Consider the following 72089-nt stretch of genomic DNA (forward strand, 5'->3'; position numbering starts at 1 on the left):
AAGACAATATAATCATGTTTAAGAATTCAGCAAGTCTCTTAAAAACATACATTGAAAATAAATTCAGTCTTATAGTAAAACAATAATGATACTAGAAATACATCATATTATAAATGTAAATTAGTTAGTATTCTCTTTTATGTTTGGGAAAATGTATTGAACATCCACAGGGGGAAAGAAAAATAGCCTGACAGGTGAAGGAAGAGAACATACTGGACTGTAAAATTCTTTAGCTTTTAAAAATCTTTAGTTCTCAATATTGTTCAAGAAGAGGACATGTCACTGTTTTTCTTCCTCAAATCTTTGTCCAGTACTTCATGGACATTGTTGCTTTTAAGAAATTAAATAATTGATCTGAACTAATGGGGAGAGGGGTCTCTCTCTCTCTCTCTCTCTCTCTCTCTCTCTCTCTCTCTCTCTCTCACAGTCATTCTCTGTATTTGCTTAGAAATTTTTACATTATTACATCATGATCATTGTTTTTCATGCACGTTTTAAAATCTTTTTCTGGTGTATTTACGAGAATTTCGAATTTATAAGATAGACTAGAGAATGACATTCCTTTTTCGTGAGAGAGATGTGATTTGTATCAGACAAACAGTAAAGGATACAAGGAGGAAAGAGCAGTAGAACAACCCGGTGTTTTGCAGAAAAGATGCTGTTAGAGACAGAACAGTTAAGAGAGGGAACTAGGAGTTTTGAACTTGGCTGGCCGGGAGATCATTTACTGAAAAAAATATATCGAGGAGTTGTAATTAGAGTTAAATCATGTTTAAATTCTCAGAGGCAGAAACAGCCCAAGTGTGAGAGGAAAACAAAAAACAAAACAACTGCATGTATTTAGATATCAATAGCCCTAAAATACAATAACAAACTTAATTAAATTTTACTTAGGCGTTTCTTCTATTGTGCGATTGGACTAATATATGTAAATCAGTATCTCCTTGATAATTTAGCTATGTTAATTCAAATATAATGTTTTATATTTTTTAAATGCTGAATTTATTAATACATTTTATACTTCTTTTAGTTTCCAGACAAAAATCAGGAAGTTACTTGGGGCAATAGTTGGTACCCCCGAAGAACTTTAAAATAAGGGAAGTAAAATTGATCTCCAGGCCCTAAACTATAAAATATTTACATAATGCACAATTAAAATATGCACAGACATATTAAAACATTGGAATGAGTCTAGACCTAGTAGACAGAATCATAGTCTGATTGAAGACTAATTTATCTAGAGAGAAAAAGCAAAAGGAATAAGCAGCAGGCAGCAGAAGAACCTTGGATAAAGGAGGGGTAAGCTAGAAATGTTCATCTAAATTCACCTGTGGAGTGGAGGGTGCCCTACTTCAGCAGTGTGACCTCTTCTTCCTCATGTCAGAAGTATCGACATTTTCTGTTCCCATGTTCTCTAATTATAGTTTGACTTCTCATGCAGCACTGCATAATCAGACTGAGGTGATCAGAGTACATATTCATCCAAGCTGTTTGGTGATTATTTTACTGTCAATTATTATATTGACAGAAGATCAGAGACTGCACATATGCATATTTGTATCTGTTCAACTCTGGGATGCTGCGTAAAGTTTCTTTATTTCAAAGCTAAGAGCCATTATCTTAGACACTGCTGATTTTATTAGCTATCTATGTCTCATCTAAAAATATATAATATGTGATCCGTGACTTCTCTTAGTCACTCGAGAATTGATATCTCTGTGGCAATACCACATACTTCCTGCACTGATCCATAGGCAAGTCCATACAGACATGTTTCAGTGCGGCTGTATTCAGCCTGGGTTCAATGACTTGGGAGGATAAAAAAAATAATAATAAGGAAAGGGTGGGAAGAGGAAAGAAGACTCAGCTGAGACTGGAATTGCAAAGAATAAGACTCATATGTAAGAAGTTAACCAAAGCCTAGGAAGATAAACAGCATAAGATTAGACGCATGTAACAAGACCGTATAAGATTAATGACTATTCATATTGCACCACCATAGAATTAGCAATTCTGCATCTGCTTAAAAGTAAGGGAAGGAAATGTCTAACATACTCACATCTCTGAAATTTAGGACAAAAACTAATGATCATTTTGGATAGTAAGGACACTTGCAATGATAGTGTCCTAAGGCAAAAGTTTCCATGATAATCCTTGATTTTCAAAGACCTTTTTGAACCTTCTAATTAGATGATGCTTCATTATGTTCAACATGCCTTTTTATATAATTTAATTGAGTATAGTATGTGGATCCTAATTCATTAATAACATTCCTCTGGCGATCTTATATCTTATTATCATTCAAGCACAATGCAGTTTTTTTACCAGCAAAATTCTTAGGATGATTTACCAGTATTCCTTTCTCTATAAAACCTATTTTCACGTAATGATATATGTTACACTCTGTTTTATAAAGTCTTGCCAGCCTCACGAATTCATGTGTCATTTAACAAGTATTTATTTAACACCTGCTGTGTGCATAGGCAAGATCACTCTGATACACAATTCCTAGGGCACCATTGACAGCTCGGTATGGCACTTTGGAACTGCAGAGTTTGAAAGCTACATGGCCATATGTGGCAGCTTCTAGCTAGGCTCTGCTGAAATGACCTGGGAGGCAGTGCAATGGGCAGGCAATGACCTGGGAGGTCTAATTTCTGCTCAAAAGATTATAGCTCTCAAACCTCCATGGACTAAATGTTTGCATTCTCCCCAATTCGATATGCTGAAATCCTAAACCCCAATGGGATGGTCTTAGAAGATGGGGCCTTTGGGAGATAATTGGGTCGTCGTGGTGGAAACTTCACAAACGGGATTAGTGCCCTTATAAAAGAGACCCAGGGAGCTCTTTTGCTCCTTCCACCATGTGGGGACATAGTGAAAAATGATCATCTAAAACTAGAAAGTGGACTCTTACCAGATACCAAATGTGTCACTACTTTCATCTTAGACTTCCCAGTTTCCATAACTGAGAAATAAGTTTTTGTTGTTTATAAACCACCCAGTCTATGGTATTTTTTTTAGCAGCCTGAACTGAGACAGTTATTCTGAAAGGGCCGCTGCTGAAAATCTCACTGGAAAGAGAAGGAGGTAATACCATCCATCTCTATGTTATATGATCACTAGCCTCCTAAAAGACCTATAATGTTCAAGGAACTTTGTAACTGTTACAGGAATGTCCTGCATTTCTTGAGTTTTACATGGCACAGCTTTTCAGTGGGAAAGAATTTGAATTTTATCCATAACTGGAGTTCAGATATACCCAGACTTGTCCAATGAATTGGAGAACACTAAAGGAAACTGTATGGAGTAAAAGAATCCAGATTCTGTGTGAAAGTATGAGTGAGGGAGAAGTTGGATGAGACTTAGTGGCAGTCATGTGCCATGGGAGCGCAGGAGGGGCAGTCCTAGGAGTTCTTACAGGAGACAGGGACAGGTGACAATCTTTTTGGAAGGAGAGGCTATGATGTCACTATTGAGCAACTGAGTTGACCTTTCAAGGACAGGGTTTTTACTCAGAATAAATGTTTATCGGGTGTGCTTTAGCAATGCAGAGATCGAGACTATGGCTGGGAAACTCCCCTCTCTCCACTCCTCTCTCTCCACTCAAGCCTCAGTATCACCAGAAAAAGAGCGATGCAGTCTTAGGATAAAAGTGAGCCTGCCTAAAACCCACACAGTATCTGGGGCCTCGAGAACCACTGAGTCACACATTAGTACAAATTCTGGGCCTACTAATTCTAAGATGTACCTCCCTACATCCCGTATCTCCTGTTGTCAGGAGTGGTGACTCTAGCAGACTAGGTTCCTGAACTCACATGGTAATTGAACTTCAGCTAGGTTTGGCCAATCGGAGGCAAAACTGAGAGGTTAGAGGACAGGAGAAGGAGCACAGTCTGAGTTCTTCTCCCTCTTTTTCTTTGCATTAAGTGGCATTGGTAGAATTGGCCACGTCTCCACCTGAATCCATGTTTCACTGGACGGGCTTCTGTGTTTCAGTAACGCCATTTTTCTCTCTCTCTTACTCTAGCTTAGGGGTGATAGCTTCTTTCTGATATAACTGACATCGGGGTTGCTTTACCATTCCTACTTGGCTTCTCAGATTTGCCATTATTTTTGTAATAAATTAATTCCTTGAATTAAATTCTCTCTGTTGTAAATACTGAGGGATTTTTGTTTCTCTGGTTAAACCCTAACTTGATACTAATTGAAAATAAACTCTCTCATAGAGGCAAGTCAGGCCTCAACACCCTAAGATTTGGGGTGTTCCTATATAGTCAACTATCTAGATAGCAAGTGAAACTTGAAACATACTGGTTGCAGTACCATTTAATTCAGCTCAAAGGAAATTTATAATTTCAATAAGTAGATATCTAGCTCTTTCAATGTGCTGAGAACTTGGCTGTATTACCTAATCAGGACACTCGATGCTGTCCTTTTTGTTGTTTTTGTTGTTGTTGTTGGCTTTTATATCTGGGTTTAGAGATTTTGAAAAGACAATCTTGAGAGGTTTTGGAAGGTAATGAAAATTTCCATTTTAGTATCCTCCATTTTTGCTTATGATGATGATTAAAACAATGTATGTCTTGATTTACTATTATTTTTTAGGAAAACCTGGGAATTTGATATAATCTGCTATTAGATTATAAAGTAATATGTTACCAGGAGATAATAGATCTTGTATTTACAAAATTACATGGTGTTCTATTATGGTGGAGGCACCTCTGATGGCAAACATATTCAAATACTTTCCACTAAAACGTCCATAGATCTAATGCAAACTATTATTAGGGAAAAAAAAAAACCCTGAGATTTATTCTGTTAATTATGAGACTGTCCATCTCAACTTAACTGGAAACTTTGAATTTGTTTGCCATTTTCTCTTTTCTGTGAATGTTTTTCAAACATCAAAAACATTCTTCAAGAGCTACAACATTAGTAATTGACTTTTCACTGGGGAAATACGTCGCAAACAGCTCAATTTTATGATGTTTCTACAACTTTAGAAAAATCAAGAACACAGCTTCAAAGAGATAACAGTTAAAAATAAATTTCCTAGGGAGGCTACCTTATTGATGGGCACAGCTCGAAAGTTTTTGAGGTTCAGTTCAGTGAAGTATCCACATGTTAGAATAACCTCTAACTTGTCTGAATATTTTGCAACTATAAATTGGATCTGAAAATATCCTCAGGATAGTCTTTATTTTGAAACTTGTCTACCACAAGACTCTCTTCTTCAAAATTTAAAGAGTATAAAAATATTATTCTACACTCTGTAGGTTCTGATGAGGTCATGATGAAAAATTTAAGCTAAGTTTTACTAAGTTTGGTGTTTAGGAATGTGATTCTTGATTTTATAGCAAAATAGATAGGTGTTTATAGAGAAGAGGAAGGAGAACTGAGTCTAAATATCAAATAAGACCCAAATACAGGGTTAATAATTAAATATTCTAAGGGATGAAAGAAAAGAATGTCAAGGCAGTGTAATAGGGATTTGGTTGTGGGGGGAAGATTTGCAACTGAATTATTTTTGTTGTAATTTGCTTTATATTTTATTTTGTAGCAAATTCTATGCAAATGCTTCTGGAAGGGAATGCAAATCAAAAGTAGCTCTTAGATTTCTGCTCATTTCTTAAAAAAATATAAAACTTTTTTATAAACTGAAAAAGTAAAAAAATACAAGCAAAAATACAAGTAGTATGTTTAACTATAAAAATCGAAGAGGTTGTAGATTTTGCCATTAGTTCTGATCATTCAAAAGTTATTTTTGAATCTTGAGGGATTATTAGTTCTCTGACAAGGCTTTGGAAAGAAAACATGTTCTGTCTTAGAGAAGCACAGTTTTTATAAGTTTTCATGTAAAGCAAGATTGCATCTGGGGATTTCAAGAATTGCAGATGCTCGCATCAAAAATTTTAAATTATGTTTTAAAAATCTGAAAACTTAAGCATTTCTATTTTAAAAGTAAGAAAATGCTTAAAATTATTAAGGAGTAAAAGCAAGTGATCCACTTTGACAAATAGAATGGCAAGTGTAGAGTGTATTATTTTAAACTAAAGACAGATTTGGAAGCAATCAGAAGAAGATGCAATGCTTTATATTTTAGGCTTTAGGATGTCAAAATTGTTTTATTAGTACTGAGGAATGAACATACAAAATCTCAGGCCTTATCCAGGAATTTTCTTAAAAATCACATGATATGATCCCTATTTAATGTTCAGTGAAGAAAAAGAATGCAGAAAATCTATATATTCATCTAAGTAATATTTAGTAACTTTCCCAATAAGAAATAAAGCATTTGGCTATCTGACATATGTCTCTGGGGAATAGAAAACAAGAATACCTAACAAATGAATTTTATAAGAAAGAAAATTGGAGGATTTAATAAACATATTTGTCACAAGCTTTGAAAATTACCTAGAAGTGGGCTATATATCATTGAGTTTTTTGAGGAAAAGATTAGGAGGCCTAGTAGACAATTTGCCACAAGCTTTATTAATTACTTAAAACTAGACCATGTATCCTTTGATTTCAAGAGAAAGAAGTCCATGGAAGGAAATGTCTTGTCCTTTGAAAGGCAAGGACAGCATAACTCTTAACAGTTCCTCCCCTCTGCTTCCTGAAGAACCTTGTCTCTTTCACTGTTAGCAAAAATTCTAGCTCAGTCATGCTTCATGTGTACTGCTTTCTTTTCTATCAGGAAAGTTATCCAGTCAACATTACCAGGCCTGATGCAAGACACCACAAACTGAACCTTTCTATTTGCCGAGCAAGGTTCCTGGTGCCATTGCTAGCCTGCACAGGGCCCTTCGCAAGTGACTAAAATTTACCACTCCAGACGGAGGAGCTGAGCTCACTGGGTGAGAGGGCTGGGGCTGGATTTCAACTCCCATATGTCCCCTCAGATGAAAGACACCACAAACTGAACCTTTTGTGCAAAACATGTTTGCAACAACCAAGTGTGAGATCCAGAGTGACACAGTAAGCTCCAAAGGAAGGACATGGTAAATGTATCAATATCAGTCAGGGTAGAAAATGAGTTATTTGGGAGAGATTAATGGATTATGCACAAAGGCATGAGTAGGGCTTAGAGAGATCAATAGGAAATGGCAAAGCACTCAGAGGCTAAGCCCAAAGGAACAAAGGAAGGGAACCATTATCAGAACCCAGAGAGAGTTGTAACAATACCTGTCACAGTAATTGCAGCAGACCTATAAAATAAGTACAACATTACTATTTATTTAAAGCCATATATCAGATCAGCCTGTATCAGATCTGGCCTTGAGACAAATCAATCACTGTTTGCCTTTCTAAAATATTCTCCGCTATTCCCTATCATTGAGACATTTTCTGCACTCAGTTATACCTAGAATTCTCTTTCAGGAACTGAAGGCATATGTTAATTTCTCCTCTCTTCCCAATGGGATAGAGTAGACAGATCATCTTGTACTGCCAGTGCTGTTCTTTTCTACTTCAGTCTCTGTTCTTCCTGGCCACAAATGGAAACTCGCTGGGAGAATATATGAGAAAATCAAATCTCTCAATATGTATAAGAGCAACTTTCATTCCTCGTCTTCCCAGGTATGTGACTTTGTCAGCTTCCTTTTCTTCTGTGAGAATCAATGTGTACCTTGAGTTGAGAGATCCAACAGGACATTTGATCTGTTGAGCAGGGATTCAGATTTTGGTACCTTGTATTGGGAGTATGACATCACTTCTGCTCTCTAACCATTTTGTTCACTTATAATTAGAGGGATAAGGCAAATAAACAAACATTAATTATGTTAATGATGGACTCAAACTGCCACAAACAATGATGTCTTGGATCAAAAGACAAAATTTGTTAGAGAGTTGGACATGAGGTTCTCTTCATCCTTTCATGGAATCAAACATTCTGGCATGTTGAAAGTATATGATTTTGGAAACAGCGGGAGATCACACCCCATGATTAAAAAGATATGTTCTCTTAGAATCACTATCAGCATTGCCACCTAAAAGTTCTTTCCAAGGGTTTTGGAGACATCAGCCATAAATATTTGGGAAATAATGTAAAAAAATGCATTTGACTGAATTTTGAGTAAAGTTAGATCCTTTTGGAGGTCCTTTGCTATATATTAAATTCCTACTATGATTGAGGAAGTACTCAGATTCATTTTAATTTGGGCATAACTATAATGTGATCTTACTAAACAGTCACAGATGGTCTAGTCTAAGAGATACTGAGTTACAGTTGTCTGACGAGAGATACAATTCCAACTAAGAAGTGATGAACAATTGTATTTCAAGACACAGCCCTGGAAAAGAGCTAATCTCCTTATGACTGACTGTACCATCTCTGAGGTAAAGTTAGTGTGGCCAATTGCTCTTTATCATAGCTTGGGGACAGAGTTGGAGGAATGAGGAGAAGATGACCTTTCAATATATTAGGTAGGCAGTTTGGGAGAAAATAAAACAAAAGTAGTTCTGACCAAAAGCATGAAAAAACAAAATTGAATATAATCAGATTTTAACTTCTACTACCCATTATTGCTAACATGAGAGGGGAATGGTAACTTTTACTATATAGAAAGTTTTCCTATTAAGGTCTAGGGATTTTACTCTTATTATTTGATTTCTACACAAACTTCCAAATAACTTTTCATTATTGCTCTTTACAAAAAAGAAACCTGGAATATAGTGAATTAATTTACTGAATTTATAGAAGTAAGAAATATTAAACACCAGGATTTGAACCCAAGATTTTCTGACTTCCCATTTATTCTTTCTCCACCTTCTGTTCTCATACCCTAAATGTTGTCCTTTAAAAATTGTCTTACATTTCTATATTTAATTTGAACATTTATGGTAGAGAGTCCAGAAGAATACTGAATGAATCACATTCGATTTTAAATGCCTCAAGATGTCCTTGTATCTAAAATTGCCTTCAGGGTTAATCCTACTGAAATCAATTGGAATTGACTTCAAAATTAATAAATGAGTAGGTGTTTGAAAGGGAAAGCCCCCTCAGTACTCAGGGTCTAGGGTTTTTTATTTCTAGAAAAACAAATTACTGATCTGCTTTTACTAGAAATTTTCTATTGAAATGTGAATGCTCTTCTGTTTCTCCATCCATCCATCTTCCCCTCACATTTTTTGAGCACCTACTATGTATGTGATACTTTTTTTGAAATTAAAAAAACAATGCTATCCTGGAATTCAATTGGACCCTCTGCAAATATTGAATCTGCTCCCTGCATTATATACTGAAAGGAAGTGAAAAGGCAAGCAGTGGCATGAGGCTACAGTTCATCATATAGAGGATTAAAAATGCCATTAAATTTTGAAAACAACAAATTTTATAGTGGATCTTAGTTTGTGAGGCAACAAAGTTTCACTAGTCCCTATAATTAACATTATTTGCATAATACACAAAACTTAGAATTGCAATAACATAGTAAGTTCTACACGTCCCTCGCATCACACTCTGATATGGGTAGGGTAGTTCTCTATCCTGTAGCTTATTCTCTCCAGAGCTTGGAATTTTTTAGATTAATATGGCAGAATAACAGAGAGATGAAGGTTGCACACTTGTTCTTGACTGTCTTAGAAGCAATACATATCAATTTCTTTTACTTCATTGGAGAGAAATAGTCACATGGCCTCTACCTAAAGGCAAAGTACCTTGGGAAATGAAGGGAAGCAGATAGAATATTTGAAGTGCTGTGTCTTCCACTAAGGTCACTAAGGATGTGTTTACAACTCAGTTTGGGGGAGGAGTAGTTGAAGGTGTGCTAGGAAAGCTATCTTTTCAGAAATAGAAAAGCAATTGTACCTTAGATTTTAATTCCTTCATGGAGACAATCTTTTCATTGGATAGAAGGATAGGAGTCAAACAAACAACATAGAGGAAAAAGAAAATTTTTGTATCCATTTGGACATAGTGCCTGTTTGAAATTTCTGGTCTCTTTTATAGTATAGCCCGACAGCCACATGAGTCATTCCTCAAATATAATATTCTAAGTATAATTTAGTGATTTTCAAAAATATATGATAGATTTTGCTTTAACAGAGAAGCAGGTGTCTACTTTAAAGAGTAGATCATAAAATTCAACCAAATGTCCTCAAAGAAATGGATGAACACGTTAAAGTGAATACAGTTTACTAGTTCTGTGGAAATCAGGATAAAACCAGCACTATATAATTCAGCACAACATGATTTCTCCTCAAATTGAGGAGGCATATGGCTTTCCATTACAATTCAACAACCATGTCAAATCTTGAGATCTAATTGTAGCTTATACTCCCTCTTTCGAAATGGTTGACTTGGGCAAGCAACCAAGAACAGAAGCATCAGGCAGGTGTTCCTGAATCGTCTGCTGGTTTCCATTTGGTTATTCTTGCAGACCCCTTGGCAAGGCTGCCTGCTGATAAACTCAAACCTGTTCATTGTTTGGGATTCATGGATCAGGATATGAATATCTTAAAGTGAATGATTTCATGTGCAGCTGACACCAAGAATTTCTATTTACCTGTGAGGCTGTGTGGGGCACCATTTGATTATGAAACATATGCTGAAATAGCAGGGTGTGAACTAAATACAAACAAAAATGTACTGTTTGGCTTGGGCGTATTGATAAACAAGAGCAAACTACGTTCTCAGATGATATTTAGGTTACAAATGGACCAATTAAAATTCTGAGGGTTGTTTAGGAGTCAAAATAGCCCAAAGTTATACTGATAGGAGGTAAATTAGCATGAAAGTGTGTGATATGGAGGCAGACTTAAAAGCTCTCCTTTTTCGGTGGACTCAAATCCCCCATGTCTGATCAACATTCGTGTTCTTCCTGGGTCAAAATAACTTGGTTAAAGCCTGTTTTGCAATTTGAAAATAACTTCTAATAAAATATTTAGGAATTCTACAGAAAGATTGTTCAGACTGTTCTGTCTATTCGGTTACACTGTTTCATGGGTGAAGATTTGTCAGTGTGTGAATGATACGGAGTAGACTAAAGCCCTGTGCTGTTACTGAAAAGATAGAATAATTGCCCTTTCTTCTTAAGAGATGGGCACCAGTGGAGTGACTTTCAATCTTGTTTGCACTTTGCAACCATCTGGGGTTCTTTATAAAGTTCTGATGCCTGAGTCCCACCACCCATCCTGTGTTTAATTGGTCTGAGGTTTGGGATAAGCACTGAGCTTTTAAAAACTCCCCAGCTGAGAAACACAGTTCAAACACTTGTTATAGGCAATTCTCCTTTTTGGGTTAATAAAAAATCCTTAAAAAACAAAATGTGTTACTAAAGGTAGAAGTGCTTGACATATTCATCGTTTAACAGGCTCCTAAAATAACATTGCCTTATGAATGTGAATAAAGAACTCAAAGGGACCCAAAAAAGAGAAGCAGGAAAAAGTGGAAAGTACATAGAAAAGAAAGACCCAAGTACCAAAATCAAATTTAACCAACTCCATATTTGAGACTTAGTCACTCTAGCAAGGAAAGATCTCATAAGTTGTCTAAGAAATGTCATGCTGGGTACCTTTGAAAGAATGCAGGGCAAAAAATATATGAGGTCACATTTATTTCCTTAAGTCGTGATTTCCTCATATTAGAAATAGATTAATACATGAATTGTCTTCAAGGTTCAATTTCAGTAGTTCAAGGGTAAACTTTGGCTATCCTTTGATTTCCAGTCGCTCCTGTCTTTTAGCCAACATAAAGCTCTTGCAAAAATTATTTATTTAACCCTTTAATGTGAAGTCCTGTTTGGGCCCAGAGTGTTAAGTTCAAATATGTTGTAGATTGGAGTGTAGTTTTTATGTGAGTTACAGACTAAACCTTTACACTGAGGAGATAACTGAAAGTAAGCACGTGATGCTTCAGAGTGGCCTCAGTCAGAATGTATCTATGTAGGCAGAAACCCAGCAAGGCAGAAAGTATATTTCAGATAACTAAAAAGTCAGCTGTGTCCTTCAGATAACTGATTAATTGTCAAATAAGTTCAGTGTGTGGGGGGAGGAGAGTGTGGAACTAGATGTCAAAAACAATATTATCCTTATAGTGGGGATTTTTAAAATCAGAATTATCAAAAAAAAAAGCTAGAAAAAAATAAAGAATGCATGTACCATAAGAGATATGAAATTGACTCTCAGTTTATTTTCATTTGAAGACCTTCTGGGTGACATGTTTTATTAACTTATTAACATATAATTTATTTGTTCAAGTTTTGATATTTTTAAAATATCAAAACTTGATATTTTATGTTAATAAATTATATGTTAATAAGTTAATTTTTTTTTTTTTTAAGAAGACAAAGTGATTCACCATTGGATGGTAAGAAATCAAGACAGTAGAGTAATAAATTGTAATCTTAGAAACTAAAAACTAAAAACTTTTCTCCAGATACTTGCTTTTTATAAGGGAGAACCCTAAAGCCATTAGATGCAAGAGTTTAACTGATCTCACTCAGCTAGTTAGTTACCGCAGGGAGAGCTAGAGTCCAATCCTCTATTGTCTCCAATGATTTATGTAGCTATCACTTGGACAAACCCACATAAACACTTAAGGGCAGTGCTAATCCTAAAACGCAATACTGTTTTAGGACAATCCATGTCTCCCAAGTAACCAGAAATCTCCCCTAGAAGCCCCATTTTTGAGCTCCTGAAAAGTGGAAGGTCCATATAATAAATGATCACAATATTCCAAACAGAATTTCAGAGATATTAAGACCCATTTATCATGCCATATTATAGATGACTTAGCCTGTAGCACCCAGGGGACAGTTTTGAGATATGTATATGTGACGGATAGCAAAATATTATCTGTATCTGATTTGGTGATCTGGATAGATCTGAAACAATGCTGCCAAAGGATTTATAGAAAACCATTGTTAAGTGATGGACCCTATGTCACCCAAAAGGTAGTGTGTTTTTACCCCAGCAATCTCTGATAAGACCAAAAAGTGTAGTAGTACTTCAAATTGGACTTGCAGAGTTCTAAGTGAATGTGCCAAATTTAAATATTCTTTCATCTTTAAAGATTGCTCTAATTATACTGATCTCCCCTCTTCTCAACTTACACAATTTAAATGATAAAGTATTGTAAAAGAGATGTAGATGATATTTTAGAGTTAACTTAGTTCATTTTCTAGAATTTAGTGACATATGTGATGGCCAAGATCCCATACTTAGTTGATTGCTTCTTAGAAATTTTAACCCATCCAGGTTCTTCTCACACTCTACCTTACTATATTTTTTTTCTGTGATTAGTTGAGTATCGATTGATACAGCCCAATTTAAGAAAAATGCTTGATGCCTTCTTTAATAGTTTACATTTTGAATATATGATATTGTGTGTCCTATAAGATTTTATTGCTTTAGACAAGAACTATCATCTTTGGTATCACTCACAACCTAAGACAAACACAATGTTAATGTCAGGAGGCATGCAAATATTAAATGTTAGTCAATCTTCTATTTGGAACAATAGTCAATCAAATATTTGTTCCATAAAGAAAATCCAAAGTTATTTTGGGCCAAGTATTGCTGAAGGTATCTCTGATACCTTCCCACCCCCAAGTTATTCAGTGTCGCAGTTGCTTTAGTGCTAATCTGAGAATGAATCTCTGAAGTAAAATGTAGGGAAGGTAGTATTTGGCCCAGGCGTTTTGAGAATTCAGAGGGTGTTGACCTAGTGGGCAAGTTCTAATTTGGGTTTTAATAATGGCATTCCCAAGCAATTAGCTGAACACACAGGAGAAGAGTAAGGAGGAAGTGGAGGGAAAAAACAGCAATTTATGAACAGTAGCATAATGGGCAGCTAAATTGGACTCAATTTTGTTCATCCAAAGGTAAAATGCCCAGGAGAATTAGGCTCAAATGTTGCCTTTCTTTGGCTAGTAAAGAATGGTGACATAATCTCCTGCAGATCTTTAAAGACCTGTCCTTTGTTGAGACTGTGATTGAACATTGGAACGCTGCACTAGCTTACTGTTCCATGGCATCCGAGAGCTTCTAATGGGCTAATGTGTACCAACCAGCTCTTTGTTTTTGCCAATAATCAGTTAAGATCAACAGAATAATTTATATATATTTCTTTAAAATCTTTGTTGGAAATTTTCGCAGGAGTAGGACTGCAATGTTGTTTCCATGCACAATTAGCGAAGCTTGCCTTTACTGAAATAGACAGGATTTCACCATTATATTAATTCAGTTTGTGCTCTAAACATGTGCCGAGAAACAAATGAGTAACTTGCATTGACTATTGGAGTAGACCGTTTACTAAAATACAATTGCATAAAGGTCTTATATATATTAAAAGAAAGCTCTTCTCTCCTTTGGGAAAGGAGAGGTAAGATAAAGGAATCTGTCATTGTGTGTTTATTTCTTCATGATTGCATGTTGGAAGCACTGGGAGTATTTGGGGATGTGGGTGGAAGTTTAGAGTATACATTTGTCAAGAAAGATTATAACCTCCTCCTCCAATCCTGAAAAGATTTAAAAGGATGCTGCCTTACAAATCTATCTCTCTAATTCTAGAATGGATTTTTCAATTGTCCTTTTAGAGATTCAGACTTTTAGTATGATAATTAGCTAGTTTACAAAACTGAGAAGCAAATATCTCTGTGATCACTGGGCTGACAGAGAAACAGAGCAGGAAAGCTAATCCATATTCTAATGACTACAGATGGCAACACTATCATACATCTCACATGTTCCTAGGTGGAAATTTTCTTATAAATACCCAAACTTATGTCCATTTCAGATTGCAGCGTTTTTTTTATGTCACTACTTGTTTCCACTGGAGTTGGCAATTAAAAACTCTCCGGAGTAGATTATGGTTAATCGAAGTTTGTTCTTCCCTCCAGAGCTTTATAATTATAAAGTTACATTTGTGGCTATATATACTGTCGCATGTTTTATCCATTTGCAAAATAACACTGCTGCTTTTTTTTTTTTTGCTGGAGACATGGCACAATGCATAGAAAAAGATTTAGAAAGGTGAATTACGGCGAAAAAAAACAAAAACAAAAACAAAAACAGTATCCAGAGAGGGTGGTCATTTTGGCAATTTTGGCAAGCAGTTATAAAGCTAACTGCAATAGCAATGATGACAGTACTAGGTTGCCAAATTATTCTTTTGGCTTGGGAACAAATTGCTTATGGCTGTCCACTTCTGATAGACACCTCTGTGCTAAGAATCCTATTAAAAATTTGGGCAATTAAAGCTTAACTCATACCCTCATTAAAAAAAAAAAAAATAGCCTGCCTCAACCACATTACTGGTACATTTGTTGCCAATTGTGATCTTCTGAAAGTATAATATAATTTGGGGGGATTTTATTGCATTAAATGTACATATCAAGTTCAGTGGTTCTAATTTTTAAGGCTGTACTAATGTAATAGATAAAAAATATTAAGAAAATGAATATTTGTTCTTTAAAAGTATATAAAAAGAAGAAAAGTCATATTTACTGTAAAGAGATGCAATTGCTTTTCTCTAAATCTCATATCCCTATTCATATTTTTATTTTTTATTTTTGTTTTTAAGCACTCTATTTAATAAGAATATGGAATACTTGGAAGCATACAAGTGAGTTCAAATATGATGGATTTTACACAGCAGTATTACCCCTGTCAGTCAATATCATTTTGAACAGTTGGGTCTCTGATCAAAAGGCTAGTAGAAAATGCCTCTCTCTTCTGGTGTTCTTTATTCAGAAATATTCTACTAAACTTTCCTCTTCATTTCCAAGAGCACATTAAAAAATAAATAAAAATAAAAGAAAAAAAAAAAAACAAGATCTCCTTGGTTCTTTTTAGGAAGGAAGGAGTTAGTCCCATTTTCTTCCCTAAAAGTAATGCCAAACACCCTTAAACATATGAATGGTACTATGCTTTCACCTCTGAATTGAAAACCTTGAATTTATTTTCAACAATTAAATTGCACGTTGTTTATATTTGGAGAAGGCAATTCAGGGAGTATGATTTAGCTGCTCATTTTCCATTTTCAGGGATAGACATCTTAAGGATCATGAACTTGTACTTCAGAAGGCACCCAAAATGGATTGGGAGAAATCAGTTGAACATCCTGTATAGTACTTAGGGATCTACCAATCTGGCTCAAGCAGGGGCTCATTTGGTTGGAGAGTATTAGTTGTTCAACCTGGCTTAATAGCTATCTAATTTTATGAATTCTTCAGCTAGATTTAAATTTAAAGTTAAAAAGGAGAAGGAAATATTGTAACACAATTGAATTGATTTTCTCTTTTTTTGGTCAACACAATATATCTAGGGAGTTTCTTAAAAAAGATGAATCAAACAAAAGTGATTAAATTAAACTGAGATAATTATTTTCAGCATAAATTTATATCCAATGTCAAAGACCTTCATTGAAAAAGCCGTTGTGTTACAAGACAGTCCACAGAATACAAAATATAGTAATTGTGCTGGGAGATTTTACATTTTAAATGTCACCAAAATTTAATCCAATTATATAAAGTAATCTTTTGAGATGCATAAAAACAATTTGTTTTCTATTAACCAAATTCCTTAGACTACTATCACGTCTCTCCTCGTGGTCTTTTATTACATGTTTCTTTTCCTGTGGTCCATTATTTACACATTGTGATTCTTTGCACTTTAAATAATAGTACTATTTAGGTAAATGGCAAACTTTCGAGACAAAGATTTTAATACTCATTTTCCTGGAGAAATGTAAGATTAGTTTGAAAGAAAATATGATTCTTTTGTGGTAGTTCAATTTCTTCTACTCAACACTGACTTTCTCAGTAATCCAACTTTGTTTTTGACAAGCTATCAAGCAAATACCTACAGAGAAGAGCAGCCCCTCTGCTTCTAAGGAAAACAACCAAAAAAAAAAAAAAAAAAGGCCTTAAAATAACATTTAAGCAACATTAATAGGAAAAAGGATCTAGTAGTTTCCTTTAAACTAAAATTTAAGACTAGTCGTTCTGTCTTATATTTGTATGGCATATTACAAAATTATTTTACAGCATTCTCATATTGAATTTTTCTGGAATATTTAGAAATATCATTAACTTGAGACTACAGTATGTTAAGTAATCCAGTTCACTAGTTGTGTAACATGAATCAGACAAATACTGTCAAAGTTAAATTTATAGGTGAGGAAACAAAGGTGCATACATACATAAGTCATTTTTTGCCCAATGTCTCAGGGACTGTACACAGCAAACCCAGGACTGGAATCTACTTCTTTTGGTTTCAAGTGATTTTTTTTTTTCAAGAAGCTAAAGCTTCTTCAAATCAATAAACTGGTATTAATGGACCATTAGTAAAGTGAAAACAATCATGGAATTCCTTTCAAGAATCTCTGTGATGGTGTGAGGCTGAAATCCAATGGGTTGCCCATTAAGTCATCCTAGGGAAAACTCCTTGTGATATCGATTTTCACTTCTCAATGTTTTTCTTAACAATATTTGGTTGTAAGATTGAGGTGCTCAAAGAACACAAGATGCAGTTACTCTCTGAGGAGAAGAGGTTTCGAAGACCCCATACAGCTTAACTCTCATCATCAAAGCAGTGGTTTTCCAAGCTTCAGCATGCTTAGAGCTTATCCTAGGAGTTTGTCGAAAAGCAGAATCAGGTTCTGGGGCAGGACCTAGAAATCTGTATGTTTAACAGGCACTCAAAGTGAAAGTAATTGAGGTGATACAGAGATTTCATTTTGTGAAAAACTGATCTAAATAATTTTTTAATTAGTTTAGGCTAATTATTTAATGCAAGAATATAGAAAATAAGGTAGGTCCATTATTAGGCACCATTTCAGATAACTAACATTGTTTCTTTAATGCACAAAATAGATTCTGTTGGAGCAGAGTCATTCTCCCACATGGCCACAACCAGCTAGGCTGGTTGTTGACCTAAAGGGACAGCTTTTAGATGAAGGTTGTAGCTAAATTTTCATGGCCCATTTAGTTCTTGGCCTCTTTGCTTAGCCTGCCAACAAAGGGGCCAATTAGTGAAGATGGTTTCAGTACTTTTTTTCAGAGACAAATCCCTTTCCACCTGGGAATTATATAAGCCCACCAACATACTTTGCATAACATAAAAAATCAATTTTAGGAGGAGCTCAAGATTCTGATTGTGGCCCAGAGGAAAACAAAGCCATTAACCTTTAGTCATTGAATGAAAGGTTGGGCCATGTGGTTAGGGTCTTGGGAAAGGTAGAATCAAACTTTTGAAAGGTGGTCTCCCAGCGAAGACAACCCTATTCTTGTATTTTAACTGGAATGATAATACTGAATTCATACACTTCCTTTTAAAATGCATCTAAATAATGTAGCATATATTTAGTCAGCTGTTAAGTAAACAACACAATCAAATCCAGCTACATAAAAGGGAAAACAAATGTAATCTTTTACTCTGAATTTTCATAGTAGTATCTTACAAAATCTTCCTGTTAGAAGAAGCTTTTACTGTATCACCCAACTCTGAAATTTCCCATTGAAAATTCATTTTTATTGAATTAAATTTAAATTATTTAGCTGTTTTTATGGGCATAAGGTAATCAGATACATAATGTATCACACTGTTCCCCAAACGTTCCTGACGGATGCTGTCTTTCTGCTAATTAAATCTACACCACTGTTAGGAGGGGAGAAAAGGTTTTTTATTTCCCCTCTTTTTTTTTTTTATTTTTTTTACTATGCTCAGTTCCTTTTCTTTAAAAGGAAAATTAAAGGTCAGCTGTTAATTAGCTACTTTTGAAAAGTGTCCATTAATATTACATAAATTACTGCCTGCAAATCCAATTAAATTCTTAGGTCATTTTGGAACTAAATAGATGATTTAATTTTTAGGGCACATTATGAAATGAGGTCTATAGGAGAAATCAATACAGACACAGGGAAAGACTAAGTTGTGTGGGTGTGTGTGTATGCATGTGTGTGTGTGCAAGTGTGTTTCTAGAGGTTTTTCTGTATTTTTTCAAGTGCTAAGTTCTACAATTAAATGGAGGTACACTGGATGCTCAGTTAACCCTTTGGGTTACTATTGAGACCACGAGACCAAAATTACCCAGTAGTACCCTATGGTTAAAAAAAAAAAAAAGAATAAATAGAAGGGATATGAGGGAAATAAACTAATACATAGAAATTGAGAAATGCTTACATCTAAATGCAAGAAATAAGATATTCTGAATATTTGTGCACTAATCCATTATTTTAAGCCTTCAAAATATATTTAGTTTTCAGAATTTAGTAGACATTAATCATATAAATGGTAATTAAATTCTACCAATGTAGTAGAAAAATTGGATATTTAAAGGAAAGACAATAAAAAAGTATTCCCTCAATTATCTTTAACTCGATAAAGTTTAATGTTTATTCTATCTTGTGGACCCCGATATGTTATGGCCTCAGAGGATATATTAGTTTTCTAGGGCTGTCATAACCAAATACCACAGACTGGGTGGCTTAAACAGCAAGAATTAATAGTCTCAGAGTTCTAGAGTTTGGAAGTCCAAGATTAATGTGCCAGTAACTTCTCTAAGGCCTCTCTCCTTGGCTTGCAGAAGGCTACTCTATTTCTATCATTTCTCATGGTCTTTTTCCTGTTCCCTTTCATCCCTGAAGCCTCCCTGTGTGTCTCAATCTTCTCTTTTTAAAAGGACAGCAGTCAGATTAGATTAGGGCCCACACTGAAGACCTCATTTTAGCTTAATCATTTCTGTAAAAATCCTATCTCTAAATGAGGTTATATTCTGATGTACTGGGGATTAGGGCATCAGCATGTCAATTTTGGGGTAACAGCTCATTACAGAGGAATACTGTGGTACATTACAAAGAGCGCTGCACTTCACTTAGATCTATTATGTGACATCACTAAGGTGTTATTCTGAAACTTTCTGCAGTATAACATAGTGCTTAAGGTCATGGAGTTTTAATTCACAAATAGCTTCAAATTCTAACTCTTTCATTTCCAAGTTGAGAAAGCTAGAGCATGTTAGTTCAATTCACTGTTTCAGTGAATTGAACATTTCTGAAGATTTGGGGATTAAATAAAATGTTTAAAGCACTTATATTGCATGAAATGAAGTGGTTAATAAATCGTAGCTATTACTCTTTTTAAAAAACAATTTTGTTTAAATCTAAATTATATACCATAAGATTCACTCATTGTATACGTACAATTCAATAACTTTTAATAAATTTACAAAGTTATGAAACCGTCATTGCAATTCAGTTTTATAAAATTTTTTATCAGCCTAAAGAGATCTCTTATATTTTTTCAAAACCATGTCTTATTTACATTCCCGGCAACCAATAATCTAACTTTTGTCCTTATAGATTTGTATATTCTGGACATTTCATATAAATGTATTCATATAATATATGTTCTTTCATATCTGGCTTTTTTCATTTAGCATAACATATTTGAAGTTCATCCATGTTGTAGCATGCATTAGTAGTTTGTTTCTTTTTATTTTTGAATAAAATCCCAATAAGTATTTACTCACTCATTAATTGATGAATATTTGGGTGGTTTCCACTTTTTAGCTATTGTGAATAATATTGCTATGAACATTCATGTACAAGTTTTGTGTGGACATGTGTTTGTACTCAATTTTCCTGGGCAGATTCCTAGAATAGGAATGTCAGTGTTGTATGCTAAAATGTCACTTGCCTTTTTAAAAAACTTCTAACTTGCTTTCCAATGTGACTGAACCATTTTACATTCCCACTAGTAGTATATGAGTGATCCTGTTTCTCTACATCCTCCCTAATATGTATTATCTGTGTTACAGCCATCAAAGAGATTTACAGTGGTATCTCACTGTGGTTTTAATTTTCATTTCCTAAATCAGTAGTGATGTCGAAAGTCTTTTAATGTTTTATTAATTATTCATATATGTCCTTTAGAAAAATTTCTATTCAAATCTTTTCCATTTAAAATGATTCGGGTATTTGTATTTTTATTACCGAGCTGCAAGTGTTCTTTACTATCCAAATTCTGTTTAAAAATTCTCTATCACATATATGATTTGCAAATATGCTCTCTCAATGTGTGATGTGGCTTGTCTTCATTTTCTTAGTTGTGACATTTGAAGTGCAAAGTGCTTAATATTGAGGATGTCCAATTTATTTTTTTCCCTTTATGTATCCTGCTTTTGTTTCTGCACTTAATCTAAGGTGTGAAGACTTTCTCCTATGTTGTCTTCTAAAGGTTTTATAATCTTACTATGTCTTTTTCTATTTAGGTCTATAATCTATTTTGAGTTAATATTTGTATATGGTGTGAGGCGGGATCTAAGTTCATTGTTTCATATGTGAATATCCAGTTTTCTCGGCACAATAAATTGAAAAGATTATACTCTCCTTGTAGAATTACTTTGATAACTTCATCAAAAATCAGTTATTTTTAGAGTCTCAGTTTTCCTCTATTCTTTATTTGGTATGCCAATAATAATTGTGTTGGTTACTGTAGCTTTATAATACATTTTTAAGTTAAAAAATAGTCTTCCAAATTTGATCTTCTTCAAAATTGCTTTGGGCATTTTGTGTCTTTTGCATTTTCATATAAATTTAGATCAGTTAGGTAATTTCTGCACAAAAGCCTACTGAGATTTTGATAGGGACTGCACTGAATCTATTGATCAGTTTGGGAAGAATTGCCATCTTAATGCTATTGAGTCTTCTAATCCATGAACATAGAATGCCATTTTATTTATTAAGATCCTGTTTAATTTCTCCCAGCAAAGTTTTGTCATTTTCTGAGTATAAACCTTGATTTTTTACTTCTTAAATTTAATCCTAAGTATTTTATTTTTGGTGCTATTTTGAATTAAATTATTTTCTTAATTTTATTTTTGGATTGTTCATTACTGTTACATAGAAAAATTGTTTTTTTAAAATATCTTGTATTCTGCATCCTTATTGAACTCATTTATTCTTTTTGTTTGTTTGTTTGTTTGTTAAGGGGAAGGGATTCCTTAGAATTTTTCACTACAAGGTTATATCCTCTGTGGAGAAAGACAGTTTTACCTTTTTTTCCTGATCTCGTCACATCGTATTGACTGATCGTACTGGTTGGGATGTCCAGTACGCTGTAAAATAAAAGTGGCGAGAATCGAAATTCTTGCCATGTTATTGATTTTAGCAGAAATAGTCATCTTGGACAATTAAGCATAATTTATCTATAAGGATTTTGCGAACATCTTTTTATTTGGTTGAGAAAATTTTCTTTGATTACTAGTTTGTTGAGAATTTTTATTGTTAATGATTGTTGAATTTCATCAAATTATTTTTCCATATCTATTGAGATGATCGTTTGGTTCTTATCTTTTATTTTATTTTGATATCATGAACCTGGGCTGGATATGCAACCATTCTTCAGCTAAAACACAGCAGATCTCCTCTCTTCTTACTAAGGTTAAAGATTTTTTCTTGAATAAATGCTTCTGGAGTCATGCCCTGTTTCAGTGTCCAGAGTCCAGAGGTTGTTGTTTTGACTTATTTTATTTTATCATTTTATTTTATTATTGCTTTCTAGAGAGAGAATTTGCTGTGCTTATCATCCAGCCATTTTGGAAGTCATTCTCTACCATCAGTAGCTATTATTCTTTATTTGATTATTTAATTTCAGTCTTAAATTTTCCTCTTCTGTTAAACAGGATTACTAACCCTCCATGGAGTCGTTGAGAAGATTAAATATGTAACATATTTGAAAGTGCTTATTAAAATACCTTACATATAGCTTATTTAATAAATATTAATTGTAACTGTAGAACAGGATCATTAAGAGGCAACTGAAAAAGTGTGGGATTTCAATATAATTTGGGGAGCTCTATTAACTCCCTAGTTATATTGAGAGTAAATATTCAAATCGATATCTGCTAATACATCTTATTTCTTTGTTCTCTTTACATAGATACTTTTATATCTTCTTACCTTCTACTTCCCTATTAAATCGGGGTTACCTTGTAGCAATCTGCCATTCTTCTCAGAACATTTCACTTTCAGCTGTTCCTTCCTTAATAAATATAGCAATAATTTTGGCATGTGTCTTATTTATTGAGGCCCGTTGGAAAGGCCAATGCCAATACCCTAGGCACCAACTTACAGTGATAGCACAGATCCATTTAATAAAAAATGTTATTGTTTATGGGCAGGTCCTGCATATCACAGATATCTAATATTAATAAGCAGGAGCTAAAGACACTGGTAAGGGCAGATAAAGTAAAATTTGCTGTCTTCAAGTTTGTTTTTTCCCTCTTTTCCCTTAAGATTTTGGCTACTTGCTGTAGGATATGAGTGTTATGGTATGTGTATTGGAATAGCTGTAAACTTGTAGAGAATTAAGTGGCAGGAAAAGAAATAAAGCTTTTTATGAAATTTTTATTTGAATTGATCTAGGAATCAGCCTTATCTAGCAAGATTCCAACTGACCTTTGTGGATCAACACAATATCCTGGGATTCTCCAAAGTAGACTGTTCTCTGCCTCTTGCCTTAAATCATTCATTAGTACAATTTACTACTCATTAATAATGGCTTCTAGTGGGAAAGAGGTTATCCTGGTAGTGATGCTACATTTATTTCATATATATTTTTTAAATTATATATATAATTATATATAATTATTTATATATATATATATATAAAATTATATATATATAATTTTAGAAATAATCTAGCAGAAAAATAAGTATGTAGATATGTAGGAAGGAAATACTATAATAAATAGCGACATTTGGATTTGGCTGTTTTGATTATGCATTCATACCTTGATCTACTCTTTATTTCCTTTTCTCTATTTCTCTTTCGATAGCTTTTCTCAATTTATTTTCTTTTATTTCTCATATCAACTTTATTTTTTCTCCTATATTACTATCCTACTTTCCTCCTGCACCTATATTTCTATTTATTTCTTTTCCACAAAATGCCTCACTTATACTTGTTTCTTTTCTATACCATTCCAAAAATGTTTCAATATATTGGGAGCAGTTCACATTCCCCAAATAATCCACTTGAGGAAGCAGTTAATGTTATCTTTCTAATAAACAATTCCAATTGTCTTAGACGTAAATATCTCAAAGATGATTCTCTCTACATTTTCATTAAAGCCAGGGCTTTGTTTGGTGTTTTGGTTTTAAACAAACAGTCCTCCCAGCAGTGCAGCTCACCAATATAGAACAGAATTACAATGTACTTCCAGCCAAATTCACTTTATTGTCAATTTCAGTAGTGTTTCTTATGGTAGCAATTATTCTCTGTAAGCCTGCAAGCAAGCAGCAGAAAACTGAAATCATCAAAGAGTTTTTATCTGTAGCAATTCCAGAAATGGCAGGTAGCTGATAGTTTAAACTTTAGTTCTCTGCAGTGGAATAGTGCAAATAAGAGAATGCCATCTGCCTGCTCCTAGAGGCTTTCTGAAAAATATACCCAAGTTAATAAAGTTTCGGGGTGATATTCAATGACTTTGGTTACTATTGCACTGGATGCTGTGGCATATCTATGACCTTTTGCTGCTGCCCTACACACTCCTGAGACAAATTTCATAAATTAGAGTGGAATTGCTTTTTTAAAAAATATACGAATTAGGTATTTGGATGCTTATCTCAATTTTCTAATTATCTGAAGTGAGATTCTCTAAATGTAAGTTCCTTGATTTAACCTGGAAAATAGGATTATTGCTGAGAGATACATGAGCAGGAGCAAATATATAAATCAGTAACCAGCTTTTGATTTATTCTTAAGAGAATTCTTAGGAGATTAGATGAAGAGATGATAGTAAAATGTCACCAGTTGTTTCTTGCTGTTGATGATAATTCATTTAATGTATCATAGATAGCAAGGTGGACTGATATTTTTTTAATAAATGTTCTAAAAGAAGATTTTTCCATGTTTCTTTAATCATTAACTCAACAAGTATTTATTGACCTTATTTACCATGCTTTGGGTATACAAGGGTAGAAAAAGTCCTCAGGTTAAAATAGTGAGCAAGATAGTTTATATTCCAGCATAGAAGAGTATTAATAGAGCAATTGCTTATGTATAATTGTAATAAGTATACAAAGGCGTCAAGTATAGAGTGCTATGAGTACATAAAACAAGATATTATGATTTATATATTTGTGTCCCCCTCAAAATTCATGTTGAAATACCAATGCCCAATGTAATGGTATTAGGAGCTGGTAGATAATAAGTCATAAAGGTGGGATTAATCCTCATAACTGGGATTAGTGCCCTTATAAAAGAGGCTCAAGAGAAACCCTGCCCTTCCATCAAGTGAGGACATAGCGAAACTTGGCAGTCTTCAAGGCTTTACCCAAACCCAATTATATTGGCACCCTCATCTCTGATTCTCAGCCTCCAGAACTGTGAGAAATCAATTTCTGTTGCCCATATGCTACTCAAAATTGTGGTATTTTGTTATAGCAGCTCAAATGGACTAAAACACAAGAGAGTCTGCTCTTGTCTCTAGATGCTTCCTTAAGAAATTTGATGAGCCATAAAAAATGATTTGGAATTAGCTCAGTAAGTGAGGAAGGACAGTGGAAGATCAGTCCAGACAGAGTGGGACAGACTGAGCCAAGGTCCTGAAGCAGAAAAGAACACAAACTATTTGAAGACCAGGAAGAAAGCTAGTATAGTTAGAGCGCAGAGTAATAGAAGGGTTGTTCAAGGTGAGGCTGGTGAAGTAAGCAGAGTTAGACTATGCAGAGATTTGTAAATAAGGTCAAATATTTTGGTCTGCATGTTAAGAAAAATGAAAATTTACTTTAGTGTTTTAATCAGGGGAGTCATATGTTTTGTACTTTCAAAATAACTCTATCTGCAGTGTAGAGTCGGTCTTTAAGGCCAAGAGTGAATATTGGGAGACCAGTGATAACTTCATCCAAAGTAGCTGTAGAGATGAGAAGATGTGGATATTTTTAAGAGTATTTTAGGTGGCAAAGTGACATGTATTGGGATGAATGGACTAGGGAGTGGAAGATGCCAAGATCGATTCCCATGGCTTTGACATATAATTGAAGGTAGCTAGGTTCACAATTAGTAGATATTAAGCAGACATTTGTCAATACTAGAATTTTAAATGCTGAAGCAATCTATGCTGATGCAAAACATTGGAGGTGATCAGCACACATGTGGCCACTGAGGCCATGGCTAAAATCACCTAAAGAGAAAGTATGGAATACAAAGAAAAGACTGAGTTTCTAGTCTATTAAAACTCCAATATTTAAAGTATGGTTAGAGGATGATGAACAGTAAAGAGTATATTTTCAGAGATACAGAGGAAGAAATAGAAATTGAAATGGAAGAAATTGATTGCCAGGAAGCCAAGAAACATGCTGATCTATGAACAAGGGATTGGTATCAGCCAAATGCTGCCAAAAAGTTAAAACACCTTACTGTAAGAATCGTACTTATTCTAATCAGCCTCTTTTCATTGCTCAACCCTGAAAATAAAGGACACATAGAAACTGCTCACTTTCCTTATTGACTGGGCATTTAATCTCCTTTAGGCTATAGAGTCAGAGTACTGTCTGACTATAAGGAAAACCATTCCTTTAGACAAATAGAATCTTTAAGTTTAAACATAGTGTTCCTGTGGGCAGAAGCAGTGCAGCTGGGCCCAGGGGACTCAACCTATCTGTCTTTTATCTATGTTTCACTTACAATTTTTTTTTCTGTAAATATTATGGGAAGAATAAGGATCACATTAATCAGTAGCTTGGATTTTATTGGTAATGCTCCTAAAAATAGAAAATCCTTAGAGTTTTGGGGATCAGTGCTTTGTCTTAATAAGATATTTATAGTAGGCTAACAGGATTCTTATGTTAATATTAATGAAATGTGTACAGTATAATCAGACATTGGCAGTCCTTATGCTGGTACTATTTTCTCTTGGAGGAATGTGAAATGCTTACTCTTGTTACATAATTTTGAGTGCAGTGGGGTTTACCTTGCTTATACACATAACCTAAGGATATCTGGAAGGATTCTTTTGGGTTAAAAATTATTCTGAGAATGAAAATTATTTTATTTTTATATTGACAAAATTATATTTATAATAATAATAATTATAATTATTTAAATCTTAGATTTTATTAAATAAATTAATGTAGGTTCACCCATATTACAAAAACAAAATATATATATATATATAACTTTATATAAATACTTTTGTTATATAAATTATACCTATCTCAATTTAAAAATATATAAATTATATATTTTATATTTATATATTATGTCAATATATAATACATAAATAAAATTAATTGATATGTAATTCACATAGCATACAATTTACCATTTTAAAATGTACATTTAAATGTTTTTATAAACAAATTTTAACTAATAATTGTCAAATCTTTCACTCGAGATTTGACGAAATCCTTGGATAAATGTGACTAACAGAAATGTTTCTTTCTTGGTCTTAAAATCGTGTGTTACCCTGATTCTGATTTTCTTCACTCTCTTTTGTGTGTTAACATCTTTATCTAGCTAAATGATTTTAAAAGATGCCTGTACAGGTTCTCAGTTCTCTGTGATTACTAAAAATTCATACTTTGTATTTTTATCAGTTTTTCTCATAAGCACTAACTATAGTTGTACCAATATATGAGGGATGTAGCCATTTCTATAATTTGAAGGAGTTGATTCTCTATAAATTTGTGATGTTAATTCTCACCATTTATTGAAATGATCTCCTGATCCATGTGTCATATTATGGTAGAAAACAAAAACTCCACATATTGTTTTTTTAACAATAATAAAATTATTGTTAGAAAGAGGGAAAAGTAATCTATGTCTGTGCAGATTTTCTATATTACTCTATTAAGCTTTTATGTCTTACTAAAGCTACTTGGTATGTTTACTATCTGACTCTCTCTTAGCCAGTATATGCAAACTTACTAGTTTTAGAGTCTATATTCCCTGCATTAGACTAAATAGACATTAATAGAAGTTAAACAATGACTATCTTTAATGAAACTATAACAGAAGTTCTCATTCTACTAATTATTAAATTTCAGTATATAGAAAACTTCACAACATAATTAGAATTTTAAACCACAGAAAGTTATTTTCTATGACAATATTGGTTGATTTTTTAGTAGGTGATTTACAGGCTCATTTCCACAAAGAATACAAAAGTAGATTCAACTATGCTCATAAATCTCTCCTTGATCCTCAGGATCCCTTAAGACATTGAAGTAGATATAAGCCCATTTTGAATGGGCTTTTCTACTGCAGAATTTCTAATCAGTCGTTGAAGAACAGATTCTGCTTTCTCCCACACATTCTGCTGTGTATGATGATTTGAGAGACTTAGTATAATGTGGATTCTTCTATAGAAATGACAAATGGCATATTCAGTTCTTTAAAACTTTGTGGTGTTCAGTTTCAGATATTTTAAAAGCTATTTGGCTGTAAATGAAAGTCGCTTCTGATAATTCCTAGCTTTTTTTCACGGATTATTTTAAATGTATCTTTTCAGATTCTTTCTCTTCTCATTTCCCTTTAATAATATATTTTTCTTCTTGTGACTTGTATCACTAGCGTCTCTATTCATACTCTCTTCCCTCTTTATAGCACTTTATACTTACAAAATGTTTTTATAATAATTGTTGCTTTTGATCCTCACTAAAGCTCTATAAAATACCTGAGGCATCTCCCATTAAACTTAATTAACAGATAAGCCAACTGAGGCACAAAAAGTGAGGCAAAGTTCTGAAGGTGTCTTTGAGCTATGTTATCAGAACTCAGAGCCCAGATTTTCTAGATGAGCAACCTGTAATCATTGTCTGATTCCCCTCTCTGGGGTCATAAATCTCATTCCCAAGACTAATTCCACAAGACATCTGAGCATATGCTGTATGCTTAGCACTGTTCTGGGAAAAGGTAGGTACAGGAAACAGATGTTCCTACTCAACAGGTGTATAAACTAAGTAGGAGCCACACAACTCTTTCTATAAAACATCCATAATGAACATCTACATCAAACATTCTTTTGAATGCTTACTGGAAGTGGTGATTCTTATTTAGATTTATTGGAAACAAGGAACATGGATTTGGAAGTGACAGTATTGAAACACATATCACATGGGAAATGGCTTCATATAGACTTTGAGATTGGTGAAGGAAACTTTTGATTTTTGTTTTCCTTGTACAACTCAGTGGTTCTATATTTCTTACTGAGTGCTTCTTCCAGTTCTATGAAAACATGGAGGAAGGTCTATGGAACTATAAAGGTATATTGAATCATAATGGAAGAATACACATTTTTTCAGTATGTCTATATTTCATAACTGTGAAAACACAGCCAAAAGTTTTTTTCTATGTTCTAGCTAAATCAGCGTTTGAGTTTGACGTAATCATAGCACAAAGGTAATGTGTTTTTGTAATGACAGGGTTGATTGGATTTCCTCCCAACCTTAAATGATTCTCTTTTTCATTTACTAACAATCTGGGTAAGTGTGGAGACCAAATGTGCTACCCGCCTAATAGTAACAAGACAATAAAATCACATTTATAATACTGTTGTTTTCCTTCCCCACTGCTGGCAGCCAAAGAGAAGAGGGGAGATCCAGTCCAAACCCATTTTCTCTACATTATGCCTTTTAAATGTCTCTCTAGTACAGTAAGTAACAATGGTTTGCAAACCATTTCTCTCTTTAAAATAAGGGGTGATCTGCCACAATGAGAATGAAGAGAGTGAACACTCAGGAGTCCTAGCCACAAAGCGTGGTGCTCCTAAAGCTACAAATACAAAGCTTGATTTATAAATGTATAGAGAATACCTTGACCCAGTTAAAATAACTTGAATTCAAACTTCTCTGTGCTCGTCGATATTTTTCTCCCCTTGTCTTCTCTTCTCATATTCCTCGCCTTCCTTTATCTTTTCTATTAACACAGTTCTAATTATGGGATAGACATTATACTAGATTCAAGAGATGCATTACAAGATTACAACATGTCCCTGCCTTTAAAAACATAATTACTGGGATTAGGATGAAGACATGAGGAAGAAGAAAAGATTTGTAAAATTGAAGAATGGAAAAAAAAATAAGTTTAACTAGCTGATGTACCCAAATTCCGATTTTCAGATTTTTAATTATACATGATATTTTAAGTTATTACCCATGTCTTGTCAAAACTCATTTCTAGGCCTTAAGAGATTTGCAAACATTCCCCAGTGAATTCACCAGCACTTGTTACCTCTCCAATGGTTATCATTCTCTGATTTAGTCTCTAAGTATTTTATTTTCCACAAGATTCAGGAACAGTTAAAATCATAGCTTTAAAACATTTTTGTTGTTGTTGTTGTTGTTGTTGTTGTTGTTTTCAGAATAGCTTGGATTTGTTTAAGAAAGTTTTCTTGCATGTCTGTTTCACCACATTGTTAACCAAAGCTGATGTTATTTTTAGAGTGTTAATTCAAATGGTGTATATGAATTGCTTAGTTCAACATTGTATAATTGATAGTCATCATTACTAGCATTGATTTAAAACTAGTGCATTGGATAACCTGAGAATAAAGTTTACCAATCCATATTCCTGTGATTTGGTTGACACAACTAGTGATTAACAAAATTCTAAGTCTCCTCTTCTTCCAGGTATACATCTCCCTGACTTCAGTAATGGCTATTTGACTTGCTTTGGTCAATAAATATGAGCATAAGTGACATGCATCATTTCTGGGTATAAACATTCCAGATGCAATGTGCCTTTACCTGTATTTTCTTCCTTTAATCTGGAAAAATGTGTTAATGCATAGCTTAGCCTGACACAAGTATATTTTTGCTGTGCTTTACACTCATGATATACGAGTTTCTATCTCCTTAATATTTATTACATTCTTGCTACTGCTTCATATGCTTTACTTGTTCCTCTCTAAATGTAAAAAAAGACTCGTGGACTCCAGAGCCTTTGAATCTATTTTCTCTTTAATTTAACTTTATATGGGAAAAACAAACAAACAAACAAACAAAAACCACTTTTCTTTCTATTTGATTAATAAATTCTTGGGGTAGTGATGATGTATTAAAATAATTTTATTTCCCCAAGTCACCCAACTCAATTTGTTATCTACAGTCTATTTTCAATAATTATTTCTGAAATAAAATGTGTTTTAAATTAAAAAAAATAAATTTAGGATTGTCTTTATATCATTTTCAAGAATATGCCCAACCAGTAAAATACTAGAAAGATTAGAGTATAGTGTATCCTTTTTTCTGTTATAGAATAATATAAAAATATATTAAACAGTAGCAGTGGTAATATATTTTTTTAATGTGCAATTTACAGAAAAAAATAAATTATTTGAATTAAATGGTCCTTTAAAATAATAATTTTAAAAAAAACAGGTTGTGCTCATTTATTTGGCCATTCATTCTCTCACTTCAAAATAATACTGACTGGTTTCAGTCCATACCCCAGAGCTATAGCACATGTTCTATAACAGATGTTTTATTGCCTGGCACTTTGTAAAACTCATCCATCCAAAATACTATAATATGCCCCCAACCCCAACCACTCCTGAAAATAAAACAGCAAGAATTGTAAAGCAACTCAAAAATGAAACAAAAAAGTCATTCTGGAGAATAGGAACTCTTTTGTTCTTAAGTTTCTCCACATGATGTGCTTTCTCTTTCTTAATTAAACTTTGGTCTTAAAAATTGAATACTGGGAGGTTTTGTTCTTTTGCTTTTCCTTTGCACGAGTGCATCCTACTCATCAGAAATCATGACTGTGGATAATGTTACTTGAACATTATCACTACTTTGACCTTTGTAAAGAGTTTTATTAAGATTTATCAAAAATCTCTCCTAGAATTCTTAACATAATTGCAGAAGGTGGACACCAGAGATGAAAAATATATTCTACTTTATTATAAAGATTAATTCAGACTCTGTATCTGTCTGTGTGATAGTGTTAACCCATGGTTTTTAAGCATAAATTAGTTGTTTCCAGACAAACAGAGTAGCCAGTTTATGTAAAGGGGAAAGGTTGTTAGGAGATGTTAGGAATATAGTGACAGTAGAGTGGATAACAAATATAAAATCTCAAATAACGTACACTCAAATAAGACTTCTTTGCTAGAATAGAACTCAGGCTTTGGTCTGCCAGTTTGCATCTCTGTTTAATATCTAAGTTAACTAGATAATTCTTGTATCTAATTTATATAAACATTCATACTGGGAAGAATAGTTTTTCCTGAGAACTTTTGGTTTGTGATACTTTTGTAAACTTAATTAAAATGCTCTGAAATGTACCAATACTTAACTCCAAGACTTCTCTCTTTGCATCTATATATTCATGTTCCTTGAATCAACCATACTTCATATCTAATGGATCCGTGAATAGTAGATATTTCCTTTCCTCACTTCTGTCACTATACCCTCTAAGCATTAGCATTTTTTTTTTTTCCAAAATTGAGCAAAGGGAAAGAATCTCTAAGTTTCTGTGATCCTCATTCTACATCCCATGGATATTATTGTCATCTCAAAACAAACAGAAGACATACTCTGAGCAATAAGTGATCACACATTTTCTTTTAGGACAGGTTAATAAAGCAAATCAAATTTATTATTATCCTAGAGAAGGCCAAAAGAGGCCATTCTATTTTTAAATATAGTGACTGAATATTTTCTTGACATTTGTTCCACCATTCAAAGCAAGTGATTAGAAAGGAAGAGAGAAGGAAGCACAATAGCCATAGTTTTGTTTTGTCATCAGATCATGGAGAGGGGATAATGGTTTTGTGCTCAAGCTCCAACAGACTTTGTCTTTATTCTAAAGTTGTGGATACTATATTCTAGGAGCAAATGGCCTCACAAATGTACAAATAATGCCTATTGGTCTGAAGATTGCTCCCATAAGTTATAAATCTTTAGCTATTTGAAGTTGTGCTTGTCTAAATATGGGCTTTATGTTCACCCTGTCACCCCCAGGGAGAACTTCTGGTATACTATATTTTCTCCAATGAGTAACAGTGTCCTCAAGGTTAACCTGCATGAGGAAATCTGATAATTCTTTGTTTGTTCCTGCATTATTAAATAGACTACTTATTTAATCATGTCAGGTAACTTAGATGGAGCCTCCTTGTTTTGGAATATATGAGCATTTCTAAAACTATAGTAGATGGTAGAAACCCTCTGGAAAGTTAGTTCCTTGTGGTATCTGAGAGGCATGTGAACAGGCTATAATGTAGGTTAAAAAAAAAATTGATCTTATAGTACCTAATTTCTTTTGAAAAGGGTATTAAATATTAAAAGAATTGGGGTTCTCACACTGTTCATAATGAGTGATCATCCATAAAGCACTCTTGTAAAAGACCTGGGATAAAGAATAAGTCATGTAATTCCTTCTTTGGGACCTTTTGTGAATCTGAAAATTTCCAACTATGGTCAAACTGTATGAGATCGTAAAATTTCTCCAATATCCATTTGATTTTATGGATGAGTTAAAATTTGAGAAGTACCCATAGGAAATATGAGACTATAAGAAATCCATCATTAATCATATTCACTTAATTTTAAGTTTCAGATATGATAGAATAATGAGGTCCTAAAAGTTAGAGTCTTCCTCATTTCTCTTGCCTTTGTCTTCCTCAGCTCCCCCAAACTGGGTCTATTTACATTCTTCACATTAGAATAAAATCATGTCAGATGCAGAGCATGGAACTATGGTCTAACCAGCTACTGGATTCCTTGTGGTTTGTCTATCATTGACAAGCTATCCTGGGTTTTATTGCACTAGAACTATACCCTGAGCCCATGAAGCCACACATGCCAGCATTCTTACATTCCTGCCACCTCAATTTTCCAATAATTTTACAGGATCTAATTAGTTCTAAGAAGATGATTCTCTGGAGGACCCCAAGATCCCAGCTCATTTATCTCCCCTCATTGACAAAAGGACCAAAATAAAACTGCTATTGTAAAAGCTATACTGTGGTATTGCCTAATGAGAGCCCAGAATAGCAATGCTAGTTTCAGGAGGTAGAGATACAAAGAAATGAAAATGTGATATGGGGCTGTGGGGAGGCTGTGTTACTGAGACAGAGACTGTGACAGTGGCTTTGTTTATAAATATTGCTAATTATGGGATGGCATGCTTGTACAGAATACAAGATTAAGTTGGAATCTAGTTGGAGGCTGGAGTAAAGGTAAGGTTGGTGGAATATAAAGTCAACCCTAATTGCGTAAACCGTATCTGTGAATTCTGTATTCATGAATTTGCCTGCTCACTAAAATTCATTTGTAACCCTCGAATAAATACTTGCTGAACTTTTGTGGCCATTTGTGGACATGCACAGAGAGGCAAAAACAAAAAACAAAAAACTGGGTCACTCCATCAGCACATTCCCAAGGGAGGTGGAACAAGGCAAGGCTCTGCTTTCTTGTTTCAGCTCATTCACTTTAAACAAGTACTTTTCATGGTAAAATTAGTGCCACATATTTTTTTTTTGCATTTTTATATCTTTTGTTGGTGATTTTTATTTTTAAAATGTCCCCCAAGCATAATACTGAATTGCTGTCTAGACTTCCTATGTGCAAGAAGGCTGTGATGTTCTTACAGAGAAAATACATGTGTCAGATCACCTTCATTCAGGCATGAGTTAAAGTGCACTAAGCTGTGAATTCTGTTAATGAATTAAATATATATATATATATATGTATGTATATATGTGTGTATGCATGTGTGTGTGTGTATATACACACACGTATATAAGAGTGTCTTTACACAAACATACAGAAAACAAGGTTATGTATTGATTAATTGATGAAAATATTATGACCAGAGGCTCTGAGGATCCTAACCATGCATGGTTCAGTATTGGCTAATTCAGTGTTTGAGGCAACTTTATGCAACATAAGTATCACAAAGACTGAAAATCAACTGTAATTTGTTGTTTAACTTCTGTATTCAGCTCTTTGTGTGTGTTCACAGCATAGAATGAACATCTCTGTGCTGCACTGTCACTGGAAATTTTCCTAGAAGAAGAATATTAGGATCCTGGTCACACTTTAAATATTTTGCTCATAAGAATACTCAAGCCCCTTAATTGTGATTTATATATAGCCACACCTTCCTCCTTTTTAAAAAATCACTTTGGGTTTTGTACAGATTAAAATATGCAGTAGGTACCTGACATTTTTACTTTGGTGTTGGACAGCTCTCTGGCCCACCAGTTCTAGAGATATACTTAATAATGCTGAGGGGAAGACAAGCTCAAAACTCAAGATGATTATTCTTCCCCCCGCCCGACTTTTAAGGCAGAGTCAAGATATTCTCAAGATCAGGTTTTTATTATTTCTAAATACACCTGAGCTATGGGGATAACTACTATAGTCACAGATACCCTTATGAGGTCACTTTTTTTTCTGGAAGTTATAGGACTTCATGTAAAAAGACTAACATATCACCTTAATTTTTGCTGACTACAAACTTGGTTTGCATTCAGGAGTAAGAGAAATTTGGTTTAGTATTGTGTTTAGTAAGGACAGGTTTGCAGACCCATCAATGTAATCACCATTCCTTCCAGAGGCCTTAGCCAGCCAGAATTCTGACACAAAGTCTTGTAATAAAGCTGCAAAATATCCACTTGGAATCTTAGAGTTACTAATTCAGTGTTATAACATGGTTCTCATAAAATTATATAAAAAACTCATTTTACGGTTGTCAGGGGAAATAACTACCCAGATAAATAGGCATGAAAGTACCATAACTACAGCATAGAAAGCCAATTTGAAATTGGGCCCCATCCCCAGTCTCTTAATTGGCCTTATTATAGTGTCATAGGAATGAAAAGTTCTGTTAGCAATAGTTTTATGTTTAGCTCAGTGTTCTGTAAGATAGTGTCCTATATGCATTATTGCTTAGAAATTGTGCTATATTTTTCTATAGTATTAAACATTTTTGGCATTGATTCTCATGTGAATTTGAAGTACTTAGACAAAAATGATAATTTCTGTTTAATTTTTATAGGCATTTCTAGTATTATTTTATATAAGAAAGACATTAATTAAGCAAGTGTCGCAGTTTAACTATTTTTAAATATAACTTTTTCCTTTGTCAGGACTTCTTATCATTTGATATCGTATTCTCAAATAAATAGAAATAAGATAGAACACTTTGTTCATAATTTCTTCTAAGGACGAAAGAAAACAGCAGCACTTCTGAGTTCTCAGAGTCTGAAAAGTGTGAGTGCATGTAAGCAATTACTTCAAACCCTTAGTATATACATTATTTTATTAAATATTACATATTTTAATAAACATCTTTATGTGTATATCAGGCTATATACACATATATGACAAAAACAAATGTAATGTTGAAGGTACAATAGAAATCATTATGTATATTGGTATGCATATATACATACACAAATAAACACAATTAAACAGTGACGCTTTGAATGTAATCCCATAAACTAGGGTTTTCTCGGTGAATAAGGCCAAAGACCTAGCGAGAATGTCTTGACTCCTTTTATCCTCAAGAACTTTCATTAAGACAAAGCTTTCAATAAAAGATTGGCCCAGGGAGGTGCTGATTAAGATTCAAAATTTGGCAGACAAATATAAATTTATGTGCCTTTTTTCCTGATTCACAGGGAAAGAGGCAGGACCCCGTGGCAGCTTGTGGGATGAGAAATCGTGTTTTAGATTATATAGATGTGAGAAAAATATTCCTAATCCAAAAAACAAAAACAAAAGCAAAAATGGCATGTCGATTATGGAAAGACTTTATGTTGATGACTGTGTGGATGCTAAATATCTGCGTCTTTCAGCTTATACTGTTTATGTTTAATATGGAAAATGAGAAAAATTTAGTGTATGACATTACTATCTTTAAGTAGTTAATATAATAGTGAACTCCTAGCACGTATTTAGCAGTGTATATAACACATACTCTTTGCTCTGTTTTCTCAGCAGACACTTGAGTTAAATGAGTAGAGAGAGAGGTAGGGGGCTGGCTGGTGGAACCACAGCTCAGCTCAGGACAGCTCATTTGAAGACAATAGACCCAGCCAGAACCTTTATTTATTTATTTTAATTACTTTTCTCTTCCTCCTATTAAATGCCTCCTCCTTTGTTCTTAATTTGAAAGCCTCCGTCCCCATTTAATTACTGTGCTTTCGATTGACAAGAGCAGAGGACAGGAAAAAAGGAAAGCTGTCTCCTTTATGTCCTATTTGACACAGTATAATGAACGTGTGATGGCTAGTTTATTTTTTCCCTGACAACTTAAATATTTGAAGATGAAATGTGGAATTTAAGAGCATAATGCCAGAGAGCAAAGGGAGAGAAAAAGACAAAGGAAAAAAGAAAGTTAATTGGACCAGGAACAAAATACAATACTCATTTGTGCATTTGCCTAATAGTTTAATAACTGCCAATTTGGTGCAGGGTTTCTGTGTAATTGTAATAAGAATTTCATCTTCAGCTCTTCCCAAGCAAAGAGGAGTCAGCAAATAGACTGTGTCCACCGGATGCCCTGGTCCTGTGTTTTATTATGTTTACTTTATAATCCCATCATCCCCATGCCACCAGCATGCTTGAGGGGTAGGGAAGGCAGCAGCGGCTGCTCCCTCTCGGCCCCCTGTCTTTCAGAGCTACCCTAAGGTACTTAAGAATGACAGTATAAAGAATATCTGTGCAGATGAGCCTGTAGATTTGGGGAATTGGCTGCTTATAGACAGGGATTCTTTTGGTAGACTTAATTCCTTTAGCAAGGGTGAAGTACCATCTGTGGGGATTCCTGTCATGTATAAGGAAGTTAGTCATGCTCTCTACGGAGTTGAGTTTCGTGAATTTTAATGAAACTCGTGTCAATCTGTCTCCTCTATACCCTAGTGTTAAAATCAGTGGTCAGCTACTCAACAATCACAACAGTAAATCACAGTAGATAAACCAACCAGGACAGCTCTGAAGAATTTAAGGTTGCGTTCCCACCTCAACCCCCCTGCACAACTAGGACACTGAAAGAATATATAATGAACTGGTGGCATTTCTGTTTCCAAGGGACAGCCTTGTGTTCAAACCAGGAGTCTAGATATATTTTTTAATGGCCTTCATTGGGAAGTTTTCCTTCTCTGTTATTATTTATATTTCTTGTAATAGATCTGTCATAGATTCCGAGGCTTTTGTATAGGTTATGTATGGTAAAGCTGCACTTTTACAAAAACGCTAAGTTAGGAATGCTGATTCTAACCAAAGAAAATGATCTGTTATGCAGAAATTAAGAGAAAATGATGTGTGTGCCACCTGAATAGAAATTAACTGTGAATGATGTAACTCAGGGAAGCAGGTGGCAGTTCTATATGAGATATTTACAATTAGCTGTATGCACCACTCTGAGAGCACAGCATAGGAAATATCCCACCCAGATTGGATTGGCTCCCAATGGGATATAATAGCATTACAGACCTCAATGGAACTTTCTAACTCTTCTGTGATATGTCACTACTATCTCAAAGACAAGGTCATTGGAACATAACTTCCATTGTCACTTTGTTTCCGTGCGTAGGCCAAAACTGTTTCTATGGGGAGAACTCACAGAGCAAGTTGAATCTGAAAGTTCTTTTTGGCAGAACTGTTCTGGCATAAAATGGAACTATAACTGGTTTTCTTAATGGTAAAAGCTACAACCTCCATTTATCTTCTTGTTTGAGCTAGTGGCTGGCTGTTTTCATAGATCTATTGTCTATCCAGTGTCATCTTTCTCTTTGTTCTTTTTCTTGTTGGTGAAGGTATACACTATTATAGCAAGCTGGCATCTTTTATATTTAGGATCAAAATTGACACTCCTCCCATTTAAATTAATGTATATTTCCTTTTCAACTACTTCTTTGAGCTAAAGGCATTAATATATCAGCGCATGTGCTAACCCACATTAAATCTCCATTTAAAATATTGCCTTTCTTATTTTCAAATTAATACATGGATGTGTGTGAAGTTTCCTTCGTCATTTTTCATGGCTTCATTCATTTACTATCATTTGACATTTATATGTGTCACAAATTACATTGATGCAAAAGTCTTAATATATAAAAAAAAGAGCAATGTTGAGAGAAGCATTTTATTCTCAAGAAATAAAAGAGACATCTCTGTGTTTTTAAAAAGAAAACAAAAAGCATCTCATATTTAGCTCTTTGTGTTTGTTGCCTGATCATGTCTCACGCCATTTTAATTTACTTAATGGAGGGCATATAGTAGGTACTCAACAAGGTATTTGATTAATAATTATATAATGTATTAGCTATCATACAAAAATCTAATCTTTTATTTTGATTTGTTCACAAACTTTGCTTTATGGAAATCCTCTAATTTCGACTTTGGAATCCAGCAGTTCACAAATTTATTCATTACTATACTATATATTCATTAGCCATTTCTTAATTATTTTAGTCATTTATTTTAATAAATATTTAGCAAATATAAACTATGTGCCAATTATAACCCTAAGCCCTGGTGGGATAATGGAGAACAAGAGAGCTATGTCTTTCCTCCCTTAAGGAGTTACTGTCTAGGAAGTGTGTTTGTTACATGCCGTTGAATCGGCTCTGACTTCTGGCAACCCTCTGAATGACTGGTGTCCATGATATCCTGTCCCCAACAGCCCTGCTCAGCTCCTGTAAACTCATGCCTGGAGCTTCTTTCATGGGGTCCATCCATCTCATATTCAGTCTTCCTCTTTTCCTGCTGCCTTCTATTTTTCCCAGCATTATTGTCTTTTCCAAGGAAACCTGCCTTCTCATGATGCATCTGAAGTAAGCCAGCTTCGATTTTGTCAGTTTTGCCTCCAGAGATGTTTCAGGCTTAATTTGCTCTGGGATCCACTTGTTCATCTCTGTGGTAGTCCAGGGTATCCATGGAGCTTTCCTCCAACATCATATTTCAAATGAATCAATTTTTTTTTTCCTACCATCCTTCTCACTGTCCAACTTTCACATCTGTACATAGTAATTGGGAGTACAAGGGAAGTACCATCTATAAATAATCTAAATGGCTCAGGGTTCTTGATGCGGATTTCAGTAATCCATCCAACTTTTACCCAGTTCTCCCTTCATCACTTCAGCGCTTATTTCCCAGGTGTCAGAACAGTTAGTTGCTGATTATTCAAATTTGGATTCTCTGCAGAAGTCTTCCTCCATTAAAGTGAGCTTCTTTTGATTTCACATTTCTTCCTTGCGACAGCCCTTATCCATTGAGTGGCAGGATTCAAAGATCTGGAGTTTTTTCCCAAGGATGGGACACTACCTAAGGGCCAACCATCTCCAGAGCTCCGATGAGACTGGCTGAGGGCTTTGTTTCAACAGGCATTACAGTTCATTTTCTTTCTCTGCCATATTCCTTATCCTACTTCCTTTACTTCAGTTAATGAGCAGTTCCCATACAGTTTTCCCCAACAAACCTTATGGATGTAAATTTCCACCTCAAATTCTGTTTTGTTGTAGAAGCCAACCTAAGTAAAGACCTTGGCAGCTACCAGTGATAAAGTATAGTATATGAGTTCCTAAGGATAATGTAATTTTAGATCAGGAATATGAAGAACACATTTAAACAAGTGACATTTGAAATATGAAAAGGGGTATGAAAAAGTCCTAAATTGGTCCCTTCTCATTCCCTATTAATCTCAAAGCAAATAGAATAAAATCAGAAGGAATGTACTACAGTTTTCCCCTTTAAGAAAATTTTTTGTTAAAATGTCCACACTAAAGGATTAGAAGGAATTCTAAGCTGACTTTGCCAAAAATGTTCTCTCCTCAACCTCTACTACTTATTCAAATATTTTCTAATCCATAGTAACTTCAAAATCATAAAATATCTAACTTCAAAATCATAAAACATCTATAATCTCTGCCAATTAACCTTTGATTTTATATTCTATTGTATTGTGTGTTTCTGTTGTACATACAGGCACTTGTCTTCCAACTCAGATTTTTTACAACCTCTGTGAAGACAAGTGTCATGTTTCAATTTCCATATCCTACTCTGCCCACAGTTCCCCGTTGCAGAACATATAGGAATGTTGTGACACTTGAGACGTATTAAAGGAAAGAAACAAATTCAATGTATTCCTTTTTAGATTTGAAAATTACTTGGAAAATTGAAAACAGCAAGTCCATTAAAGCTTGAACACTGTTTCCCTTTATTCTTGCCTTACATTTGGCTGTATATACTTTTAGAATGCAGCCTTGCAATTATGAGTTATGAATCTGAGTTCTAAAGTTGTCTACTAATAACTATATTGAGATTTTAAAAATAAGCAATATAAAAACAAAGATGAATCAAAGCCAGTACCTAATTTATTAGCATATTATAATAGAGACTAAAATTGCTTATAAAACAAAAAATAATACAAATACCTAATTTTCTTTATAAAACATTACAATGCCATCTACTTGAAGTTAATGATAACATCTAAAGTAATATTTCTTGTGGATATTTTTTTGTCACTGCAGTTTCTTGTTTTTCAAAATGCGGATTTCTTTATCCATACAGACTGTTTTTGTTGTTATTGCTCTTTTGACTGTTGCTGTGGTATTACTTATTTATTTATTAATTACTAGTAGTATAAAAGGCTGGAACTTTGCAACTTATAAGATGCTTGAATGATGCTCATCTTCAGGAAATAAATTTATTTCACATAAGAAACCCATTTCTGGAGTTGGCTAGAGTGTCATTTGATCAGTTGGATGCAGTTAAGCATCATCAAGATTTCTTTCTCCTCTCTGATATAATAAATGGGGTGATTTCTTCCTCATTTTATTTTGAAAATCTCAGTAAAATTAATCAAGCATGTTTTACTAAACCCCAGTTATTAAGCCTCACAATTGATGTATTGCCTCTGCTTAGAAGGATGGGTTGTGATAGGGTAAAAAGAGTGTTCATTTCTTTTCGTGAATTCACACAAATAGATTATAAGAATTTTAACTATGATACTGCATCTATGGCTTTATTTTTAAGATCAAATTTGGTGCCCCATGAGTGCTTATTTATTTTTCATAAAATATATGTTACTTTGATTTTAAACATTAATGTTCTTCTCAGCAGCAAAGATCCACACCACTTTCTCTGTTACAGCTATCCTTGGGAGACAACTTTAGGATGCTTTAGGTTATAATTAGAAACAAAAAAAACCCTAAAACCTTAATGTCAAGCCAACAAAATATAAACATTATTGTGCTAAAAGTATAGGAAAAAAAATCAGTGTTACTTCATTGATTAGAGTATTTACATATGAAATATTAGAAAGAAAAGAAATATAATACAGCTAAAAAATCCCTGGTGATAATATCAAAATGCAGTTTACTAAAGCACTTCACAAGGTCAACTGTACACACACACACACACACACACACACACACATTCTTTTTCTCTCTATATAATACATGTGTTATATACATAATATATATCCTCTAAATAATAACTTTATAACTTGTATACACATATATCTATATTCTTTCTCTCTCGATATACATAATATATATTATATATATATGTATAATATATATTCTCTGTTCTAAATAATAACTTTCTAACTTTTCCATCAAGATCCAGAAAAAACATCTTCCTTCCTATGGTTCTAGTTCAAATTAACAACCATTATTAATTCCTCAAGGTAAACAATTAAACTCAATTTTCTATTTTGTAAATACCTCTTCGGGATTTACTATCGCAGTGAGACTATAGGATGCACTCTATAAATCCCAATTATTAATAAATTAATAATGCAATTATTAAATGGTATGATATTATAAGAATAAAATACAGGTTAATTCTCTTGAAACTTTCTCTTGTTTTCCTCCAGCCTTCTCATTTATTTCTTTTAAGTTCCAGTTTTCCATTCAATCACAAGTAAGAAATAAGGTCATATGATCCAATGATGTCAATTGAGTCTTATGTGGAACCAGAATGATAATAACTATTATTGAAAAGTCCCATTTCAACCAAAAACAAATACAGAATAAGCCAGTAATGGCTGCTATAGTACAATATAGAAACAAGAAGTCAAGGTTTCTGATTCCAAGAGTTTATCAATGACCATTTATCCTTTTAACTCTAATATATGCTAAAGTTGAGATATCAAGTTTTATATGCTATTACCTGATAAAGGAGCACTTAAATTTTATTTTTGAAGAGTAACTGTTTCTTTAGAATTTATAATCCAGGATAGAAGATTGCTTACATAAAATATCCTACATATCTGTCATATGCTATATAATGTAAAGTGAATGTATTCCGCCTTAATTATTTTCCCTGCCTAATGAGCAGTTATAAGGTCAACAGTTCACTAAGCACTTCTTTCTGATGTAAAATTCAAGTAGGACCTTGAAGATATATAAACTTACTTTCTTGCACTAAAAACATTCAAGTCAGCAACCCATATTAAACAAACAATTTGCCTTCAAAATTTTCATAGACTTCAATACATTTCAGAAGGTAAATAGAAAGTAATGTGTCATCAGACATGTCAACATTGTTCTTCTAAACTTCTGTGCTGAATGGGTATCTCTCCAGCTCATTTGCAGTGCTTTTTGAAGTCTTACTTCAATCACAACAGTGTTTTGTACCCAAAGCTCAGTTTTTGACTCCAGTATAGTGAATGAGACAGTCTGCTTTCACTTCTAGAGTTTATGCTAGGGGGAAAAAAGTCAGTTGCTCTAATTTTGGGGGTAATTTCTTTTTAAATTTGTTTTTCTTTTATAATTTCTCTTTATTTCTCAACAAATTAAAAAAATATATTTTTCTTAAAGCCTCAGGGTAGAACATTGAACTCAACTTTCTACTTGTTTAGCTCTTTTGCAGGATCTACAGTGCTAGGCCTTATAGACAGTCTGTGAATCTTAGTTAGATATAATTGGATTAATAATCATCCAGTAGTTAAGGAGAGGTAAAAGACAGAGCGGTAAGCATCTTAATGAAGATTTGGTGTCACTAAATTCCAACCACCTGAGGCCAGCATGGCTGAAATTTAACACCTCTCCTTACCAATGTCAATGATCTTGTTTTGCCTTTATCAAAACCTCCCTGAATATTTGATTGTCTTGATTTCAATTTCAAAAGAAGAAGCTCACAAACTAAAATATCTCTTTGGCCATCAGGAAAAGTTAAAAACAAACCAAATAATACTACTCCCCAAAAAACAAAACCATAAAGTGCCAAAGAGCAATGTTTATAAGTTTTCAAATAGAAGCTGAAAAACACCAGTAATGTTTGGATTTAACTCAAATGTACCATCAACCTCAGGCAGCTCCCTCCCACCCTTATCCCTTTTTAATGGTCCATTTGTCTAGTCCACCTGGAAGATCTATAGAGAAAATTACCAGGGCAGAATGTAGATCCAATTGCACATCCTGCTACAGGAGAAACGATTCCTGTTCTCATCATTGGGATCAATAATTTGCTAACACAGTATTAGCAAGAGCAACAACTCCACCAGGTTAAAGGAGTTTTACACTGAATAATGATGGCCTAGGAAAGGGAAAAGCTGAGCGAGTAAATCCTGGCAGCCTTTTACTATTGAGAGAGCACATGCCAGTGAATCAATAGTGGCTCTGGTGAGCTTGGGCTGTAAAGATGCTTTATTGTTCTGCCTAAGTACATTGGCAGAGACGCTCTTCTTAATATCTGTACACAGGAGACACTGGGGTCCAGGACTGCCCTATTAATGAAAATATTTCCTTTTCAGAAGAATGGAAGTCCCTTCTAGGGACCCAGAGCATAACTGCATCTTATCTCTGTAGAACTCCAAGAAAAAGAAAAGGGCTGGAATGGGAAAAATTAGGGAAGCCCCACAGAGAGTGTGGCAAGGGACCTCGAGCTAGAGAATGGCACTTCACCTCAACAGATTTCTAAAACCTATTGAGACCTTTTTTCTTACGTGTCTTCCTCAGTATTTCTAGAAGCAGAGACTATTAAAATCAATGTGCTTTATTTGGTTTTCCTCTTGGACAAATAAGTGATCTCTTGATAAGAAAATAACATTTTGGAACAGTAACGTGATTTACTCCAAGTCATTAGACATTGAACACATGAGGCAGGGATGAAATACCTTGTGCCAATCACTAGGCTAGAGTGGTCTTCCCACTGCCTCCAGTGATCATCTTTAATTTATGTCTCATTGGATACTCTTATAAGTCTTTTCTTGCCAAATATTTAAGGAAGGAAATTTGTTCATCAAATATTTCTGGCTCTCTACTTATTCAGGTATATAGAGAAATTGTACTTTCTGTCTTCATTGTGGCTGGACAATCCATAGGACAGTTTCTGGTAATGAATTGTGAGCATATGTCTTTCCTATACTGGATCAGTTACTTGCCCATTAAATACTTGATGTGAATAACATGGCTAACAGAAGAGAGATATTAAGAGGTGTCTCATCCATGGAAACCTGACAGATTCAGAGTAACTTACAATTAATTAAGAGAAAGGCAGGCATACAGCTGAGCATGTAGAGTAAAAATTGTTTCAAACAAAGTCTAGGGGGAAAAAATTATAATGTGGCTATTGTCACATGAAGTTTACTATAGTTAATAGTTGAGAAAACAACTAAATTTCTTAGAGAGTTGTACTTCCAAAAGAACCACCAGCCTGGACTAAAAAAGCACCAATTGTTTAAGATTTAAAGCAACTGTCAGGCTCTCTACCATCTATAGGCAAGAAGCAGGCTGAGAAAGCTGCTCAACCTCCAAGTAAAGTATAGTTTCAAAGGCCCACTGCAAATGTTGTGTGTCTGACTAAAGGAGAAAGAAGGAGCTCCCAGATTAGAGCCAAGGGCTATGGAGAACAGTGATCTGAGCGCTCTTCCCATGAAGCTGACTCAGAATCTAACAACAAACATCTTCCACTCACAGAGTAGGGCCCTCACTACATTTGCCAAGAGGGTATCCAAAATGCTGCAAACCAGAGACAGTTTTGTGTTTCCTCTGCTGAATGGATTATTTCTGGGATTACCTTATCCCCATTTCATTAAAGTCTGTGAGACAGTAGAAGCAATTAACTCGTCTTTCAAATAGTGCATAGATTTCCTAATCGAGAAAGGCTTCAGGTGGACTGGATTAAAGACGCTAATGTATACCCCCTGATGTACTGTTAATGTCACATTTCATAAGCTCTTGAACTGAAATCTTTTGGATTGTCTCCCTTGGGGAGGGAATACATAAATTTTGTCTGAGGAGGGGGTGTGGTCTGAATATTTTGTGACCAGAAGGGTAAACTTTGGTTACCATTAATGCTGTTTATCTCTGCCACCTAATCATATGTTTAGATTATACTCCCCGGATCCTTTGTAGTTGGGTAGGGCCATATGACTAGCCAATGAGCTTTGAGCCGCTGTGATGTTTGTTACATATGAGCAAGGGCATTTGATTGGCACTTCTAAAACCTCCAGAACTCTTCTTCCCTAGGCCCTCTTTAGAAAGGTGGCTGCATGGTAGATTGGACACCAGAGTGAGGAAGTGTGGAGCAGATGCCAGTCACACCATAACAGACCTGTAAACAAGCAAGAACATACATGTGTTTTTATAAGCCCTTACAATGTGAGGATTTTAGTTCAGCATATTTTTGCGTATTCTGACTGGTAGAGAATATCTGTCATCACCTTCTCTTGTATATCTAATACATGTAAATCAGTGGTATACTTAAACTAGGTGATTATTATATAAAGAATAAATAAATGCATAAATAAAAATGTAATATAAAAACATCTTTAGAAGAAATCATTTTATCTACTTCTCCCTCCATGATCTTTCTCATTTTATGTCCTGAAACTGAAAACCCGAATAACTGTACAGACTTGTACAAACTGTGACAATTTTCTGCAGTTAAAAGTAGTTATTTCTATGTGCCTATAGTAATTATTCTGCACAACTTCCAGGTTTTATGATGAACTCTTCAGATGACTCCAGAAATACATATTTTCTACCAGCCATCAAAATGGTTACTATAACATGAATTGGGTTATAAAGAACATTACTAGCTGGAAATATTCTCACATAGCTCATCACAAACTTTGAATGGTATCCTTAAAAATTATTTCCTCAAGTTGTCTTCTCTAATTGTAGACTCACACTTATAAAATACCATCCAGACGTCGGCATCTTGATATGCTTCAAAGATTTGTGTATTTCTTTCCTCAATGTGAGGATCGGATATATAGTATCTTCATTTTACATAAGTATTTAGAGTTTATTTCGTGACTAAAAGACTGTGCTTGGAAATCTAACACCAGCTTTGAATCCTAAGGCTAGTGCTTCCTGGAAAGAGGAACTACTGTTATAAAGGTAATGACCCTCCATATCGATAGCCAGATAAGAATTATGTAAAGTCCTTCCTCCTATTTGTTCTTCTAATGTGCCTATATTATGCCATTGCCTGGGAAAAGTGGTTATTTGGAACAGTATTTTCCAGCGTAATCTACTTTCATCAGGACACACCACCTGCACTATTCAGAAACATTTACAGAAATGTTAACTATATGCAATAGTACATAGTTTTTAGAGTCCAGCCAAATGAAATAAGTGTCTGGCAAAAACAGCTTTGTTCTCAAATGAATCTCATTGGCAGCATTCAGCCCTCGAGCTAATTATTACTGGAGAAACCTTCAGGGGGAATTGTTTTCTCATCAGTTTCTCATTCCTTATCTGTGAGAATAACTTACTATAAGTGGAATTGCAAAGTGCTCCAAAACTATTCCTGAAATCTACCTAAGCAGACAGAAACTGATTATTATCACTGTCCAACAAATGAAACAGATTAGATTTCCTAAGCAAAGGTACATCCAATATCATGGAATAAAAGATTAGAGAGAGAAGACATTTCAAGTACCATGTCATCATCATAGAGCAGAGGAAACTGAGGTCCAAGTTTGGAAAGTATTCCTCAATTTCACAGAGATAATTAGCCGAAGAGGTACTATTGATAATCAAAGACTCCCTCTCTAATATTTCATTCATCAGAAAGTCCAAAACACTGACATTCATATGTTTGAATTAGTCAGTAAAAATCATCCCATGTTATCACTTGAGTTATCAGATCTCTCTATTCACTGTTGCGAGTGAAATAGGGTATGATTTATAAATTCTCTAGGGCCATAGGCATAAACCAGAACTATACTGGGCAAATAGGTTATACAGTCCTCTTGCTCATCATCTGCTAGAATAAAAGAGACTGACGCTGAGCAAAGAGTTGGCAGCGGGGAGATTGTGTGTCTTCCTACTCTGATTCAAATAGAAGAGATCTGCTTTTCCAGCTAATGGAGCCATTAATTTTATTTGAATTTTCCCCCTAATAATAACAACAACAACAACAAAAAAATTTAAAAACCACTGCTTGAATGAAGCACAATCATTTAGGGACATAACATATAAAATTAACAAACGACCATGTATGAGCTTCTCATAAACCAAGTCTTTCTTGTATGACATAGCAATCAAAAAATTAATAATTTCCTGGGATCAGTACACTCACTTCAGGTCTTAAACTCCATGTGTCCTTACCTCAAAATTGGTACTATCTCAGATGTACATATTTAGTCTTATACAGAATGGAAAGAGAGATATCAGAACAAGGAGAGAAGGTCAATCTCCTCCTAATTCCCTCCTTAGTCACATTTAAACCACCATCACTAAAAATATCATCAAAATAAAAGAAGAATAGGAGACAGAAATGGGAATTGGATTAAAAGTAACAGGTTTTCAATTTTTAATCATGTAAGTAATTCTTTTTAAAAATGCCAAAAAGAACAATTTATCTTTTGTGTCCAGAATGATTTCCTCAAAGGTATTTTCTTTGTGAACTCAGGAGCAGCTTGCATTTTTCTGAAGGAAAGAGAAGAGGAGATATACTATTAAATTTTATTTTTCATTCACCCATGTAAAAGTCAAGGCCATAATGTAATGTACTGAAGGACAGGAGATGAGTCTATATTATTTTTGTATTTTACTAAACATTAATGCTTTTTGAAAGGGGAATAAGTATGTTCTTTGAACTTCTATTAACATGTCTTTCCACCTTTGAAACGCTATTTCCTTGCTTCAGTGTACCTTTAATAATCGCATGTTCTAAATTCTTATGAATGATTCTTAGCTTTGTACAAAGGACCCAATGTACTCTCTAGTTCATATATTAGTGACTGGGCACATGAGATTAAATTGTTATCATATATATTTTTTTCTGCGTTTGCTATTCATTCTCATAATACTTGTGTCCGGGGGGTCATCAGAATGTGTCGAAGTGGAGTGATTTATAAAACAAGTGAAAATATTTTAATAATGTATACAACCTGAACATACTATTTAAACCCTTCAAATCTAATTTACCAGATACACTTGTTTTTTTATCATTTGGAAAATTTCCTTAACTACTTATTCCTTAGACATCAATTAGATGACATAACCAAATATATTTATTCGTTCTCCTGTGTCTAGAGTTATCTAATTATTTATGTATAAAAGAAAGAGGTGACACCTATTCTTAGGAGTTAACCAAGTAATGGAGACAAAGTAAATTCAGGTAACAAGGACTTGCAATATTCAATTAATTCACAAAGCATAAGCTACAAATAATAGTCTCAGGAGATATCAAGAGGGGATCAATGAAGACAGAAATACATTGTGAAGGCTTTGTTTCTGAGGTTATGCCAAAGCTGAACTTCAATATTTAACAGAGCTCAGATGAAGAGAAGTTATGATAAATTCAGCTAGGTATTTACTCAATTCTTATTATCTCCTTTAAAACAGAACATGAACTTTTCATTTTCAGTATTATCCTCAGAAAAATGAACCATAATTTTCAGTCTTCCTTATTTCTGATGGTAGAAGTGAATGGCATGTGACATAAATATAACCAAAGTAATGGAAATGGAAAATCTAATGGATATTTATTTATGACTCTCATTCTTTCCTGAAATGCCTTTCTGTTGGTAGAGGTGTATAATTAGGAAGAGAATACTCAGTTAAAAGCTACATGCTACAGATGAAAGAGGAATAACTAGAAATAGCTGCTTCGTTAACGATCTATTCAACTGTACAGCCTTGACCTGCCAGCCTCCAGGGTTCTGATTGTAGAAGTAAAGTAAAACTTCTCTGTGGTTCGTTACAGCAATTGTGTCTCTGTCCCATGCAATGAAACAATATTTCACTGATGACAAGGGAGCTAGAGTATTCTGAATGAGAGTAGAAATGAACTTTGGCATATGAAGTAGAGAGAAAGGAATTGTCCATAATAGAGCCAACCATTCCTGAGCAGGGTATTTCTCTGGAATGGGAAAATAGGACATCGATTTTGTTCAAAGAAAATACTGTAACTGGAAATTTTCTGGTACTGTCACTATTCATTCCCATATGTATATTAGGCTGTATTAGTGTCTATGATTTACTTCCACTATAATAACATGCCCCACATAAGATCTCAAAGGCGAAAAAAAATGCACTTTAAAAATGTTTTTTCTTTTTTTATCATGTTCATCATAAATATTAAAATCCTCCCCATATATGTTTTTCTTTTGTATTTGGTCATTTTGAGTTTCCCAGTACTGTTCCAGTACTGTTTATGTGTCTGTTTTTAATGCCGATACCTATACTGTTCTAATTATTATAGCTTTGTAATATAGTTTGAAATCAGGGAGTTTGATGCCTCCTGCTTTGTTCTTTCTCCAGGTAGCTTTGGCTATTCAAGATCTTTTGTGATTCTATACAGATTTTAGGATTCTTTGTTCCATTTCTGTAAAAAATACTATTGGACTTATGATAGGAATTGCATTGTATCTGTAGATTGCTTTGGGTAGTATGGACATTTTAACAATATTGATTATTTCAATTCATAAACAGAATATCTTTCAATTTATCCTTTTCAATTTCTTTATTAATGTCTTACAATTTTAATATACTCATCTTTCACCTCTGTTTAAATTTATTTCTAGGTTTTTCTTTTTGATGCAATTATAAATAGGATTTTTTTTAAAATTTCTCATACTGATAATTCATTATTGGTGTATAGAAATAACAAATTTTGAGTATTGATTTTATATCCTGCAACTTTTCTGAATTTCATTATTAGCTTGATTATTATTAGTTTTTTTTTTTTTCTGATGGCATGTTGTGGTTTTCTATATATAATATCATGCCATCTGCAAATAGTGACAGTTTTGCTTCTCTCTTTCCAATTTGATTGCTTTTGATTTTTTCTTTTTTCTTGCCTTATTTCTCTGGCTAAGACTTCCAACTATATTAGATAAAAAAGGTTGAAAGTGGACATCCTTGTCTTGTTCTTGATCTGAGGTGAAAAACTTTCAGCTTTTCACCATTGAGTATGATGTTATCAGTGGTCTTGTCATATATGGCCTTTATTATGTTGAGGCACATTCTCTCTCTACTCATTTTATTGAGAGTTTTTATAATAAATTGAGGTTGAAGTTTTTCAAATGCTTTTTCTGTACCTATTGAGAGACCGTATAATTTGTATCTTTCATTTTGTTAATGCGATATATTACATCGACTGATTTGCAGATGTTGAACCATTCTTGCATTCATGAAATAAATCCCACTTGATCATGGTGTATGATTCTTTTAATACATAGTCAAATTGGATTTGCAAATATTTTGTTGAAGATTTTTTCATCCATGTTCATCAGGAATATTAGCCTCTCATTTTCTTTTCTTATGGAGTCTTTGTCTGGTTTTGGTAACATTGTAATGCTGGTCTCATAAAATGAGTAGGATTGGAATTAATTATTTTATGAATGTTTGGTAGAATTCACCAGTGAAGTCTGTTCATACTTTTAAAATTAATTTTTAAAGTAATTCAGAATATATTTGTCTATTGTCAAACAAATGAACAAGAGAGAAACACATGGGATAAAAAGTGAAACAACTCATATCCCTCTCACCTAGTCACCTAAAGCATTACTCCTCTCCACATAGGGAGCAATGTTGTATATTAGTTCTGTGTAGACAGTTACATATTTCACATAAATAGGTATCACTGAAAAAAGTATTTTTGTTATTTTGTTTTATATGTTTGCCTGTTTTAAAGTTAACAGGGGCAACATATTTAAAATTTTTATTTTTTTAACTTAATTTACCTTAGAGATATTCATGTTGTATGCATACGTACCTCTCTCGTTTTAGAGACTGAATTATTTTCATAGTTTATTAGGCAGGACAGGTCTGGTTATGCTACATTAACAAACTGTCTTAATGACTTAAAATAGCAAAGGTGTATTTTTAACCATGATACATTTGCAGCTCCACTACCTGAGAGATCTACTCCATGATGCCCTTGCTCAGGGACTGAGGCTAATAGAGGAAACATCATCTGGAATGTTTCTTGTCACTATGGCATGTGAAGAGAACATGGCTAACCACACATTGTCTCTTGAAGCCTTCTACCCAGAATTGACAGATTACTACCACTTACTTAGTCAAAGCAAGCCACATGCCCATGTCGAACTTCAAGAAGATAAATACACTTATTTTCTTTTTTTAATAATTTAAATTTTCAATTACTGTTGTCATATGATGTTATATTTGTTTCAGATGTACAACATGGTGATTAGACATTTATATAACTTATGAAGTGACCAATTTGATAAATCTAGTATCCATCTGACATCAGACATACTTGTTACCATATTTTGACTATATTCTTTAAACTGTACATCTCTGTGACCATTTTGTAACTACTAATTTGTACTTCTTAATCCCACCCCCTTTTCGCCTATCCCCATATCCCCTTCCATACAGCAGCTCTCAAAACATTCTTTGTATCTATGAGTTTGTTTCTGTTTTGTAAGTTGGTTTGTTCTGTTTTTTTAGATTCCACATGTAAGTGAAATCATATGGGATTTGTCTTTCTCTGTCTGATTCAGTCCACTAAGTATAGTGCCTTCTAGATCCATCCATGTTGTTGTAAATGGCAAAATTTCATTCTTTCATTTATGGCTAAGTAATATTATATTATATATTAGATATTAGATATATACATGTACATATATACGTGTGTATGTGTGTGTGTGTCCGCGTGTGTGTATACCACCTCTTCTTTATCTATTCTTCTATTGATGGACACTCAGGTAACCTCCATATCTTGACTACTGTAAATAATCCTGCAATGTACATATAGATTCACATGTCCCTTCGAAGTAGTGTTTGCAGTTTGTTTGGATAAATACTCAGAAGTAAGATTACTGGGTCCCTTTTTGTCTCTTCTTATAGCCTTTGTTTTAAAGTCTACTATTTCTGGTATAAGTATTGCTATCCAGCTTTTTTTAATTTGTTTTCATTTTCATAAAACAACTTTTTCCATCACTTTACTTTCAATTTGTGTGTAATTTTCTTTCTAAAGTGAGTCTCTTGTAGGCAACATACGTAAGGGTCTTATTTTCTTATCTGTTCAGCCACCCTATCTTTTGATTGCAGCATTTAATCCATTTACATTTAGAATAATTATTGATAGATAAGTAGTTATTGCCATTTTATTATTCATGTATTTTCTCTTTTCTCTTTTTTTCCTTTTCTTCTTAAAGAAGTCTCTCTAACATTTCTTCTAATACTGATTTGGTATTGATGAACTACTTTAGCTTTTTCTTCTCTGGGAAGCTCTTTACCTGTCCTTCAATTCTAAATGATAGCTTTTCTGGATAGAGTAATCTTGGTTGAATATTTCCTGCCAATCCCTTCTGGCCTGTAAAGTTTCTGTTGAGAAAACAGATGACAGTCTTATGGGAGCTCCCTTGTAGGTAATTAACTGCTTTCCTCTTGTCGTTTTTAAGATTCTCTTTGTCTTTAACCTTTAGTATTTTAATTATGATGTGTCTTTGTTTGGGCCTCTTTGGGTTTGTCTTGTTTGGTACTCTCTGCACTTCCTGAGCTTGTATGCCTATTTCTTTCGCCAGGTTAGGAAAGTTTTCATCATTATTTCTTGAAATGGGTTTTCATTTCCTTGCACTTTTGCTTCTCCTACCAATACCCCTATGTTGTGAATGTTGGTACATTCAGTGTTGTCTCAGAGGCCCCTTAAACTACACTCATTTTGGGGCATTCTTTTTTCTTGTTGCTGTTCTAATTGGGTGTTTTTTGCTTCCTTATCTTCTAAATCACTGATTCAGTTATCTGCTTCATATAATCTACCGTTTATTCCCTTTAATGTATTCTTCATTTCAGTTATTGTATTCTTCATTTCTGACTAGTTCTTTTCATGTTTTCTATTTCCATTTTAATGCTTTCTATCTCTTTGTTAAAGTTTTCACTGAATTAATCTACTCTTCCCTAAGTTTATTAAGCATCCTTATAACCAGTGTTTCGAACTCTGCATCTGGTAAATTGTTTGTCTCCAGTTTGTTTAGTTCTTTTTCTGGAGCTTTGTGCTGTTCTTTCATTTGGAATATGTTTCTCTGTCTTCCCATTTTGGCTACCTCCTTGTGTTTCTGTTTATATATTAGGTAAAGCTACTATGTCTCCAGGTCTTAGTATAGTGACCTTCTGAAGTAGATGTCCTGTGGGGCCTAGGGGCATGGTCTTCCTAGTCCTCTGAGCTGGATGCTCCAAGTGTGTCTTTTGTATGGGTTGTGTGTTCCTTCCTGTTGTGGTTGAGCCTTGATTTTTCTTTGCATATCAGTGGGAGGGATTGACCCTCAGCTGATTGATAGTGAGGAATAGCTAGTAACTACAGTGGAGGAGCTGTGGTGCAGGGGCTGGGCTTATGAACCAAGTTTCACTTTAGCCGAGTTCTGGTGCCTGCCCAATCTGCTGTTTGGGTGTGTCATCTTCAGATGTGTTCCCAGTTGATACTCTGGTTCAAACCAAACCTGGCCTCCAGGTGTACAGTCTTGGCTTCCCAATAAGAGCCCTGCTACAGGCCAAGTTCAGCTATAGTCGGTACCCTGTCTGGAGCTGCTTGGTATGAGCCACCACACAATCTACAGATGGCCGCCACCAATGCTGGGCTTGGAGGTGCCTCAAGACGCCAAGGTGCAAACACAGCTGGCTTCCATTAGTGCTAGGCTTGAGGCTGCACAACATGAGGTACAGGGAAAACTGAGGCCGTATGCTGCCAGATGCTTAGGTTTTGTGAACTTTCGAGAGATTTTAGGAAAGTCTGCAGCATGCACCAAGATAGGCCATTTGTATGGAAAGTCCACTGGAAGCATTTTGGGTGGACCCACAAGTTGGAACAGGCAAGGTCTCAAGGAATCACTGGGCAGGGTGACCAGTGTTATCCAGGTTGATGGAGACTCAGACCTGGTGGCTTCCTGAGTTGCCAACCGGGTGGAGGAAGGCTCAACAAAAGAACAGTGTACTCTGCCAGCACTTCTTTCTGGGAGAAAATGCCCCTCCAACCTTCACCCTAACATGAGATGACCCAGTTCCTTCCCATATGTTCCTGGCACCTTTCAGGCTGCTGCCCCAGTGCTGGAACTCATGCAGGCCCCTTAAAAGGAATGTCAACACTCCAGCAGTCCTCCATTTTACTTATCCATAATCTCTGCTGATTTTCACAGCCAGAAGTTGTGGGGACTCCCCTTCCTGGCACTGGAACTCTGGAGTGAGGAGCCTGGTTTGGGGTTAGGAACTTTTGCTTCTGTGCAGGCAGTACAGCCCACCCAATACTCAACCACCACATTCGAGTGTGGGACCAGCCCATTCTGCATCTCCGCCCTTCCTACCAGTCTCAAGGTGGCCCAAGTTGTAGGAATTTTGGTTAACAAGACTTCAGGTGATTCTCAGTGATGGCTATTCTGTGCTTTAGTTATAATTTGATGTGGTTGTGAGAGAAGGCAAGCACAGTATTTACCCATTCCACCATCTTCAAGAAATACATTTTTACTGCATATCTAAATGAAGGTAAATTAAAAAGATTTATTTGCTCTTTGACTGACAGAGATTTTCCCTAATTGGGTTTTGCATCCCAAGAAATTAACTTTTAATTCAGATCCAATGTTCAATAATCTCTGAAAACTCTGGGAGTTTTCCTTTTTTTAGTGGAGAGCTATCCTGTTCAATGGTCACAGGTTCCTTTTAGGGAAACCTAAAAAATAGTTTTATGGTTGTAGCATCTTTATGGGGTAGTTTTTCTCAAAGAGTCTCCTGTCTTCTCATTTAAAGTTTTATAGACTGGTGAATAAATTCAGGACTTGACACTGGATGAGAGGTGTGAGTCTGTTGTGGAAATGTGATCTATTCATGACCTAGATAGGCTCAGTTATATAGATAAAGTATGAATTCAAATAGCTTTCCATCTATTTTGTCCTACAAACACCATAATCAAGTAGTCCCATCAAAACACCTCTATGGTTTATACATTTTGAGTTCTGTTCTAGTCATACTTATTAAAATAGCCAGATCCACTTTGTCTCTAGAATTTCACTGCTGTCATTGAACTCTGAATTTCTGAATTCGAGGAAACAGAAAGTATGTTTTAGTGGTGACATCTCTTACTGACAACTGTAACTTTCAATGGCCAGCCTCTATAGAGGTGCTTGTGTCCTTCTCACCAATGTTATGGTGAATAGTCTGAACTTTGGGTGTTGAGCAGGTATGTATTTTGGGAATGGATAACAAGGCACATGTAATCCAATCTAATACTCCTCTCCAGGGGCATTTTGGTTTATTTTATTATAGAATGAAAAGGAGGTTCTGGTATCTCACCTGTACTTAATGAAGAGATTATAATTCTGGATTTCGGTAAACTAACTCAGCAAAATATTTGAAAAATTTACATTCCTTAGGCTAAATTCCTGAATCCAGAATCTCTGGTCAGTGCATCCGTATTGATACATTCGACTTTATCTGTCTTAGAGTTTCATTATCCTTGGTCATATACCTTTAGGATCAATCCCCACACATTTAGCAAGGTTCTACCAATATAAATATAAATAAATCTTTCAATTCTTTCTATGTGGATGGTGTTTCTTTCTGAGTTTGTATGTATTTTAATACAGAGAATTAGAGGTTTACATAACCATTGAAAGAACTGAGGGATTGACCATCAGGTAAGCTCTGCCAATGATATCAGTTTTTAAAGCCAGAATAATGATACCAAGAGTTTGTTGGAAAATCATAGGTATGTCTAGTGGATTCTCCTAGAAACTGAGTCAAGTTAGCAGTATAATAGCAATAAGTTCTGACGGGTCTTGAGAAGAACTGATATCATTGCAAGGCAGTTTCCTCAGCTCTGTATAGTAAATATCTTCAGGTTACCTCAGAAAGAGAAGGAGGAGCTGTGTTGCTGGCAAAATATGCAGCCGCACAGAACTTTGGGTTTTTTCAAACTCAGCAGGATCTCTCCAAATTCCCCTATTCCAATTCTCAGGATCCTACTCCATCTTTATCATTGGTGTGTTTTTAATTTAAGAGATATGGTATAGCCTTGACTTCAACATATGCAGTAGTTGAGCCATCAGTAAGACAAAAATTTAGTGTGATGTTCAGAAACATTAACCTTGAAGTTTTAAGAAATAGGATATCCTTTCAGATCAAAGAAGCTCTCTACCCTTCTGACCAAGCTCTGGCCTGATCATTTATATCCCCACATTTATCACTTTTTTCCTGCAAACTTTCCAATGCAGTCTGCTCTACAATACTTGTACTCACATGTAGCCATATTTCCACTAAATTGATCTATTTCAATGGCAACTTGGTCCCCAATGCCTTGCCTTCTATAGATACTTGATTCCAAACAGTAGTAAACAATAATAATAATTTATTTATTTTTATCTTCAGTTGACCGCCAGGGTCACATTTTACAGTCAAATAGGCATCTTTGATTTCAAATCTAATCTGATCAAAGCATCTATTCATAATTTTCATCTTCAAGATTCTGTTTCCCAAAAAAGTTTCCCATATGACATTTTGTGTCAGTCCAAAGCCCTTCAGTTCTTGCAATGTTTTTAATGCAGATAATTAGAGTTGCAAACAACCTTTGAATGAATTGGAGGATGTCAGGGAAGTTGTTTCTTATAATACAAATCTGCAGCATCAAAAACGGTAGTCCCCAAGGATTTATTGAGAAGCCATATGTATATGTAAAAACTCTAGAAAGCCTCTGCTTAATTAGATACAGTGGGTCAGATTATGAAATTACATTGGATGTTATCAATTTTCACTCCACAAATGATTTTCTAATGTATATTCTTCCAATAACCATGTGAGTTTTCATTTTCCTACAGTTTTCCCTAAAAAGATATTAATCTTTTTAATATGTGCCAATATCATAGGAGTAAAACAGTGTCTCAGTGTTAAAAACCACTTTCCAACCATTTGAATAAATTGCTATTTTCTAACAGAGAAAAATCTATGATGCTAGTTTAATTTTTTTTTTTTAACTATTTAGACACTTTTAGAATCCCTCATATTATCCTTTGCTGTGGATAACTCTCTCTTGGGTATAGGATCTAATCTCAGCATCTGAGAAAGCTGATAAAAAATGGAGAGAGACATATGCATTTTAGTTTGTGATGATTGATTTGGTGCCAACTCCATGAGTTGAACATCATCCACCATCACCGTTGCCAGTTACATACATAAAATATCATGCAGGCAATGGATTTGAAAGGACCTGCCAAGTACAGTGTTGAAAACCCTAGAGATATTGATTTTACAGTTTCTCCAGTGATTCTACATCATGCTCCTTTACTTTCTGGCAATCTTTATAACTTTTACACTGACATAAATTGCCATAAAATAAGCATCCAGTTATCCCTCCCCTTCCTCCTCTATAAATGGTTAAGGATGCTCCATTATTCTATTAACATGTTTGACCATTAATTCAGCTGATCTCCCTGGGAATGATGAGGTGACTTTAAACTTGGAGGGCAATTTGTACTGCCCAGCAGATTTATTATTATCCTCTCTAGTGAAAAGCACATGAATTCATACAAACGTTTATTTTCCTTAGTGTGCTGCTATTTTTCTTTTTATGTTTTTTAAAGTAGATTTAGTGGCAGAATATTAGCAGCTGTGGATACTGGAGTTGTTGTCTGTTCAGTGAGGCAGGCAGTTCAACTCTCTTACATGGCCTCAGACACCAAGACTTTTCCTTGGCTGTAATGACGGAAAGGCATATGGTAAATGGGAAGGGCAGTACAGTGTTCCCCAACTGGTCAGAAATTAGCCAGTCTTTAGCTAAGAAAAAAAGCTCTAGGTCATAAAGACAATTACACAAACAAGACCATTGCTCAGCCCAAAATACTGCTGTATTAGTTTTCTTTTTCTTCTATAAAAACTTAGCATAAAATTCATATCTTTAAACAACACAAATTTATAATCTTACATTTCTGTAGGTGGAAGTTTCCACACAGGGCACACTGGGTTAAAATCAAAGTGTTAATAGAGCTGTGCTCCATTCTGGAAACTCTACGGGAAAACCCAATTCTTTGCCTTTTCTAGCTTCCAGAGCCATCTGTATTCCTTGTATTGTGGCCTACTTCCTCCATACTCAATGTCAGAATGGTGGCCTAAGTTTTTTTTACATTGCATTTCTTCCATCCTCTTTCTGCCTTCTCTTCTATTTTTAAGTGCTGTTGTGATTTCATTGAGCCCACTTGTTTAATCTGAGGTAATCTTTCTATTTCGAGGTCAGTTGATTAGCAACCTTAACTGAACCTACAATCTTAATTCTCTTTTGCCATTTAAGATAAGGTATTTACAAATTCTGGAGATTAGGATGTGGACATCTTTGGGAGTGACTATTCTGTCTACATATCTGGTTAAATGATATAGATCTTTGAGTAACGATATATAAACTATGTACTTTACAGTGAAAATGATACTTGTGAATCACCCTAGAGTTCATAAAACTAAAGGAAGTAGACAACACTCTGAAAATCTTTAATTAGGCTTGTTTTTTCACACTAAGAAGTGCGCAAAATGAGCAAATGATTCTTGCAAGAGTGCCAAAAAGATTCAGTGGGGTTAAGAATAGTCTTTTCAGCAAAAAATACTATAACAACTAGACATGCAAAAGAGGTTGTACCTCTTCTTTAGTCCTTAGAACACATACACACAATGGATTATAGATCTAAATGTAAGAGCTAAAACTATAAAGGTGTTAGAAGACAACAAAGGGGTAAATCTTCATAAATTAAGTAATGTCTTCTTATAAAGGATACCAAAAGCACAAAATAAAAAAAAGGGTAAAAGTACATAAATTGTATTATACCATAATTACTATCCTTTGTGTTACAAACAATACCATCTAGAACAGGGATCCCCAACCCCAGGGGTTCCTGTTAGGAGCTGCAGAGCAGGAGATGAGCAGCAGGAGATAGCAAGCGAAACTTCATCTTGTTTGCAGCAGCTCCACCTGGGATCATCAGGCATTAGATTCTCATAGGAACACTGGTCCCTGGTGCCAAAAAGCTTGGGGATTGCTGATCTCTAAAGTAAAAGGACAACCCACAGAAGTGGAGAAAATATTTGCAAAATATATTTAATAAGGAACTTGTATCAAGAATACATTTTTTTAAAAACCTCTTAAAACTCAATTATAAAAAAAATGTAAAAGTCTAATTAAAAAAATGGGCCAAGGATCTGAATAGATATCTCTCCAAAGATATACAATTACCCAATGAACACATGAGAAGATGTTCAACATCATTAGTCATTAGAAAAATACAAATCAAAACCAGAAGACACAACATCACTGAACTCACTAGGATGGATGTAATTTTAAAAAATCGACAATAACAAGTGTTGGTGAGGATGCAAAGGTAACGGATCCCTCATGTATTGCTGATGGGATTGTAAAATATTGTATCAATTTTAGAAAAGTTTAGCAGTTACTTAAGATGCTACATAGAATTACCAGATGACCAAGAAATCCCGCCCCTATTTATATAGCCAAGACAAATAAAAATATATGCCCACACAAAAACTTTTGCATGGAAGTTAATAGCAACTTTATTTATAAGAGCCAAAAATTAGAAATGGCCTAAATGTCTATGGAATGATAAATAAAAAAATAAAATGTGATATGCCCATACAATGGAATATTATTTTCCAATAAAACAGAATGAAGTACTGCTATATACAACATAAACATAAATTAACCTTGAAACCATTATGCTGAGTGAAAGAAGCCAATCTCAAAGACATGATGTAATTCTGTTTTTATAAAATATGTGATTGTGTGACCCATATAAGAGACCCAGAACAGGCTAAGAAAGTAGAATAGAAGTAGGGAGTACAGACAAAAAGAACAAGAGGCTACTAATGGATATAGAATTTGTTTTGGGTGACGAAATGGTTCTGAAATTAGATTGGGTTGTATAACTCTGTGAATGTACTAAAATCAATTGAACTATACATCTAAAATGGGTGGTGTATATAATATTTGAAATATATTTCTATAAAGCTGCTACAAAACGAAGGTGACACAGCTAATGTATCATTGCAGCTCATAGATATCTAAAAAGGCCACAATGGCTGTACTGTGATGACTAGTTAAAGGTGATTCCTTGACAGTCAAATAATGAACAGAAAGCCCTTTAGAATATATTTACAGTCATCTGCTAATGTTAATGCATGCTTCGAAGATTACCTACACTCTCACACATATTTGATTACCATTAGGAGAATCTGACTCTAACATGTTTGCGATACATTAGACTGTCTGTAATTGGCCATGACAACAGAACTGGTCACTTAAAAAAATTACATGTAAGTGTTATACTTAAATTGAAGTTTTTGTTTGTTTATTTGTTTGTTTGTTTTTTATGGTTTTTGTAGATTAAGAGACATTGCATGCAAGTCTCGCTTTGCACAGTGCCTGGCATCTGATGCTTGCTCAAAAACCCAAAAGATCATAAAGCTGAGTTCAGGCCCTGAACTTGCTGCTGGTTGCATACACATTATCTGCTTCCTGGACATTTTATCTGATTATTCTGAATTTACTTCACTCTCAACATGTTCCAAACATACCTCTTTTTCCCCAAGACCACTATTCAGTTATTTCAAGTCCTTCCTCCCTCTCCCCACTCCAGGACACCTTAGCCTTGACTTAATCAGCCACTGAATTATAGTGATTATGCCTCCTAAGTAGCTCTTGATTCTCTGGTTTAGGCCCTCATCATCTCTTACCTACAGAACTGCTACACGTTTTTGATTAATTTTCCTTTTTTTAATCTCATGAGGGTTTCAACCCTCAACCCTCTCTAAATTGATCTCTATATAACTCAAAATTATAAATATTCTTCTCCTAGTGATATTTTACATTGATTTTTCAGGCAAGAGATTTTTCTTTCTTTTTTTAATAATTTGGATTTAGCTTTTTGAGTAAGCAATGCATGTTAATTTTTCAAGCAACAAAAACTATATTAATAACAGTATGCATAAAACTTTCATTTCTCCCAGTTATTAAATTCATCTGCCCAGTTATTAAATTGACCATTTCCATAAACAGAAAAAGAGTATTATTAGTTTGCATGAATATATTTTTAGAAAATATTTATGCAAATACAACAATAATGCAAATATATATAAACGTATATACATATATAATATATATATTTGTAATATATTATATATATTATATATGTGTGTATATATATTTTTTATTTATTTTTTACAGAAATGATAGTACATTTTATACACTAGTCAGCACTTTCTTATTTTCAATTAATCTATCTTTGATTTATTTCCCCACTAGGACCTCTTTATTTTGTTTTTTTATAACTCCATATTATTTCATTGTAAGGATGGGCCATCATTTATTTCACCACTATCGATAGTCATTCAGGTTATTTCAAGTCTTTTGGTAGGATTTCTTATCCCAACTTTGTAGAGAAAAACTTTGGGGAAACCAAAAACTTCCTGAAATGTTGAAGAACCTATGTTTATGAATACATTTTTTTTTCTGGGATATGATTCTTTGGTTTTCATGACATCATCAATAATATCTCTTAATTTTAAAAAAGTTTAAAAGCCTCTCACAATAATCATCATAATTAACTGGGAAGCTTTTTTCAAAATGCTTAGGGTATAATTTATGAGCAATAAAATGCATACATGTTAGATAAGCAGTTCAATGACTCTTGATGAGTGTATATACCCATGAAATCAACACCCAAATCAAAGTATAAAACAAGGTAAACTCTTTGAAAAACAAAGCCTCCCAAGTCTCACCCTTGAAAATCCAAATGCAGTAGAATTTAGGCCTGGGATTATTTATAGAAAGATGTGCATATGAAGGTGAGAAACTGGATTGATGTCCATGGGAATCTAAAAATTAATGAATAAAAGGAAAACTGTCAGGACTTTGCAAAGTGAAGATGATAAGCAGATGAGAGAAGGGAAGTCCATAGGAAACCAATGGACACGTTTCCTGAAGTAGAAGATTCTTAAGTACAGACTCTATATATTTCCTCTTTGTATTTCCAGAACCCAGCATAGCACCTGGCATCTGCCAAAGTAGCAGGTTCCAAAATGGTCGAAACTGAGTGAATGAATGGTTGAAAGTCAATGTGCACAAGGTCCTATTTGTTCTAATGCTTTATCACTTAAAACCGTGTCTAGTACTCACATTCAGAATAATAGCACTAAATTGACCAGGAAGATGAATAAAATCTCCAGAGTTATATGAGACTGGTTTTGAGAGAAGAGCAAAGGACTTCAAATGATTTAGCAACATTTCCGACTCTATACCAAACCACCTTGAGAGGGAAATGTGTTCCTCTGGAGACTTCAAAGTGAATGGCCAGACAATTGATACCAGTGCAACACTGACAGAAAACAAAAGAGCTTCACATGCCTGAATGAAATCTACAGACCATTTAATTAAAAGCAGACTTGACGGGGACACCCCCAGCAAAACCAGATCCCTCCTCTTAGATAAAAGAAAGAATGCTTCTGAGGGAATTGTGGAGCTGGGCCCAGAGCACTTGTCTAGGTTCTGGTGCTACAGTTATTATATTTATGAATAAGGCAACCTTGAGCATTATCTCAGAAAGAAAACTCTCCTAGGGCAATGTCCATTGAGAATGAATGTGTAGCCCGGAGAAATGGGGCTATTGAGAACACCTCAGCATAAGAGAGTACAACAAAAGTTTAAAGCACGTGGGAATTTTTAGATACTGTGAAAATTGAGACCAGACCCTGGTTCTGATCTGGACTCTGTCATTATCTAGTTTTGTTACCATAAGTGAGTCATTCAAATGATAACAACCTCAGTTTTCTTATCTGCAAAATACATTTATGACTGAAGACAGCGTTTGAGATTCCTTCATGTTTTAGAATTCAATGAAGTCAACTAGAAAATCAATATATCTCTCATCCATGTGACTGAATTTATTATTGTATTTATGTACAACTAAATAAAGAAGGCCTAAATTATTCTTTAACTAATGAATCAAACACAAGGAAAACAGCAAAACCAAAGGTCTTTCTTAAAGATAAGAATTAGTCACACACACACACACACACAAACAAATAAACCACCCAACTTAAAAGATTTATACTTTTTTTAAAAGGAAGTGAAAATTATTTCTGATCAGTTCTCCTCTCAAGCACTCACATAATTTAGTAAGGGGTTGTTATCTAATCTGAATAATTTTGTAATAGATATATTCCCTGCATACTCCTTTACATGGTAACTGTTCTTTAAATTGCAAACTTACTTAAAAGTATATCTAAAATTTTTGTATTATACAAATTTATAAGAATTTTTATAATATAATCCTATGATTCTGGATATTTGATTTTTTCCTATATGTCTAAAATATTAAAAATGAAAACTACCCCTCGAGTATAAAGAGTATTACAACATAACTCCGTATAATGGAACTACGTGATTTGGATCAGGAGGTGAAGGATAGGGGTTGTGTGTTCAACAACAATAATGCCAGATTAAGAGAAATCACAAATCTGAGAAAGGAAATCATGTAAATTGTGTTCTTTTCTAGGTCTTTAAGAAATATTAAATCTTGGTATAGAAAAAAATAAGCTCCCTTCTATCCAATTCTTCATTCATTTTTCAGTTAGTCAAACAACAAACATTGACTAAATATCTCTTGTGGAAGTGATTGTTTATTATCGTTTCTCAGTTGTAGTTCCTTGTACAGAATACATGGCCCCAGTACAAACCAGGGCTTGTTTCTCAGTGGTGAGATATAATCTGCTTATGGAGGGTTCAGCAAAAATTTTTGCAGTGGAGGAGGGGGCGCAAAACATTCCAGGTAAAGAGAATCACAGAGAAAATGATATTTATTATAAATTTGAGTAGACATCTGAGAAATGCCAGTAGATTGGTATGACTTCAGTTAGACTGAGGAGGTAGGTTGGAGAGATATGTTGGGACATGGCGTGAGAGTATACACCTGTGCTACACTGAAATATGTTGCCTTATCTTTTAGGGTTTCATTTCTTGCTGGAAAAAACTGGTCTTATCTGCCAATAGCCAGCCTGCTCCACGCTGTGTGTAGCAAAGCTTAGCATGACAATTTGCATGTGCACTTGTTATTTTTTTATTATAAGGACATTCAGCACCAACATTGCTTCCTTTCTCACACACCTTCCCCTTATAAATCCCTCCAATATCGCACACTGCCTGTATTCTGCATTTATTGCTGCACTAGCACAGGGAAGTCAGGCACATCTTCAGGCCTAGTTAGTTTCAGCAGTTGACAGGAATTGAAATGCTAATAATCTTTTTTTTCTCCTGAATTCTTATAAAGATACAAATGAGTCACACAGCTGCAAATCATCTGATGGCAGGAAAAATCTCTGACAGCTTCATTTGAAGTTCCAAAGTTCCTGCTTTATGGCTTGTTTAATGTTTGGTAAAAGATAGGCTGTTTAAATTAGAGAAACCTCATAGTAGAATATATAGTCTTATGGTGAGTGACAAGTTTTTCCCAAACAAATCAAAAAGAAAAGAACATTCACAATTTTGCAAGCTTGTGAAAAAAAAAATAGTCTTTCTTTTTCTATGTCTTATTTTTTTGTTTAACTGTTTGCAGACTATGCAACACAAATATTTTCCTCAACTCGGTCCATTAGTTCAGGTCTTCTTCCAACTCCACTCAAAACTGTCTTCTGTATATGTAAAACAAAGATCAACCAAGATTAGACAAATATTCATATGTTCAAAGAAAATGGAAAGTAAACCAGAATAATCCTTAACTTTACTCTTAGAGATAGGATAATTGGAATGGACAGTCCACAGTGATTACTTAATGATGGGTTAAAGCACACACGGAGTGCCGAGGCTTGTAATCAGAATGGTTTTATCCCATTTCCTATGAATTTGTTTTTCCCTTTCACTGTTTTTCTCACTTATCTGGGTTAAAACTTCAATTCTACTATTAAAGATTGGTGAGCCCATGGACAATTTAGTTGCCTACTCTGAGTCTCTGTTTTTTGTTTTTTTTGTTTTTGTTTTTCATTTGAAGAGTCCAAAACTGTTCTCTAGTCTTGAGACATTTAGACATGTGACTACAACTTGGTGGTAGGCAAAATCTGCTATTTTACAGGTAAGGAAATTGAAATTTAAGGACAGATGTGACAGAGTCTTAGAACAATGGCCCTAGAACTAGGGACATTTGGCAATGTCTAGAGACAATTTTGGTTGTCACAACAAGGCATCACCCAATCCAAAATGTCAATAGTACTGCCGTAGAGAAGCCCTGTCCTAGAGCTACGAAATTCAGGTCAAGTAACCAGGTCTTTTCCATTCCAGAGTCTGGACTCAAGCACTGTACTAATTTGCTCATCAAGAATCATAATTTAATCACTATTCATCCAAGGACCTTAATAGTGAAATGTACCATGACAGACAGATATGGGGAGAATTTAGTTGTTTCACTTGTATTTCAGAGCACTTTTAAATTTATCCTGGTAAGCAATGGAGAACATCATCTATTTGCAATGGCAGATTTGTAATTAGCAATATGTCTTATCCTTTGATTATAAAAGTTCATTTTTATGTTTGCTGGAGAATCCACGTGTCTTTAATGATTGTTTTCAAATCGTTACATATTTCTCTTTTTTCCTTTCTATACAGATCCCCTATGTTTCATCTCAATTGATACTTGTCAGCCTGCAGTCTAATGTTGTAATTTTCCAGAAATCTGCAGATAAATTAAATTTAAGCAGGACAACAATAAGACAAAAGCACTGAGAAAAGTAGCCTTATCACCCAAAGGTCTCATTTGATATTGGCTGAATCCTCAAGTCTAGACTCCAGAGCTTCAGTAATGTAAATGAGCCTCAAACAAGCAGAACTCTCAGTGAGAAGTGTCTGTTTGTATTTGTTATCCAAGGTTTATAATTGCTGAAGAAGTTAATGGAATTGTCAGACCATTGATAAAAGTAGATCTGTAGAACAAGAGGTAGATTTAATGAGCAGCTCACCTCTGTCCTCACAATGCAATATGCTTGCTATCCCAGTTCTGACACCCCTTTGTTCCAACCTTTTCTAACATGTCTGACTTACCAAAGAAAAAATGGTCAGTTTTCCCTATAATTGCTTTCAAACTTATGCCTCTGATAAGTGCTTTCATTTAGCTTCTTCTACAAATCGCCCCTTTAAGGCTCATTCTAAATATGCTTCTTGGGGTACGTACAGTGATTAGATTGAATGTGCTGCTTGAGGTGAGGTCTAACAAAACACACTGCATTTTTTTTTCAGTAATAATGGAGCCGAATAATCTTTAATATGGGTTTTTATTAAAATAACTCATATCTCTCTCCAGGTCAATATGCTGTAGTACCTTCCCATTAAGGAGATATTATGTTCTTTTATTACATTCTATAAGACTCATTATTCTGCATTTATCTGCATTGAATTTTCTATCTATTAGCTCAAGTATTTAAGTGAGCTAATTCTGTTCCTACCTGAGGATTGTTTTTCAGGGATGACCTTTCCTCCCAATTTAGCATCTTCTGCAAACCAGAACACTGTAGTGTAAGTAATGTGCTTGGAGTCAGTTATTTAAGATACTTAATAGCAGGATATCCAATATCATTTTGGACCAAAGTATCTCTGCCTTGAGTAGCTTAACTGTGATTATATTCTCTTTATCTCCTATTTTATAATATAGGAGGCTTGATTGGAATAAAAGCAAGAAAATTATCTTGATTAAAACAAAACCTCATTTTAAGTAGAAGTTTCTTCTGCTTGATTTCTTCGTAATATAGTGTGTCCTCCAAGATGAACCTGCAGAGCACCTCTTGTGTCCTGGCAGGTAACTATTCACTTTAAAACCCTGGGTCACCAAGATAGACATCATTTAGACCCAGAAAATTGATGCAATTAATTTCAGGTTTCTACTTCATGAGTCCCTGAACTGGTAACTGTGGGTCAGTGACTCAAGGAAAGAGATGAGGAGGAAAAAGAATCAAAGCTCAGCTACTTATCTGCAAGGATTTGCTCAGTTAAAACAGGGAGATATGCCTACGTGCGCACACCACGTACAGGGAAACCACCCATTTGTGAAATCTATTCACCTTCAAGCCTACATTTAATATTATCAGATTTTGCCTGAATAAAATGGCGAAGACAACACGACTCTTTCAAAGTGAGCCCTTCCTGCTTTGAAAACAGTCTTTGAACCACATACTCCTGACTAAAAAGGCAGGCACTTATGGGATATTGGAATGTTACACAATCTCACAGTAAGAAAAGTTAGCAAACACAGAAGCAAATAAATGCAAATTCTGTATGTAAACTGTATGGTTGTTGCTCAAAACCATAAAGGCAATGACCCCACCAATCCAAATAGTGCCCCACTTTATTAGGGGATTAAATTAGTTATATCCAGCTCCCCTAAAAAGTAACCAGAGATTTAGGGGCTTAAAAGAACACAAATTTATTATCTCGTATTCTGTAGGTCAAAAGTACAGTACAGGTTTCATTAGGCTAAAATCAAGGTGGTAGCATTGCTATGTTCCTTTCTGAAGGCTTTACAGGCAAATCTATTTCCTGTTCATTTAAGTTATTGGCAGAATTCAGTTTCCTGTAATTTTAGGACTGAAGATCTCATGTCCTTGCTAGGTGCCATCTTACTAATACATTTTCATTTATTTCTTTCTACATCATAGGTACCATTATTAGCATAACTGCCAGCCCATCTACCTTGAGTTCTCTTGATCAGGTCAGTCCAAACTTACTGTTATGTTTCATATTTGAGATATACGCTTTTTTACTGAACAATCTTGGAACAGAGAGCTGTTCCAGTGGTTGGTGTATATATTATGAATTGAAGTAATGGAGTCAAGAGTCAAAAATTTTGATCTTCCTAGGACCAGTGTTTGAGGAAAACTCTGGATGAGAATGATCCTTTTCTTCATCACCCCACCAATCCAAATCCTCACAGTTTGCAGTGATTACAGTTAATGCAGTTTTTCTTCAGAACATCAATGTCATTGAATATAAAATCATTCCACAGCCAATGGCAGTTTTCTGTGACACTCCACCTTGGATGTGACTGGTAATTCTGCTAAGATAGTTTCAACCAGCTTCCCATTTCCTCTCTGAATTGTCTCTGAAGAGCCTAGAGATTTTTCTTCTTATCTGGATGCTCTGGGTATAGGCTATATGGTAGGCAAAAATAATTGTCTTCTTCCAAAATATCCACATCCTTAGCCCCATTACTTATGAATATGTTATATTATATGGCAAAAGAAAATTAAGGCAGCAGATGAAATCGAGGTTACTAATCAGTTGACCCTGAGATTGGGAGATAATCTTGGAATATCCAGATGGGCCAATATTATCACAAGGGTCCTCATAATGCAAGAGTGTCAGTGTCACAATGATGAGATGTGAGAGTCAAGCAGCCATTGATGCCTTTGAAGATCCAAGGGTTTTATAGCTGAGGTGTGCAGTCAGTCTGTAGAATTTGGAAAAGAGAGAGAAATAGATTCTACCTTAGGGCCTTGAAAAGGAACTCAGCTCTGCCAACACCTTGATTTTAGCCCAGTCAGATCCATGTCAGACTTCTGTTCTCCAGTACAATAAGGTAAATTTGTGATGTTTTAAGTCTCCAAGTTTGTGGTACTTTGTTACAGCAGCCGTGAGAAACTAATACAAGTTACTAAGAAAAGACCTGTTTTTTAAACTGACCTTATGGTGATGAGTAATATGAATCTATTTTAATTAATCATAAATCATTTTCACAATACTCAGTTCTGGGTATAATTCTACTTTAAATATTCTAGGATGTGTGTAATCGTTATTTAAAATCTCAAAAAGCTATTTGACCAAACAAGCTCAAAATATGAAAGTATTAGGAAAGGCAGTCTGGTACATTTAGTCTTTTGGCCCCACTCAATGACATAAGAGTGAACATGGGGCCTGGAACACTTCCTTATCAAGAGTCCTTACGACCTGTGCTTGGTTTATTGCCTTGTGTGGGAATATCTCTCCCTGTTCCAGTCTTAATGTGTAATCCTTTGTTCTTCTTAAACATATGTTATTGGCCCTCCAGCATGCCCCCAGCTTTCTATAGTTCAGACCCCAAAGGATGGGGTAGTGATTCTTCTATTGCAGCAGAAGTGGGATGTATACAGCTATATCTCTTTTGTCAGATGGAGAGTTGATATATTAGCCATGGTGGATCCTTTCATTGCAAAGTGCTTGATGTTATGAATTCTCTCTCTCCTTTTACTGTAAGTAAATTCTGTACCACTTGAGCCTAATGTAAGTGTTGTCTGTTCTCAGTTCTCTTGTCTCAGTTGTCTATTCTGCATGTTGTCTCTTCCTCGGGTGGCACTTATCTACCTTTTAACCTTGGCTACATAGCGTGGCCACACAATGAACAGTGAAACAGAAAGGTTAGTTAACAATACAAGACATAGGTATATTTGCTATTATTCTGTGTGCCTCAGTTTCCTCATTAATAAACTTGGGAGAAACAGATAATATTCTCTCTTAAATCCCATTGAGCTATTAATTAACTCTATGGTTCTGGGATGATGCAGGCTTGCTAAAATAAAGTTTTTATTTCTCTTCCTCCCCCACACAACAATTTATTGCATATTTTCTATAATACTATTTCCAACACAATATTTCTAAACTTCAGTGTTAGAGTATTGTGTTCATTTTAGTGATCAGTTTAACATAAGTTAAAATATACTATGTCCTAACAGTAGTTCTTAAATCTTCCAGGGATAAATGCCTACAGCCGAGGTGAACTACAATTTTCTTGCCTCGATATTATTTGTGATTAGGTGGTACATCCAGCCTGGACGATAGCTGATGGACTCTGAAGTCAGGCTGCCTGCATCGAAGTCCTTTATAACTCACTAGCACAGATTTAATCTAATGAAAAAAATATGCCTCAGTTTCAGGGTTGGTATATGGAGTAAGTGAAATAAACTAAGTAAAGCATTTAGAACAGTTCCTGGCATATTATAAGTAAACAATCAGTCTGCTTATAAAACTTTGCATCCTTTTTGGTCAATGAATATTTTAGTGACACATTTAGGATTTCATCATTATCACCCTTACAATGTACAGAGAGGTCTTTTAGGTGGATTAAATCATTTTAAAATAGCCAATTAATACATGGACCATAATACATCTTTGCCTTGCTGACCTTGCTAAGTTGTTGGAAATATTATACAAATTGAAAACTAAAAATAGTTTCTTTAGCTTCTAACTATATGCTTAATTCTTCACAATAACATAAAGCTCATGTATATCTGTTGGCTTCTCAACTCTGTATTTCAATGGAACACAAAACATACTTTCATAATAATAAATGATAGCTATTATTATAATTCTCAGCTGGCTTGAGATCTCTGTTAAAAAGTGTGGCCACATTCTTCACTCTTCCTGGGCATCCATGTCTCAAGAGTGAGACTATTATCCTTCTCTCAGGACACTGAAAGTGATAACAAATGAGGCTACTGGTTGCTTTTTGTTCCAGCAATAGTATAAAAATAGAATGAAAATGCCTGCAATTTAACTTAATCTTCCCAGCAACCCTACAATAAGCATCTGATTTACCCTATTTTATAGATGAGAAGACTGAGACCAAGCAAGATTAAATAACTTTCCAAGGTCACTCAGAAAGCACTTGGAAGAACTAGCCTTGAGACTTAGGTCTTTCTTCTCTGAAACCAAACATCATCCTGATAGATACCCAGTCTTTCTGGTGTAATAAACATGTTATGG

This window comes from Pteropus medius, unplaced genomic scaffold (genome assembly GCF_902729225.1).
Source record: "Pteropus medius unplaced genomic scaffold, Ma_sr-lr_union100, whole genome shotgun sequence".
NCBI lineage: Eukaryota > Metazoa > Chordata > Mammalia > Chiroptera > Pteropodidae > Pteropus > Pteropus medius.